The sequence below is a fragment of the Panthera pardus genome, unplaced genomic scaffold (assembly GCF_024362965.1).
Source record: "Panthera pardus isolate Hobbes unplaced genomic scaffold, ASM2436296v1 HiC_scaffold_7, whole genome shotgun sequence".
Taxonomy (NCBI): Eukaryota; Metazoa; Chordata; class Mammalia; order Carnivora; family Felidae; genus Panthera; species Panthera pardus.
In genome coordinates this window covers 73,886,578-73,947,525 of record NW_026527002.1, presented here as the reverse complement: position 1 = coordinate 73,947,525, position 60,948 = coordinate 73,886,578, and the positions used below count along the sequence as shown (strand labels likewise).

The following is a 60,948-nucleotide window of genomic DNA, read 5'->3' as shown; positions in this document are numbered from 1 at the left end:
GCTGGAGATGTAGAAAGGCATTGAGTGAGTGAGTGAGTGAGTGCGTGAGTGAATGAATGAATGAATGAATGAATAAATGAATGAGCAGTAAAATTTCCGGAGCTACCTTCCAGCGTGGACATACTTGTAGTGCTGGTCTTTTGTGAATTTCAGAATTCATACTTCTAAGCCCGTCTCCAAATTTCTAGCTATTTTTATGACCGTATGTGAAATATCTGGGACCTAGTCTCCACCATCTGCACATCTGTGGAATGAACTCGATGTTCCACCGTGACGCATGATAACTGCACACACAAGAAGATCTGGTAAGTCATTTTGCTGATGATTTATTGCCTTAAGGACAAAAGCATAAACGGGGAATTTGCGCACCGAAAATCCTTCACGTCGAACAAACATGTTCCACGTTACACAAATCATGAGAAAAATGAGGAATGTTGTAAAACATGACAGATCGCCCAAGTGCTCTTTTTTTCCTCTGTTGGGAAATTCCAAAACATTCCTTCATTTGTTTTTTAGTCACTTGCAAAAATGGCGGTAGGAATACTTAAATATGAAGTCACAGTTTGGAAACAGATATAAACACACAGACACACACACACACACACACACACACACACGTACACGTATATGTGCACAGATACACAGTTGACCGTTCTGACCACTCGTGAGTCCCAAGCTCTGCAGGCTTATTATTGCAGTTGCTTTACAGCAAGATAAGTCTTTAAAAAGCAGTGACTTAATTCAATAGAATAGTCAGGGGTTTCGTTGCTTCCCCATGATCTCTATGTACACACAGCACAATGTTAATGAGATTATAGACAACTGTATCATTCAAACCTACTTGCTTGACTCCCTCTCTGAATCACCTTGAAATTAACATTGTCCAGACACAACCCTGTTGTCAGTAAAGCACCTCTTGGTACCTTTTGATTTCGGGGGCATGCGCACCGGGCTTGGGGTCAGGAGAGATGGCTCAGGGGTCAGACTGACCTTGGTTGGCAGTCCCGGTCTGCGGTTCCCTAGCTAGTAAGACACTGAGCGGAGGACGTAACATCTATGAGCCTCAGCGTCTTCTCTCCGAAGCGGAAAACGATTATAACGCCAAGTCTCATAGGTTTGCTATGAGGACTAAGAAAGATACAGCAAGAAAGCACCTAGCCCAGGCCTGGCACTCAGTAAGTGCTTGCCAAGTGTTGACAATAAGGTTTAGCAAGAAGTGGTGGTTTGAGAATACAGGTTTCCTCTCTCCCCACCTAAGCACACCAGAGAAATTCACTTGAGGCGCTAATGTGAATTTCTTCACCAAAGGCTAACAAATCCTTCGTGTACCTTCCCCTTATCCCAGAACACGGAGTAACAAAGGACTGGAGACACCATCTGTCTTGTCTACTGGATGGCCTCGCCAATGAGACGCTCTTCTGGGGGTCATTCGTGCTCTTCCTGGAGGCTTCCCCAAGAGCCAGGCCGAGGGGAATAAGCTGGAATTTGGGCTCCAATTTGTTTTGGCTGATTTCTCAGCCTCTTTGAGTCTCAAACTTTCCACGTATAGACATGAGGACGAGAAGCTTCCTTCCAAACGTCGTGAATGTTAGTAAGATAATTTAAGCAAAGTGGGTGGCACCAAGGAGGCCTTCAAAAAAGGGGCATTTTTTCTTTGTGACTAATATTCCTAACTTTTATTGAGGTCGGTCACACCACTGCCGAGCGAATCTGACTGCTAGAAAGGTTTTCCTTGCATTGGTCCCAAATCTCCTTCCCCATGACTTCAGAACATGGAGCTGAGACTTTTCCCAGGGGGGCCTGCCTAGGACACGTCCATTTCTCAAAACCAATATAACCGGAGTTACCCCAGCCCACTCGGCCCCAGGGCACTCCCGGATTCCTCCATCCAGGTTTCCTAGGATCTTGGAAGCTATGCTCATGTTTCCAAACTGGGATGCAGAGTCAGGAAGAACCTCGCTCTTGGATTTCTGCTGAATTTCAAACGCGGTTAGCCGTCATCCGGTCCTGGTGATTTGTAGACCTCAGGTAATTTCACTCTGAGAAAATCCAACGTAGATCCACACAGGCTTAGAGAAGAGCTTATTCTTGGGGTAAATGCTCTTCACACAAAATGTCTTTTTCAACAAAAAAAGACATTTGTTTAAATATCCAGTGTCTCCTTCCTAGGGCACTTTAAATAAGAGTTGGCTGATAAGATCTGTACCTTTGGAAGAAGAGAGCCTCTGAGTAAAAGTAGGAACACATACATGGTGTCTTTTATTCCACAAATATATATTGAGGACCACTGTATGCCTTGTATGGACCAGGCGTGGGGGAGGTCATGGTCAGGAAGGCATATTTCCAGTCCTTTTTTCCTATTTCAGAACCCCTGGCCCACCAACACCGAATTCCCTCAGGAATAACCCGCACATCTCTCATCCGAAGCATTGGATAAACAAAACCATCTCTTAAATTCATGATGAGAGCTGGCTCCTGATCTGAAGGAGGGGAGGACCGATTCATGGAGTTTTGTCCATCCCGTATTTTTTTTTTTTTTTTTTTTGGATGCTCAGGCACCTACATTACCTGAAAGCGAGATACGCTTCTCTTGGGAAAGGAGCTAGAGAGGCAGTGAAAAGAGTGAAAAAACAAGGGCAGGAAGTCGGTTACTCTGACATGTTTTCCTGCTCGACACGCTCGGGAGCTCTAAAAAAGTAAGGACAGAGACGCGGGTCGTAAAGTCAACAGTAAATATTTATATTCTGCTAACAAGATAAATAATAGTCTCATTTCCATTCATAACAATCTTCTGTTCCTTTTAAGCTTCAACCCACTTTGGCATTTAGTCCCTGTTAAATATATTTCCGTTTCTAGACAACTGGTAAACCTGTCTTCACACCAGGACTGGGGGTTTGGGTCAGCAGACCCGAAGTCTGTGAGAAGGGTCACTGCAGCAGAAAGAGCGGTGTCCTTGTGCCCCAGACTGATGCAGAGTGGATCCACTTCGTGGTTTGAGCCACATACAGCCTGTAGCTGTCTCTGTTACTTTAGGCGGGTCTGGCCCGGACTTCAGCGGGGTCTCCCAAGGCCCGTAAGAGCAGAGCAACGTCCCGGGATGCCACTCTCAGGGGTCAGAGGGGCCATCCTGAGGGCTCCCCCAACTCCCAGGAGCCCCGAAGCAGGGAGAGGGTCTGGATGCCCAGAAGAGCTGGCCAGCTGCCCGGTGTCCTGCTGGTCAGCAGCAGATTCACGCCAGGGTCCATCACTTCTGAAAATTGGCTGACCCTGTTCTGACCCTAGAGTATTGACTGGAGACGTTTCCCATGAATAAGAATGAAAGTCATCAAATTGCATTTCTGACCAAAACGAACCAGTGTGGACCCTTTACCGTGCAGGGATGACGAGAGACTTAGCCCAAATCTTCGGAATCAGAGACACTTGGGTGTGCTACGGTCAGAGCTGTCTATCAGCGTCCACGTGGCAGGACCCACATAATAGACTGTCCCATTGTCCTAGATCCCATCTGTGCTTCTGAACGGACCCAAAGAGTCTTGTGGTTTGGCATCTAGAAAGGGAAGGAGCGATGTGAAATGCCTAGCTGATTCTGTTCCTTGGAACTCAGGTAAGATCCAGCAGGACTTCCAGTGACTTGGACAGGCTTGGGTTTTGTCCAGAAGAGCTGGAGACAGTCACTTTGGAGCGTATGCAGAACACGGCCAAGGAGAGAAGTCAGAGTCTGGGCCCGAGCAGCAGCAGAACGGGTCGTTCGGGTGGTTGGAAACAGGACAGGGGGCTGACGGTCTGGATCAGGATAGTTAGAAGTCAGCGGGAAGTGGACGAAGAAGGCTCAACTGGGGGCCTCGGAGGGCTGGCTGCTTTGCACACACTGGGCCACGCCCGAGCCCCGTGTTTTGTACCCGTCTAATTGGCAATTTCTGGGAAGTCAGGGTAGGATTCTAAGTCGGCAAAGATATCGTTGGGATTCCTACAACTCAGGTTGCAGAAGCAAGCGTTGATCCATAGGACCTGGCGGGAGAAGCCAGGCCCGTCGGGACATTGGAAGGAGACGTCGATGGTCTTGGACTTGTAGGGTATGCAGCACCTGCTGTCTGTGCACACCCCACAGTACTTTGGCCGGTAGGGACGCGTGCTGGTGCAGCCGGCGAGGGTGAAGTTCATGGATGCCGCGGGCTGGTACACGGCCAAACACTTCTTCCCTTCCTGCAGAAAAGGAGGTTTCAGTTGGGGTGCTCAGAGGATGCACAGTCACCGTCCTCCCTCCAAGCCCTCATTTCTCCCTTCGCACTCACCACGCAGGAACCCTCCACTTTTCTTTCAGGTCTGCAGCATCTTCAAGCGAGGTTGGACCTCCCCAAACACGGCGAGACCCAGACATATTATGCAGAAGCAACTGAAGGCCTCCCCGGGCCCTGCCTGGCATGCATGGTTCCTCCTCGCAACCTATAAGGTCTTCTTTCCTACCTTTCCACCTTGCCCATGCCCAGGACTCTCTCACCGTTTTGCCAACGCAGGATGTCTGCGTAGCTCCCTCGGTCTACCAAGTGTCCCAGCTGCTGAGTGCTAGAACCATCACGGGGTTCCATGATCGGGGAGCTGCCCTTTCCCCTAACCTGTTCTTCCTCCTCTCCCCACGGACTCTCACACACATCCTCCTCGTGCAGCTTCCTTGCTCAACCAGAGTGTATTCTGGAAAACTAGCTCTATCTCCGCACTGGGCAGTGGGCCACTTGAGAGCAGAGCCCTTACTGTGACTCTACAATCTAATTCCGCACCCCGTACCCAGTAGGCACTCACTAAATTCATTGAACGAATGGCTCTCCCACGTGTTGGCACCACGCCAGAACCGGGGGCGGAGCAGGTCCAGGCCACGCAGGGCTTGACGCTTATACAGATCGAGGAGCCATCTTGGGTTCATAATTACAAAACCAAAATTGGGTGGGAAGCAAGAGGCAACAGCAAGGACTTGAGTTGGCTTTATGGTAGACCCACCTCTACCTCAAAGGCACGGTGCCTTCACCCAACTTGGGGCCTTTGTTCCCATCTTTCCTGCAGCTCACAACTCTTCCATTCACGCTCTCAGTTAAACCACATCTGCTGAGTACCTACTCTGCACCAGGCACCAAGAATATGGAGGCCAGCATGGCAGAGGTAACTGATCAGAGAGGGAGTGGAAGAGAGAAGGGAAGAAGAAGGAGAAGGAGGAGGTGGAAAGATCCAGTTGGCTGGCACAGAGATAATGGAGTCGGGGTGGGGGACAGGGAGTAAGAAGGACTCGTGGGGAAGTGGAGCTCTCTTGTCCCCTGGGCAGTCCTCTCTTGGGCAGCCCCGAGATGCCATCAGTGCTCCAAAAATGGAGTCAGTGCTGAGTTTTCCTTTCCTTTCCTTTCCTTTTCCTTTTTCTTTTCCTTTTCCTTTTCCTTTTCTTTTTATGTGGCACCAAGGCATGGGACCAGTCCCAAGACAGAAGTGAGGGGACCTTGAGTTAAATAAATCAGACCCATTTCTAACTACTGTGGCCCACTCTATCCTCATCCTTTAATTATCTTAGCCTCTCAACGCCGGAAGAGATGTCAGACCAACCCCAAGTCTTACCGATGAGGAGCCTGTGGCTCAGAGATGCAGAGATTGGCCACAGTCATGGGCAGTCAGCAGCAAATGGGCATTTGACTCCTGACTCCAGCTGTCCTGAGCCCTCTTTAGAGCTCTCCTACTGCCCAGTGTGACTGTCATGTCCGTGCACTTGGGTGTGGGCTGGGACAGGACCACAGGGTGAGTGGCAGTCAGTGAGGGTCCCTGAGCACCTCCACAGGAAAGCACTTCCAAGGGCCTCTGAGTTCTCTCCAGAGTGTCCCTGACTCTGAGAATATGGTCACCACAATGCTTTCGTTGACTGAAATACCGCTGATACACATTATCCCATGTAACTCTTCCAAAGGGGGCTTAACTCTTCCCATTTTCCAAACGGCCCCCTCGAGGAAGTGCAGGCGCCAGGCTTTAAGCTGGGCTTGTAAGATGCCTACCCCGCCCTGGAGGGTGGACTCACCTTGATGTGTGGACGGATGTCCACGTCGCAGGGCCGCAGGGTGCAGAGGCGGCTTTCCTGCTCAGGCCAGCACCGGGTGTTGACGTTGGAGATACGAGTGGAGACCCCCAGGCCGCAGCTGGTGGAACAAGGGCTCCAGGGGCTCGTGTAGGCTATGCAGTTCCTGTGCCACGGCTCCACCTCACCCGTGGCCGCTGTGGATATAGGGACCGGACTCTCTGTGAGTCGCCAGACGCCATCAGCCACTCCGCCCCACCCTCAGCGCCCACAGGGTCCAGGATCCTGAAGCTTCAAGAGGAAAGAGGTGGGCTATCTCCCCCCACTCCTGAAAGGGCAAGTTAACTCCTAACCCCTCCCCAGGGAGAGGAGGATCTGCTCTGGGCTCCTCTGCCTCTCTGGAAGAAAGATCATCTTTAGAGACAGGCGGACCAGAGTGCAAATCCTGCGTGACCACCTCCAAGCTGTAGGGTTCCGGGTAACTCACTCAGGGTCTCGGTGTCCTCGTTGGAACAGAACACCTGCCTTCCAAGGCTGGTGTGCCAAGGAAAGGGCCTGTTTACTGAGTGCATATCAGGCACCTGCAAGGTGCTATCCCTGCCCCTGCAGCGATCAAGTTTATTTGGAGAAAGTCAGAGGGAGTGTCTATCCCCTAGAGCCTAATAGCTAATCTGGGTGATGCTGAGGGCACAGTGGTTAAAGAGACACACAGGTTTCAGAGCCAAATTGCCTGGGTTCACCTATGAGCATGGCCACTCAGCAGTCGGGCAGCTTTCGAGAAGCTAACCCCACCTCCATGCCTCAGGCTCCCCACTTGCAAGAGGGGTTGACGCTAGCATTTCCCTCCCAGGGCTGTGGACAGAAAAGATGGGTCCGCACCTATGAAAGCCACAAGCTGTCTCTGGCCCTTAGTAGACTCTCAGTAAACATGAGCTTACGTGGTTTCTTGACTGTCAACTAAACACCAAGTCTTGGATGGTTCTATCCATGTGTGCATCCCAGCATCTAGAACATGGTGAGTGCTCACTTACTCTCCGAGTAATGGAAAAATGGGCTAAGCTAGAGGGGGAGGCAAGGAAAAAGCGAGCAGGACAAAAGAGAGGTGCCACAGAAAGACGGAACAAGATATACAAGAGAAGCCTCAAAGAGGAAGCCAGTCCCGCCCTAACACACGTGCCCACAGGCAGGAAGACAGAGAAAGGACCGGGCAGAGGGGGGAGAGGAGGAAAGACAGATGGTAGGGCAGGGGAGCGGGGGAGGGGGAGAGAAGGAAGGCGGGGGAGGGAGGCTGGTTTGCAGTGGGGAGGACGGGAAGGAGGGGGGAGAAGAGGGATAAAAAAAAATGGAGAGGGGTCAGGGCCGGACACTCAGCCCCTCCAAGTGAACAGGTGTGCAGGGAACGGGGATGGATGAAGGCAGGAAGGAATGAGTGAAGGGGGAGCTTTGAAAGGCAGAAGAAACAAGAAGAGGCAACTAAGGACAGAGGAGAGGAGGGCTGGGATGAGCTGGGGGTGGGAGCACGGAGGAGGGAGGCGGAGGGACGGATTTGCCTAGGAGGATAAAAGGGCTTTGGTTTCTGGGTCGCCCACTGGCAGGCAGGGGCTCTGCTCGTCCTGGGTCAGAACGGGGTCACTGGGCCACATACAATGGGCAGCCAGCCACTGCCCCTCCCCCCGTGACCCTTGTGTGGCTCTGCCGGTTGGGGGCCGCGGTGGGACTATTGCCTTGGGCCTGCTAGGAACAGAGCACGGCCAGCCCAGGCCCCTCCGGAGAGGCTCTGCCCCCCCGGAACTGCGGGGAGGGGCAGGACCACTGGAGGGTGGCACCCGCTGAGGGCACACAGCCTGGGGGCACGTCTCTATTGTCTGGGCTGGTCCCCTGGCACCCCCCCGCCCTTTCCTGCTTTCCAGTTTGTTCTCTGAAACACCTTCTTCACCTAGCTTCTGCAAAACCTCTTTCTCCTGTTTCTGTCCTGCCCCTTGGCTGCCTGTCTCAGCCTTTTCTCTCCCTGGCCTTGAATGGTGGTGTTTCCGGGGCCACACCTATGGTTCTCCACCTGGGCGATTTTGTCCCCCAGTGTCCAATGGCAATGTCTACAGGTATTTTTGGTTGTTACTCCCTGAGAGGCAGGTGCTGCAGACATCTAGTAGGGAGAGGCCGGGGTGCTGGTAGACACCCCACAATGCACAAGGCAGCCCTCCCCACAGAGTCTTCTCTGGTCTGGGATGTTGTCTGTACCAAGGTTGAGAAACCTTGCTCTACACAGTCTCCCTGAACAATCTCAGGCACTTACAATTGTTAGGAAACCATCAGTACCCTTGAAACCCCAGACTCTGTTGGCATCTCTTCACTCCTTCATGTCCACTTGTCTGGCAGACACTTTCCTTCTAGAAATATCCTCATCTGCTGTCTTCCGTGTCATCAGCTGCTCCTGGTTTTCCTCTTCTATTCTCCACACTCTGTCCCTGTCCCCCCTCAAATGTCAGCCCTCCCAGACCTCTGTCTCACTCTACATATCATCCCTGGACCATCGTACTCGCCATAGGCAGCCCCAGGTGCATGGCTTCCAGAACTCTCTCTGCAGTGGATTGATGCTATGACCCCGGTCCTACTCCTCATGTAGTGCTTCTCACATCAGTACCTTCCTTGCAATCTCCACCCCAACTGCCCTAGCTCAGATCCTCACTGGCCCATCCATCCATCCATCTGCCCACCCATCCATCTGCCCATCCATCCATCTGCCCATCCATCCACGAATCTATCCACCTACCCATCCATCCATCTGCCCATCCATCCATCTGCCCATCCATCCACCCATCCATCCATCCACCCATCTGCCCATCCATCCATCCATCTGTGCATCCATCCATCCATCCATCCATCCGCCTATCCATCCATCCATCCATCCATCCATCCATCCATCCGCCCATCCATCCGCCCATCCATCCATCTGCCCATCCATCCATCTGCCCATCCATCCACGAATCTATCCATCTGCCCATCCATCCACGAATCTATCCATCTGCCCATCCATCCATCTGCCCATCCATCCATCCATCCATCCATCCATCCATCCATCCGCCTATCCATCCATCCACCTATCCATCCATCCATCTGCCCATCCATCCATCCATCTGTGCATCCATCCATCCATCCATCCATCCATCTATCCATCTGCCCATCCATCCATCCATCCATCCATCCATCCGCCCATCCATCCATCCATCTGCCCATCCATCCGTCCATCCATCCATCCGCCCATCCATCCATCATCTGCCCATCCACCCATATGACAAACATTGATCTGGTACCTGAGAAGTGGCTGGCATTGGGCTACTCCAGGAAGCAGTGTTAAAACAAGTGGGCCTGTCCCTCTCCTCCTTTTCCAGGGCTTCCTCTGGCTCACCTGTCCACCTATCCTCCATAGCGAGACGGAAGCCACCTACCCCCTCTCCCTCCCTTGCACCTTGTGTTCGTGCTTCTCCTCCTGGGGGCGCGCACACACCGTTCCTGCACCTCCACTCCCCTACCTAATCTCTTAAGTAGGATAACAATGACTCCCATGTATCTGGCTTTGTTCTTTAAAAGCTCTTCCTCATTTTCTGCTGCGAGGACCCCATAAGACAGACGGGACAGATGGAGAAGTAGGGTCCCAGAGGTCACGCAGCTGGTGGGGCGGTGCTCTGGGACTGGGACTCAGGGCGTGTGCCAACCACAGTGGTCAGGGCCCCGGGCCCCGCCCTCCCTTCCCCCCGTCCAGTCCCCTCTCCCCGGAACCCACCTAGGGCGCCTGTGTGGCGCTGTGCCGTCTTGCGCGGCGTCGTCGCACCGTCGTCGCACACCCACTGCTGGCAGCAGCGGCCGGGCACGCGCACCCGCCGGGGGCGGCGGCACCAGAGGCGCGGGGGGCGCGCGCGCACGCACAGGGGTGTGCAGCCCACGGCGCCGTCCACGCACGTGCAGTTGTACTTGCAGCTGGGCTGGAAGGACTGGCCGTTGGTGTAGCGCACCCCGTCCAGGACGCAGCCCACGCCGACCACCTCTGCGAACACACACAGCCGCCGCTTGGCTCGGGGCCCAGTGGGCTCGAGCGCCCCCATGCGGATACCTCCCGCCTCTGGACCTGTGCTAGCCCTCGGGGAGCACCGCGCGTGGGCGAGGGCGGGCAGGCAGGGCCACCGCAGGGCGGGAGTGCGGGGTGCGGCTGCGCCATCACCCGCCGAGTGACCCCCAGGGGCCAGGCTGGCAGCCGGTGAGAAGCTAGGGCATGGCGGGCGCAAGAGCCTATGCGACCCGTCCTGTCCCACCCCCAGCATGTGGCACAGAGCCTAGTACTGACAAATGCCTCTAGGGTCATGGTTCTGAGACGGCCAAGTGTAGAGCCAATCAGAACACTTTGGAACAAAGATTCCACTCATCCGATGCATATTTATGGAAGGTTCTAGGCACTGGAGATTCAGCAGCGACCAAAACAGACAAAACCATGCCCCCATAGAGCTTACATGACAGTGGGGGGTGACACAGGAAAGACAGATCACACAGTGTGTTGATGGGCACCAGTGCCCGGGAGAACAGTGAAGAGGAGGGGCGGCTGGGGGATGGGGGGCAGTGGCTGATTCAAGTGGGCAGCCAAGCCTCACCCAAATGATGCGGCTTCGGCAAAGACAGAAGGAGGTGAGGACGGTAGGCGGCACAGGTGTCGGGGGACGAGCCTGCCGGGCGGGGGAAGGGCTGCAGGTGTAAAGGGCCAGGTGGGAGCACTCCCGGGACGGGGGCGAGGGCTTCCCTGCAGGCTCAGAGGAAGAGGCAAAGCTGTTAGCACCCGGATACCCAGGATCTATTCGAGAAGTAACTGGTGACTCAGCTCTAGGAATCACGCCGCCCAAGAGCACGCGCGGCGCTGGATGGTGAGCAGAGAGAACAGGTGGCTGTGCTTGGACCACCCCGGAGGAGGGCTCAGCTTCTGGATGTGCTTGGAAGGAACAGCTGCCGGATGGGATGCGAGGAGCGGAGGAGAGTCAGGAACGACTCCTGCTTCTATGACCTGAGCCCCGGAAGGGGAGAGGTGCTCTGTCCTCGGAGGAGCTGGCTTTGGGGTGAGTGGCCTCGAGGGTGCTTCGTGAGACGGGAGATCGCAGTAAGCAAGTTCAGGGGCCCGGCGGGCGGGGGGGGGGGGGGGGTCGGGGGCCGCTGGGCCTGGCCTGCGCTGCACGCCCCGCCCCTTCCACCCCAGACGCGTCCCGCCTTGAGGACAGCGTCTGGAAGTGCAGGCAGAGAGCTCCCAGGCAGCAAGAGTGCGCCCCCGAGGAGGGCTAGTTTGGAATCCGCGGTCTGACAGTAGTTCCAGAGCATCTCCCGGGTTTGCCTGCAGGTGGTCACTGATATAATATAATAGCCCTGGTATCTCCCAGCGCTGTCCGCGGTCACCTGACCTGCTCGGTGCCAGGCTTCCTGGCATTGCTGATTTCATCCGAGACGGAAACACCACCCACCGTCCCCTTCGTTTTCACATCTAGCAAAACTGGGTCTCCGTGAAGTCACGTGCCGAAGGGACCCAGCTAGACGCAGAGCCTCAGCCTGTGGGAATGTTGGCGCGGCTGCTGTTTTTCCTGGGAGGAGATCGTGCAGGGAGGAGGCCCAGAAAGGAAAGGCGCTACCGCTCGCTGACCATCTGATCTCGTGCCAGGCACCATCTGATATGTTATCTCATTCAGTTCTCCCGGGGACTTCACGAGGAGAGTTTTATTTTCCCCGTTTGGCAGACGGGGAGGTCAAGTGATTCATTAGCTCAAGGTCACCCAGCTGGTGAAATGATGGAGCTGCACCTCGAACCCAGGGGAGCGACAGCCCCACAGCCCATTTCCTTCCACCAGACACCGGTAGAGGAGGGGAAATTGGAGAAAAAACAACAACAAACCGAACCAAAACAAGGCGAAGCGGAGGAAGCCCTGGGTGAATCACTCATCCTCTTGCTCTGAGTCACCCCCGACCGCGCCCTTGCACCCGGAAGGTGGGAGCACGCGTGCGCGTGTGTGTGCACGCGTGCGCGTGGGTGGGCATGATGGTGGAGGGGGAGAAGGGGCGTGCTGAAACCTGGTCTCTGCCCCTGGGTGGGGGAACTTTGCAGGGACGAGGCGGCACCGGGTGCCAGGGAGCCCTTGGCCCAGTGGCTGTCACCACCAGCTGCACGGAGGCACCAGCTGGGGAACTTTCAAAAATTCTGACCCCCGCCCTGTGCCCCCGATGATGGGACGCTGTACTTTTATGGTTATTTTCCGGGCCTTAGTATTTTTTTTTATAGTAGGCTTCATGCCCACGGCAGAGCCCAACTTGACCCTGAGATCAAGACCTGAGCTGAGATCGCGAGTCGGATGCTTAACTGACCGAGCCACCCAGGAGCCCTTGACCTTTGCAGGTTTGAGCTCCTCAGGTGAATCCAGTTTGCGGTCAAGATTGGGAACCTTGCTTCTGAAAGCTGTTCCCAGTCTCCTGGGAGTCTGGGACCGCTGGGGGATAGTGGCCCTGAGCAGCCTGCCCACCGCTGGTGAGAGCGAGAGTAGGGCTGTATGAAAGCTGTACGGCTGGGCCCACAGCAGACTCTGACGCGCCCTCCTCGTTCACTTGCACGCTAATGGGAAGCTCACCACCTCCTATCTAATCTCAGACTTTGCAAGCACAGCCATGGCCTGGTGAGCCTTCCTCTTACTGAAGGACCAGCAGGAACCCAAATCCCTTGTTCCACACTCCAGGCCTTCACGTCCCTCACCCACCTCCTACCGGAGCGTCAGCTGCATGGGAGCAAGGACAGGGGTCATGCCTTGTTGTAACCCCACTGTTGGATTATCACCCACCTGTTCATAACTATGTGAACGAGTCAGTGGTTGGATGGGTGGATGGATGGATGGGTGGATGGATGGGTGGATGGATGGGTGGGTGGATGGGAGGTGGGGTGGGCCCTAATCTGTATTGTGCTCTGACCATGTATCAGGTTCCTGACGTCTCAATCACCCAAAGATGTAAGCCTTATTTGTCACATTTTCCTTGATGAGGAAACTGACACTTCAAGGGTTACGTAGCTTGCCTAGTGACACCGTATTAGTCATGGCGCTGGGGTTCGAACTTAGATTGTCCAGCTCCAGAGACCATGCGTGAGCTTTCTACTCCCTCGCTGTCCACACTGGGGAGTCTGGGTCTGCAACGAGGCTCCTCTGAGGATGACCATGGACAAGGCTGAGGTAATTTCTACAAGGGAAAGTTAAAACAAATCAAGTAAAGCAATGACCCAGAACAGCCGGTCACATTTGAGGCTTTAATGCGGTCCCTTTGTTTATTCTCAACAACTGCATGAGGTTGGTTTGATCAAGCTCCTTAAGTGATGTGCCCAAGGTCACGTAGCCAGCAAACAGCAGGGCCAAGATTCAAAAACCCAGGTCTGTCTGCCTGTAAATTTCATGATCCTTCCAGCAAACCACACTGCTCTCAGGCCTGACCCAGCTGCGTTAAATGCAGAGTAATGTTTGTACAACCAAAATAGCCAAAGAGTATAATTCAGAGGTCACTCTTTGCCCACAGAAGTATTTAGTTTGGCCCACAGAGTGTTTAAAAAAAAATTTTTTTTTTGGAACATGTCGCCAACATTTACAAATTATACACAAATCCGGATTTTTGGATTCTCTTGAAGACTGAGCAGCATGGACAAGTCCAAGCTCACTTTTCTGCCTGGCCACGGTGGCTTGTGCCCGGGAGCTGTGACCTCTGGTAGCCAAAGCTTGCATGCATTAGTTTGCCATAGTTCCGCCTTTCTCTGAGTTACATGTGTCAGTGTTGTGATTGCTTGTTGTTATGACCTGCCTTGTCTTGGCCTCGTTACACGCACACCTCCATGGACAGATTTAACCTGTCTTGGGGACCATCCATAGGTTGAGTTGACCATTTGCCAAAAAACTGTCTGTTTAAAGGGACTTTCTCTTTCTTCTTCTCGCCCTGAGGTGCCTTCCTCTGTATGGCCGTCAGACGTTGGCCTCTCCTCTTTCTTGCCTTGGGGGGTCGTGAACTCAGACACCATGGCAGCATTTCTGGGAAGATGTTTGGTAGAATACTAGTGAGGTGTGTGTGTGTGTGTGTGTGTGTGTGTGTGTACACACGAATGCATGCAATGTGTGTATCTGTGAATGTGCATGTGTGTGTGGTGGGGTGGGTGAGTAAGTTAACATCTACCTGGACAAAACAATTCCCTGTGCACTTACGTTTCAAAAATAGGGTTTCTTCTGGTACCTCCCGTTTTGGAATTTTACAGTGGACGTGAACATTTAAAACCTCTTAGAAGCTCTGTATACTTGTTCAACATTGTTTATTCTAGTGTCTGCAAACCGATGCGACCAGGGAACCCTTGGCAGGTGTGATATCTATTAAAATCTGTGGACCAGTTTTCTTTCCAGATAAAAGGAGAGGAAATACACAGGGGCTCATGGTGAGGGGGAGCTAAGAGGCTATCGTGAGCAAAGGCAGGACCTGAGATACAAAGAGATAGGGGGTGTGTGTGGATTGGGAAGGCGGTTTTCCAGGCCTCTGGTGGGGGAAAGGCAGGCAGGAGAGGCAGTTTGAGGGCCTGCACCCTCTCTGGGTCCATGAGACAATGTCTCTAAAGATGAGGTGCCTGGCACATAGCAAGATGTCAGTGCAGCTTTAGACATTAGAGTGATAACAGTGAACTGAGTTCCCTTTTTAATGCCCTGGAATAACAGCTTCCAAAAGGGGAAAGAAATGATGAGACAGTCTCATATAGCTGGAAGGGATTCTAGTGGAGGAAGGCTCAGCCAGCTTTCCTCACCTGGGTATGGGGAGAAAACTATGCAACTGTCTCTCTCTGTAAGCAGTCTCAGAGTTGGGTATGCATGAGAATCACCCGGGAAACTTGTTAAAGGTGTAGACACCACCTTCACCTCTAGAGAATTCTACTCAGTATGTCTGGGGGTCGGGCTCAAGGGCAATGTTTTTAGTCGACACGTCAGATGATTCTGTGCAGGTGGCGCGGCAAGTTCTCTTTGAACAAACACACTGTTTTGTGGGGCTAATAATGAGTCTGAATAAAAGGGGGCAAAAAAAGTAGAAGGGTGGGAGAATCGAGGGTGGTTACTCGGAAAGCTAAAGGCAGATGACTTGCTATGATAGTTGAAGCATGAACCAATGATAAAAGAGCAGACGGTGCTTATAATTAACCGTGAGGCACAGGTAGGATTGTTTGATGTGGAATTATGTGCATAACCCTCATCAACAACCCGCCTCAGGAGATACAGTAGATTAGCCGAGGATGAGAGCCTGTACTACGTGTGAACGTGTAATTGGGTGCATATGGGGTCACAGTTATGGAGAAGTCTTGCTTCAGCACTAAGGGAGGAAAGAGGTTCTTGGGTTTACGAGGCTTTGTGTAATTTTTCAGAAGTTAGGCTGCTGCGTCATGATGCCTAGTTACCTCTTTTCATCATGCTGGGTCATGTATTTTGGATAAATGCTTAGATGATTCAAGCTAAGTGACTACATTCCAGGTAGAAGCATGAGATCAGAAAGTCCTTGTAAGGAAGTCCCTGGGAACAAAAAAGGACATGATAGAGCACCGGAAGAGCAAACAAACAACAAACAGTTGTTTTCCCCCAGCATGAGGATATTATAAAGACCAAGGGTAAAGAAAAAGCAAAGGCAATTAGAACCCCAGGAAAACCAAAAAGCTTCATGAGAAAGGAAATTCAAACAAGTACAGTATCTCATGCTTCAGCAACATTGTTTACTAGTCAGAACATTGTAAATACTGACTATTGTATAACCAAAAATTATGAAAATGATACTGGAAGATAGGGGATGTACCAGGTGGTATTGAGGAGTTAAGTCATCAGCTAACATGTAGGAACATTGAGGGGTTATCCAAAATTGGCATTTTAATCCAATTAAGTTACCAGAGAAGACATATATTACATAGTGATTACTACCAGAAGAAAGGGCTAAAAAGTTAAAAGTGACTGTAGTTACAGAAGGAACATGGGTGTATAGAAAGGGATGATTGCAGGCTGCTGGATTTGATTCTTTCAAGGTTAGTGGATTTTTAAAAACCATATTATTTAAATTTAGAATATTACTGGAACATCTGGAACTCTGATGGGTTTTGGTACCTCTGGGAGGCATAGGCATCCCACAAAGTGTCTACCACTAAAAGAATGAAATCATGCTTAGGTCTTTCCTGGTGGCTCCCTTCCCCCAGTCAGCCATGGATGTAACTCCCAGCTGGAGAAGAGAGCAGGAAGCCAGGTTCTGGAGGCAAGTGGAAGGCAGGCATCCCTCCCTCCTCAAGAAGGGCCTAGCTTCTGACCTCTGATCATGGACTAGAATGGCGGGGGGTGCAGGAGCCTGGCCAGGGAAAGGGCTATGGGTGAGGGCTAGAGCTGGGGGTGCTGGGGGCTGGCCAGAAGGTAGGGAGGGTCTCACTTACGTGCACACACTCCTATTGCGTACCTCGGGCGGTCCCCACTGTAATCGCAGTAGAGGCCCCGGTGGGGGTCACAGATGGCTGCCTCTGTGCAGTTGTCCCCAAGCTGCTGCGCACACATTTTACAGCATTCACAGCCGTCTGTGATGAGGCTGACCCCCAGCGGGCAGCGGGGTGGGGACGGCGGGCACTCACATGGCCACTTGCAGAACTGGGGGTGTGAAGATGTATCCTCCAGTGGCACTGGGGTGATGGCCATGGCCGTGGGGGCTGGAGAGAAGGCCTGTGGGGGAACAGCAGAGATAAAGGACTGCCAGGCAGGGGTTCAAAGCCCAAAGGGCTAGCGAGCACCTTCTCTTCTTCGTGGTGTTAAAAGGGATACGTAAAATTATGTCTTTCTACCCTGTTTTTGAGAGCCGGACATCTCCTTTCCCTTCAGTAAAGCAAACAGGAAGGACCGAGGAGCCAGGGGGTCAGAGAAGTGAAGCTAATTTCCTCAGTCTCCCTGCTGGAGGAGGTGGGGCCCAGATTCCATGTCAGAACTCTGGCCCCACTAAGCCTCATGTGTGTTTCCTTCCCTTCTCGAGCACCCCATAACCTGGGAGGGCACGGAGCCCGTCTCATTTCACGGATGGGGAGCTGAGGCTTTGAGGAGTGAATGCCTTCTGATTAGTCAGATTGCAAGGCGTGGCCCGTATCCTACTGCCTTGCCTCTGCGGCCCAGAGAGCCACCCTCTTCACTCCACTGAGTCCTTGGCAGCTTGTGGGGTCAGGTGACTCATATCTGACACCAGGTGTTAGCCAGCTGACATTATTATTATTATTATTATTATTATTACTGCTGTCATCGTCATTATTTTTTCTCTGAGCACCAGGGAAAGGCTACGGGGTGCGGGGGCTGGCTCTCCCTGCCCCTGCAGAGGGGAGTTAGCCCCTGTGGCTAGCGTCAGGCCTGCAGAGGGGCGTCCCCCCACCCACGTGCTTCCAGGGCCCCCTTCCCATCCTCCAGCCCACACGTTCATCTTCATCCTGAAAATATGAGGGACACAACACCGGGAAGCCGGGAAGGGGGGCGGGGACAGGTCCCAAAAGCCATCCCAGGTGGACACAACGGAAGGCGGCTCTGGGGTGTCTTTCAGTTTGGGAGCTTCAAGCCGCCTGTACCTCTGGGAGCCAGTCACCTTCCCACCTCCTCTGGCTCTTTCCCTGAACCCTCCCTCTTCATACGGGAGGAAACTGAGGCCCCGGGAGAAAGGGAATTGCCTGAGGACAGAGAGCGTGCAGCCAGCTTCTGGCCATTCTCCCACCCCCAGGCCAGCGTGGTCCCTGCTGGGGAGGACCCCATCCAGGACTTCTCAACCGTGACTCCAGAATTCCAAGGTCAGCAAAGATGGGACCAGGGCTTCTGTGAGGGGCCAAGGTGGGGCTGGTCAGGCCCCGGGGCCAGTCCCTCTATCTCGAACCCAGGAAGCCTTGCTCTGTGGAACTTAGAGATCTGCATTTCTTCCTTTGAACAGCACATGTGGACAGATTCAGACAGATTCGTCCTCCCTTCTCCCGAGGAGGAAACTGAGACCCAAAAGGGCAGACGGACGTGTTCAGGGTGACACAATATGGGTCAGGACCGAGATACACACGACTCTTGTGACTCGTATTTCTATGCCCTTTACGTTTGCCTTCTGGGTTCTTGTAGTTGCACCCCCCACCCCCCACCCCCAGCTGAGCCAGCTCACAGCCTCTCTCAAGTTTGAGGCATTTGAAGATGAACTGAAACCTTCTCTGATTTTGGAGCACCCACAGCGTAGGGGAGAGACCGACATTAGAGGGGAGTTATTACAATGCAAGCCTGTATGCAGAGTGCCGGGCATCCCAGGGGAGCCCCGGGGGCTCTCGGGAAGGGCAGGAAATGGCTCTGTCGAGGGGAGTGAAGTCCACCTCGCTGGGTGGACCAGCGGCCAGGTGAGATGATCCAGGTTGAGGTGCTGGATGGGCGGGGCGCTTGGTTATGGCTTTGGCACATAATAGTTGCTGCAAAAATCGATTTAACAAACAAAGGGCCCTTCAAAATCAAATAGGCAGACCTTGATTTGAGGCTTTCGTCACCTCTGGGTTTGGTTTCGGGACTCAGTCGTGCCCTTTTCTACCGGAGGGACACAAGTTTCCCTGCCCCTGCTTGCTTTTCCTCATAAACACAGTGCGACACAATAAAACCCCAACCCCCCTCATCAATAAAGCCAACCGGAGGTACGCACACATATTTACCTCTTTCTGACTCTGTGGAGAGAATTTCCCTCATCTGTCTGTGACACTAGAAGGCTCAGAGCTTCGTAAGCAACTGTCTCAGGGACTGTCTCTGACCCGTCCCCAGGCCCTCAGGTCACACACACTCACGCACACGCACACGCACACACGGCAGAGGAAACAAAAAGCCCTGTCCTCCAGGAAGCCTTCCATGCCTCCCCCAGACGATGTTCGAGGTGCTCCTTCTCTGCTAGAATGTGAGCACAGCAGGGCTTTGTAAGTGTTGCCTAGTGGACTGGGTGCACAGGGGACTGTTGACCCCAGGGGCTTTGGTGTCCCATGCTCAAAAGCATGACTTCTCCTTTGCATTTCTTGGTTGGGCATCCTCTCCCACCCCCACAGGGCTCGGCACAGGGCTTGCGGGGAGCATAGGGCTCACTTTGAGCTGAGGTGGGATTGGCTATAACCTGGCAGGGACCCTTCTCCATATGGTCACCTGGGTCTCCAAGTTAAGGAAGGAAGGAAAGAAAGAAAGAAAGAAGGAAGGGGAAAGAAGGAAGGAAGGAAGGAAGGAAGGAAGGAAGGAAGGAAGGAAAGAAAGAAGGGAAGGAAGGAAGGAAGGACGGAAGGAAGGAAGGAAGGAAGGAAGGAAGGAAGGAAGAGAGAGAGAGGGAGGGAAGGAAGGAAAGAAGAAAGGAAGGAAGGAAGGAAGGAAGGAAGGAAGGAAGGAAAGAAGGAAGGAAGGAAGGAAAGAAGGAAGGAAGGAAGGAAGGAAGGAAAGAAGGAAGGAAGGAAGGAAGAAGGAGGGAGAGAGGGAGGGAAGGAAGGAAAGAAGGAAGGAAGGAAGGAAGGAAAGAAGGAAGGAAGGAAGGAAGGAAGGAAGAGAGAGAGGGAGGGAAGGAAGGAAAGAAGGAAGGAAGGAAGGAAGGAAGGAAAGAAGGAAGGAAGGAAGGAAGAAGGAGGGAGAGAGGGAAGGAAGGAAGGAAGGAAGGAAGGAAGGGAAGGAGGGAGGGAGGGAAGGAGGAAGCCTCCATTTTAGTACCTACCCGGAGCCCCGGGGCACACAGCTCCTTGAGGGAAGCCAGTTAGGGGACGTGGGGCTGCCAGGAATGGGCTCTGGGCATCTTTAACCCAGTCCTGGCTCTTGGCGCCATCTGCTGGTGGGAAATCTCCTAGCCCTCAGTCCAAAGGAGAAGGTACCCGGAGTGCATGGGGGGCCTGAGGACTCCCGCATTTGGTGTGAAACCCCCTGAATCCTTGTTGCCTTGTCCAGCGTTGACACCACAGGGCTTGTGACTGCACACCCCTCCTGATGATAAATTCTGTGTGTGTGTGTGTGTCTGTGTGTGTGTGTGTGTGCAACGCAGGGAAGCAGAGGGGTGGCAGGTGGTTCCTGCCCTCAGGGGTGGACCGTTGAGTTGGGGACATGTGCATCCACTCTTTCGCGCATTCTACGGAAACAGATGCTTCGCGAACACCTACCACGTGCCAGGCTTTGTGCGAGACTTGAAGGAAGCGAGGGTGCATGAGACACAACCTTCTTCTCACTAACTGACCACCCACGAGGCCAACAGACCTCAATCTCCTCCTGCCTCTTGCCCGCACCCTGCACCAGCTCCCCACGATTCTCCCCGTGCCCCAGACGCAAGCACATGGGCACCGCCTCATAGATGACAATGAGGTCGCTGGGCACAAAGATCAAGGAGAGCCTTGAATGCCTGGCTAAGGTCTCAGGCTTTTGGCTGGAGTCTGCTGCGATGATTTGTTGAAGGATGTTAGCAGGAGAAAGACTGGGGCACAGATGTGTATTTTAGAAACGTCACCCTGGGCCACGTCTAGTCTTTGCAACATACTGTCCACGAGACTCTGGGAGTTCACTTGCTGAGCCTTGGTTTTCTCTGTTGTACAATGATGTTCTTACGACTAGATACCCCCACCCACCAAGGTTCTGGGCCCAAGCACCACTCGGCTAGAGCTTCTGGCTTGTCCTCGCCAGTCCATTCCATTGTAGACCACAGCTCTGGCGGCCGCCAGGGGCCAGTCTTGAGCCAGGTCTCAGTTATTGTGGCCTGTCTTGTCTTCCCCACAGCGGTTGGTATCGCGATCTCCATTGTGTATGTCAGCAAAGGGACTTGTTCATGGTTAACACGCAGGAAGTGGTAGCATTTGACTCAAACCCAAATCTGTTGGGTCCGTGCTTGTCCCACTACCGTACGTGGAGAATTTTCTAATGGAAGGAAATCAGTTGTAAGGTAGTGAGCGCGCTGCCAGTGGAGGTAATCAAGAAGCATCTGGACATTCCTCCCGGCTGGGGGCTGTAGGAGGGTGTCAGGCCTTCCAAAGCCTGTCATAGAGTAGGTGTCAGTAGACATCTATCAATAGAATGAATGGAAGAGTCAATGTACGTTGCCCCCACGACACTGTCCTCCCTTGAGGGCGGGAGCCACGTACTGTCCATTTCCCCGTGCACATGCGCACACACACAGGCCCTTACATCGCAGCTAGTATCTACTGAGTGCTCACCTCTCAGTGGAGAGGTTCTTCTGCCCCCTGTCATATGGTTCCCTCAACAAATCACAAGGCAGGCCTACTAATTGTCCCCGGAGCAGAGGAAACGGAGGCTCAGCGAGGCTGAGTGGCTGTGAAGGCCGCACAGCTAGTCGGGGGGGGGGGGGGTTGGGGGGCGGGGGGGGGCACATCCAGGATGAAACTAAGGTCTGCCTTACCCGGAGGTCTGGTGCCCCCGGCCCTTCGGCCGTCTTCAGTCACCCCCCGCAGGAAAGACCGAGCTCCCGTGGTGTTTGGGAGCATGCTCCCATCGGACCTAACCAAAGCAAATATCCAGAGGCTGGGAGCTCCCGGGGAGGCTGTGGGGATCCCCGTGTGAAGGGTCCTTCCCTTCAGGATCGCACTTCGTGGCACCCGGAGACCTCCGGCGCCCGTGTCATTGCCAAAGCTGAGGCCCGGCGGCCTGGCGCCCTCCTTCAAAGTCCTGCTTCCTGCATGAACTCTAGCCCGAGCTACTGTCCTGGGGTCGAGTGGGCAGAAGAGATCAGGAGCTGATAATTGCTGCCGAGCCGGGGGTGGGGACCAGACTGAGCCGGGCTTAGGACCAGACTCGTTCGGAAGGGCCCTTGGGCGTTCCAGCTGGGACGCACCTTAGAACTCTTCTTTGACCCACCTGCCGATTTGAAGCCGGACGTGAAGCCCACGGTTTCCTTTCGGAAGGATCTTTCCTGGGCACTTGCAGCGGGGCGGGCCCCGTGCTGGACGGGGCTGGAGCGGTGGGTCCCTCAGATCCCCTGTCCTCGCGGGGCTCGGTCTCACTGTGCCGCCTTTCCAGGCTCTTAATTCCCAGACCTTATACTTCCATGCCAGGGGCGCCCGCAGCCGATCCTGGGGCCCAGGCAGGCGAATTTGATAATTAATGCCAGGCATCTTCGGCATTAAATGTGCCAGATACGGTGCTGAGCGCATTCCGTGCATTCGGTTAGCGAAGCCTCATACCAACCCTTTGTGCAACAAGCACTCCACGCCCTTAACCGGTGGGGAAACTGAGACTCAGGGAGGCCAGGCTGTTGCCCAGGTGCACGGGCAGCGACTGGCAGAAGGATTGAACCTGCAGGGTCTGACTCTAATCTCCGTGCTTGAAGCCTCCGGCCTCCCTTTGAATCCCCACCAAAGCCACAGTCCCCCTCTCTCTAGGACTTCCCCTTGGGGGCCGAGGCTCTTCCTGGAACCCCAGGGTGCTTGGCTGGGCCTTTGGGACCCCCTGAGGCTTTTACCAAGCTCCCACTTTCTTTGGGTTTGGCAGCCTCTCCCCGTATTCGCCAGAACACACAGGAGCCGGCCCCAAGCCCTGCCCCCTTCCCCAGACAGCTCGGAGACACCCACTGCAAACAGAAACGTTTCCCACGGTGGTTCCCAGACTTTGCTGCCTGTCAGAACCACCCGGAGGCTTGAACAAACACGGGTGGGCGGTCAGGGTCCCCAGGTATCCCAACTTTTCCACGGAGTTCTACATGCAGCAGAGAACAGCGATCCCACGGACCCTGTTAAAATACAGATTCCCGACCCCCACCTCGGATGTTCGTTCGAACACTTCCGTTGTTTATAAGCCCCCCACGTGTGGCATTTCGTCACAGCTTGCCTGAATGGATGAAGACAGCGTCACTTAGCCCTCCCGACAAAGAGGGTGGTCACTAAGCAGATTGGAAGAAATGGATTGATCCCTTGAATTGTACTACTTACCGGACACATTTAACCTGATGAAATTTGGGGGGGAAATGAAAGCCCCTGTAAGAAATGCTACAAAAGCAGTTTTGAGATGCTGTTTAAAGATGAGGAAGAACTGAGACCCCTGGCTGGCTCGGCTGGTTAAGCATCCGACCTCGGCTCAGCTCATGATCTCGCGCTCCGTGAGTTTGAGCCCCGCGTCGGGCTCTGGGCTGACGGCTCGGAGCCTGGAGCCCGTTTCGGATTCTGTGTCTCCCTCTCTCTCCGCCCTTCCCCGGCTCATGCTGTCTCTCTGTCTCTCAAAAATAAATAAATGTTAGAATTTTTTTTAAAAGATGAGCAGGAACTATGGGTTTCAGGGTGTTTTCCAGCCCTCAGGCGCAAGTCAGTGTTCGATTTGACCCGCACGTCGGTTTTCCAAGAACCCCGGGCAACAGGCAAGGGGGCAGGAAGTGGGAGCCTGGCCATGGCGGGGAGGGGCGCCTAGGGAACTGAGATTTCTTCTTGATGATCAAGTGGACCCCATCCCCTTCTGAATGTGAGTGTGGTTCATCGGTGACAGAACTGGGTCTGATGACCCAGACTGGGTCTGATGAGAGTGGGTCATCGGTGATGAACTGGGGTGAGAGGAAAGGGCACAGCCTCAAGACTCCCACTCAGGGTGGTGAGGAATGTGATTGGGTTGAGCCCAAGCTGCCAAGGACCCCTGTCATGGGGGTTTTCAGGGATGAGCTGTCTCTTCCCGCCTCTTCAGTCCCCGGCACCTTGCCTGGCTTGCCCTGGGCAAGTGCCCAGACCAGTGGAAGGGATGGTCCTACAGCCTGGCTCAGCCGCATTTGGGAGGCTGCACCCAGAGGCTCCACAAGGGGGCAGGCTTGAGACAGAAATGGCGTGAGCGGACCCCAACCGTGTTCTGGGGGGGCTTCAGGAAGGGGCTGCGCTGCCGGGAAGCAGTTTCTGTTCACTGAAAAGAGGGCCCTGAGGTGGGGGAGTAGAAGAATGTGGCCCCCTGTGGCCTGGGCCCACCTGCTGTCCCCACCACATTGTTCTCACATTTGGTACCACGGATGGGGCAGTCACAGTGTAAGTGGGGGACAGCTATTTCCTGAGCTCCTTGTAGGAGAGAACCCCTAGGGGTCTATACCCCTGTTCCCAGGGCAGGGGGGCAGCCCTGCAGGGGAGGCCTGTCTTCGAAAGATCTTAGCTTCCCAGCCCCTAACGTCACCTGGCCTGAGTGTGGGAGGACCCAGCACTGTCCAGAGCCCTCCAAGCCCGTCTCTGGCTCCGATGGCAGGATTTCCAGGGAACAGAAGGCCCCGCGGCTGACTCGGCATTGGCCAGGCTGCGTGTCATGGGATGTGGAAGGTCTTTTGAGATTTTCTGCTAATCGGCTTTATAAGCATGCAGTCTTGGGGCGCCTGGGTGGCTCAGTCGGTTGAGCGTCCGGCTTCGGCTCAGGTCACGATCTCACGGTTTGTGAGTTCGAGTCCCGCGGCTCAGAGCCTGCAGCCTGCTTCGGATTCTGTGCCTCCCTCGCTCTCTGTCCCTTCCCTGCTCACACTCTGTCTCTCTCTCTTTCAATAATAAATAAACATTTAAAAAAATGTATAAGCATGCAGTCTTGTGAGTTTCTGTGGGGGGGGGGGGGATCTCAACTTTATATGACAGGGTTGAAGGGTCAGGAAGCCAGACTTCTTTCCAGATAACAAGCCCTTGTGTGTTCGTTTGTTCGTTCATTCATTCATTCATTCATCAAACACATATGAAACATCTCCTAAATTCCAAGTACAAAGCCTCAGGGAACCCCCAGCCTTCTGAGGAGACAGGAATATAGAAAGGGTAACTGCATTATACAACAATGGTTGGAAACTTCAATCCATTGACCACATCTGGCCCGTGGCGATTTGTAAGGGGAATGAGTGGATTTCACATTTTTTTAAAAAAAAGTTGTAAAACACAACAACAAAAAGAAAGAGGAATACTACACGGAGACCTTATAGCCCACAAAGCCTAGAATATTTACCACCTGATCTTTTATAGGAAGCGTTTGCTGTCTTCTGGGACAGAGTGACAGTACTGTTAATGACCGCTAACCCTTGGTGGCACACATGTCGGGGGCAGGCGTTCGTATCAGCACTATTCATGTTAACAAGTTCAAAACCTGTTCGTTCTTGGGGCGCCTGGGTGGCTCAGTCGGTTGAGCGTCCGACTTCGGCTCAGGTCACAATCTCACAGTTCGTGGGTTCGAGCCCTGCATCGGGCTCTGTGCTGATGGCTCAGAGCCTGGAGCCTGTTTCGGATTCTGTGTCTCCCTCGCTCTCTGCCCCTCCCTTGCTCATGCCCTGTCTCTCTCTCTCTCTCTCTCTCTCAAAAATAAATAAACATAAAAAACTTTTACAGAACCCATTCATTCTTTGCTGGAGACATGTGTACGCATTTACCAAAGTCGGGAGAGCCATATGGGCTCTCTCACCTGTTACCAACTTCAACCACGAGTCCTTAGTCCTTATTCAAATTGCACTGATTATCTCCAAGGTTTTTTTTTTTTTTCTTTAATCAGATGGTTTCTCTGAATCAAGATCAACGCAAGGTCTACATGGGATTCTGCGTTTCGCCTTTTATGCCTCTTTTATTCATTTACACCTTACGTAAATCATTTAATCCTTGCGATAACCCTAAGAGGCGGGCTGCTTTTACAATCATCTTCCCCAATTTACAGAGGAGTGAACTGAACCACAAAAAGGTCGGATAATTTGCCCAAGGCCACTAGCAAATGGCAGAGTTGGGATTTGAACCCAAGGGCCAAGCTGCACAGGGCCTCAGCAGACTCTAAATAAGGGCTAGGAGAACATGATAAGAAGGCCAGGGGCAGGGGCATGGGAGCAAGGAGTGCTTCTTGGAGGAGGCGTTCTTTGCATTGTGTCCTCAAGGATGAGCGAGAATTGACCGGGAGGGCAGAGAGAACATCAAAGCTGAGGAAGAGCAGGAATAAGGCCATGCAGGTGGCAGCGATGTGGCACAGGAATGACCAGGGGTCAATACTGGGGTTTAGGGTTCGGAGCTATGGAGATGGTAGGCAGGGGCCACAGTCAGAGGACCTTAAGGGCCATGCCTGGGACATGTGCGTCCCCCGGGGGAAGGAGGGGTCTTTCCTGAGTCAGCCACCCCACGGTGTCAGGTGATGATCCAAACAACCCTGTGAGATCAGCCCTCACGGTCTCAATTTGACAGACGGGGAAACTGAGGCCCACAGAGGTTAAGAGACACGGCAAGAAAATTACGCACTCACTTCTTCTGACTCTGGGTCTCACAATCCTCCACAGACCTCTAAGGGACCCTTCTCTTGCCCAATTTCCAGTTCATGTGATTCCCCCAAAGGAACTGAGAGCCTTCCATGCCCCAGGCCTGGAAGTGACGGTGGCCATGGGGTGAGCAGGGAGGGGGCCGGCCCTGGAGCCATAGCCAACACAGACAAGGGTGGAAGAAACTACCATCTGTTGAGGTCAGACCTGTTCCAGGGAAGAGGGAGTTTCTGCCTGATGGGGCAGGGAGTGGCGTCTTCAGCTCCTAGGCCCATACCTGGAGGTGGGATGCCCTGGGTTCCAGCCCCGGCCTGAGACTTGTGGCCTTGGATGAGCACCTGCCTCCCCCCGCCGCCCTACACACACACAGGGCAGGTTGGGATGAGGCAACCCTCTAGAGCCTTCCAGTGCACTTGGCTGGCTGAGCTGGGCCTCTGATAAGGTGGTTCCTCCCTCCAGCATCCGGAGCCTGACCTCAGCTCCCTTCCGTCCTCCTGCATTGGGTCCCCACTCAGGCTGGGAAGACAGACACGGGCGAGGGGCTGGCACACAAGGTCACCCCTGGGAGCAGGTCCCGCCGGCCCCGCACAGGGAATAAGGTGGGGGTTTTGAAGCTCGGATGGCATGGGGAATCGGTAAAACTCTGCCTCGGTTTCCTCCTCTGTAAAGCGGGGGCGATAACAGCTCCTACCACGGAGAGCTCTCCTGTGGACTAAACGAGGCGTGGGGGGCCCCGGCTCACGGTGAGGGTCCAACACGGGGTGATGCTTCGGTTGTTTAAGAGCAGAAATTTGCAAGGGTCAGGACACAACTCCTTGGAGTACAGGGGCCAGAAGCAGCTCTTCAGGAAGTCAGCAGGTGTGCGTGTGTGTGCATATGTCTGTGTGTGTGTGCATGTGTGTATTCCCGTGTCTCTATGTGTGTGTATATGCCTCTGTGCATGTGTGTGCACATATATCTGTGTGTGTGTGCACTTAGGTGTGCCTGTGCCTTTGTGTGTGCGTATGCCTGTGTGTGCATTCATGTATGCCTGTCTCCATGTGTGTGTATGCCTATGTCTGTGTGCGTGCATGTGCACACGCACATGTAGGCTGCAGGATTACAGGGCAGCAACAACAAGGATGGATAGGCGGCTGAGGCCCATCCATGTGGCACCCACATGGCTGTTCAGGAACTCTCCACGGGGCCTTGTCCCCCCCTGCCAGTGCCAGAGCACCTGGATGTTCGCTGCCCCATTGGTGGCCCCCCAACCTCGTCCTCTGCACGTGCTCGATACCTACCCTGCCTTCTCTCTCCAGCCACGAGAGCTCTGTGGGCCGGGCTTTTCAAGTCCATTTTACAGATGAAAGCCTGAGGCCCAGCTGGGAAGTGGCAGTTCTGTGCTCAGGAAGTAAGTCCACCCTTCAGCCCCCTTAGTGGTCAGGCCCAGGCCCTCTGGTCAGGTCCCTTCCTTGCTTCCCTAGCACAAAACCTCCACCAGAAAGTTCAGTTTCGTGCCTTCCCTGCCTCCCTGTCCCCTCTATACACAGCCTGCCCTGCCCTTCTGGTTTTCTTCATTCATTCATTCAACCAACAGGCATGCATTAGGCCCCTATAATGTGTACCCACGGTGACAGCCGAGCTGAGCAGGGAAAGTTGCAGGTCTAGAAGGGAGAAAGCCTGAGCAAGGCCGGGGGGTAGGGCACGGCACATGCCAAGGCCCGGGGGTCTGTCCTTGCGGGAGGAAGGAGCGTGAGGAAGGGTGGCTCGTACGTGGGGCCAGGCCCGCAGAGAGCTCCTGTTGAATGACGTGTTTCCTCCTGCCTGGGCAAGAACACGGAAGAGGGGGAAAGGCATTTTAGGCAGAAGGAACAGCAGGGGCATGCGCACAGGAGTGAGGTCACACGAGTATTTGGGAACGTGGCCTTTGAAGCAGGGGAGGGGGGTGAGCGAAGGCAGTCCCAGAGGATGACGCTGGAAAGCAGGCTTGGCGAGACTCAGAGGGGCAAGTAAAGTGGTATTTAGGCAGCACCAAGCTGCTCCAGGCTCTATGTACCCCCCCCCCCCAGCTCATTCCCTGGCACAGTGACATTCAGAGAGAGTAAGTCCCTGTGTCACAGGAAACAGAGGCTCAAAAAGGTTGAGTAAGGTGCTCAAGATGATCCCCTTTCCAAATGCAAGCTGCACGGTTTACTCCGGATCATTCTGATTGCGTTCTCTTCCCTCCAAGCTGCGTGTGGGGACTTAGACCTCTAGGCCGCAGGAAACCCCTGGAGGTACCGTAGGGAGGGCCTTGCCCCCACTGACAGCTGGGAGGAGTGACGGATGGAGGCACTGGGAGGGGACATAGGGCGGATGGTGGCCCCAGCTCTCTTAGACTATTCTTCTAGCCTTCACCCCCTTGCGCATTCCTGCCCTGGGCAGCCGCATGGCACGTGCCCTTTCTCTCACCTACGAGACACAACGCAGGATTCCCAGAGGGGCTGGGCTGGACCCCTCTCTTCCTCTGCTTAGGACCTGGGCTCTCAATTCCTTAACCGCCCCCTCCTACCCCCACCAAGGCTCAGCAGATCCACCGTTGATGTCCCAAGCCTGGAGGACTTGCCTCCAGGCTGGGGTCCTTGGGGTGGGTGGGCTCAGATTGTGTCGCATCCCCTGGGATATTCATTATTCACGTTTTGAGAGGCCTGGTTCCTCCTCCTCTGCTTCTGTCTCCCTCCCCCCACCCCCTGCCTCTCTCAGAGAGGAGGAGCAGGAGGGCAGATTAACAGAATGTCAAGGCTGGAGGAGGGACAGGTATGATTTTTGAAATCAGCTGTGCGTAAGAATCACCAAGGTGCCATTTAATGTGCACGATACCTGGGGGCCTCTTCCCAGGAATTCAGGCTCAGAGCCCTGGAACTGGTGTTTTCCTCCTGCAGCCTTCTGAGCTTCCCCTCAGATTCCTCACTGCAATCCCGTCTGCTGGGGTAAAAATTTGTCTCCAACACGCGAGCCATACTTGACCGTGGGGACAAAGGTCACAGCTTCTCACCGCATCTCTGGAAATGGGAAGGAGCTGGGTGCCCAGCAAAGCCGTCAGCATCCATGTAACAGTAAGTGGATGGGCTATGACAACCATGGTCGGTAGCAGGGGACTCGGGGTCGTAAGGCCTAAGTCTCGGCTACAAGCATCGTCATTCCCCGGCGCCTCAACCATCATCACCATCGTCATTAGCATTTCTCTCTCCTCCGTGATAATCCAAATGTGTTCATTGACTCCCTTGAAATGTCCTGGGAAGCTCGCCAGGATGTGAAAACCTTGGGAGCTTCAAGGAGATCAGCTCAGCGCTGAGCCCAGCGCAACCCACCAGGAAGCCTGCCCCTCCTTGCCCACCCGGGGCCCGGCCTACAGTCTTTATCAAGCCCTGCTCATTTGCTCAGACCTGGCACTTCTCTGCAGCCAGCGCCGCAGCTCAAGCTGGGAAAGGGAATCGTTTCCCCACTTCCCCTTGGGGGTGCTGCGGCTTTCTGTACTTCGTCTCTATTTCACTCTTTAATCATCTCGATAACCCGTGGAAGCAAGTACGAATATGGTGTCTTTTCACAGATGAAGAGACGGGCTCAGTGGAAAAGCCGGGGGGCGGGGGCAGAGCCCTCGACATCTTTCCCTTTCCACCTATGAAAATCCATCTACGTGCCCTTGTGTCTTGCCCGGCCGACACCGTCTCGTGAAACACGATGTGTGCCGGCTACGGAATTCTACATTTTCTAGGAGCCACGCTGGAAACTAACAAGAAATCAGTGAGCGTTAGCTTAGTATTTCTTTAACCCCATATATGAAAAATATTCTCATTTCACCGTGGGGGTCAGTAGAAAAATTACAGGGAGAACTGTACATCCCATGCTCACACCAGATCTTTGAAAGCTGCTGTGTGTTTCACACCCTCAGCTGGGACAAGCCACGTTTCAGGTGCTCGGTGGCCGCATGTGGCCGGTGGCCACGTTGGACTGTGCGGGGATGCTGCTGCCTGCTTCACAGACGTGGCCTGCTGTGTGCAGAGTGCTTAGGACACTACGTGCAGGACCCAGCAAGCGCCTGATCGGTGTTTGCCTTCATTATGATCAGCGCTGCCGAGGCGTGGGGAGCCCCGGTGGCGTTGACTGAACGTACAACGTGCTGAAGTCTCGCTCTTGGGCATCTGTGGCATCATATGCTCCCGGCTCCAAACCTCCTTCCTCCCTTTGCTCTCCTGGCTGTGCTCGGCAAGCCTCCCACCCCCTCTCAGGGGCTAAGCCCAGCCTGGGCCATTGCTGTCTCGATTTCCTCGCTCCCATCTGGAAACCACAACGCGCGCAGCAGCCCCTCCCTGCGGCCCAGAGAGATGGCCGAGGTTTCCGGGCGGAATCCCAGGCGCAAAATCCCCATCAGGGGCTGAAGGCAGCCTCCCGGCCTGTGGCGGCTTTGCTGGCGTGGGGGCGGGAGCCTCTTCTAAAAGCTGGGGGAGGTGAGTCGGCACACAGGCCCCCGGAGGCAGTGCCCAGGCCGCGGTCGGGGTCTGGGGCTCCTGGGAGCACTGCTCCCACGCCGGTCCCGGAAGGCCAGGCTTCGCCGAGCGCCCTCCCCGGGTGGAAAATGCCCGTCCGTGCCACGCTCGGGCCCCCGACGTCCCGGGCAAGCGGCAAGCGGGAGGGGCCGCAGCCGGGAGCGTCTAAGTCGCAGGCAGCAGCTCTGAGCAGGGGCGGTTGGAAGCGCTGGCTCGGAGCCCAAGCTACGGACGGGAGGCGTAAAGAAGGCCTGTCGTTTCTGTTCTCACACTTTGCAACGGGGCATATGCCACGTCCAGGGCCACCCTGCTCGGCGGCGCGTCCTGGAAGCGAAGGACGGACTTGCGTTTCACGCGCAGCGTGTCCCCGCCGTTAGGCACGCGCGCGCACGCACACACCGCGGCGATTTACACCCTCGAACGAGCCACGATGTCTAACGCACGTGCACACACACACCTGTGCACACGCCACGTACATTTATACGGGGGAGGGGATGCGGGTCTCGCCTGTACACAGGGTACCACGGACCTCAGGCGGGCCCAGGGATTTATCGGCACAGGATTTGTCCACCTAGTCGCAGGCTTCGGAGAGGCCCCCCTGGAGCAGTCCCGCGGTCCCTCCCCAGCAGCAGGGAGGGCCCAGGTCGTTAGCCCCGGTCTTCAAGAGCAGACGGCGAGGCCCAGAGTGGCCAAGGAAGCTGCTCTACCCGCCGGCGGTAGAGCTTGCCCCCGACCCTTCTCTGCCACCTCTCGTCCCCACACGTGGGTGGCTGTCATCTGCCTCCCTCGCCCTGTAAGCACCCTAGGGGCAGAAACCGCGAGCCCCTCGTTCCTGCATGAGGACACGGCCGAGGGAGGCAGGAGGCTGTGTCGCCAAGAGCGGGACGGAGGCTCCAAATCGGTCACTGCTGGTCACCGGCTGTGCGACCTCGGGCAAATGGCCCAATCTCTCTGACCTTCGGTTTCTGCGACCGCAAAGAGGGATGATCACACCAGCTTCACGGTATTGCCATGAGACTTGTAGGAGGTGCTCAGTAAATGCGGGCGCACGTCTGTCGGATGAACCGAGGAGGGTCTTACGCGTACACACAAAGAGCACCTGGCAGGGGCGTGACAGTACCCACTAATTGTGGCCCCTCTCTCTTAGCACAAGGGGCTGATCTCTGTCCACGTAGAAGGAAGAAAAGAACAAAGAGATGGAAAAGCCAGGCGCATCTGTAACATGGCTTTATCGGATATCCCGTTCCCGGGAGACTTGGCGGAGCTCCCGAGCTCCCTGCCCCGGCTTCCTCCCTTCGTCTCCTCCTGGTGGACATCTTCCTCCTTCAGTCACAGAACCTTTGGATAATCCTTCCCTATCTGACAGGGCGAGTCTTCCCTCAGAACTCCGCTTCCTCGAAGTTTTCTAGGCAATTGTCACAAACCCTTTCTTCCGTATGAGCATCCATAGTCATTTTTTCCATTGCAGTCCCACCGGGCCCCTGGAAGGACTCACAGTCCCATTATCTGTCAGTTTTACGAGGATGGTCGTGTATGGGGTTTGGCTGGAAGGCAAAGACCTGACTGCCATCTGTCTCAGAGCCCTCACCGGGTTAGGATGCCGGGAAAGCTCTCCCGCGGGGCCTCGCGTGGGAGCTCCTGAATCTGGACACCAGTGTGGGCCGGGTAGGGTTGGGTGCCCAGAGAAGGTCCCCAGGCGGGGGCTGCGTGCAGGAGAGGTGCCCACCTCCTCCCGTCCCGTTGCCCGGGTCTGTCTGGGCTCTTGGCCGCTGTGCTGCGTGTGCCCTTGGCTAAGCCCGTGGAAACGGACGGGCTCTCCCTTCCCCAACACCACCCGTTCTGGGAGGTACCGGGCTCCAGTGTGTGTGGACCTGTGCACGGCCCCTTTCCTCCTTCTCACCCAGACACGTGCTGCCCTGCACCTCGCACCTCTTCTCCATCCAGCCCTTGTCCTCCCAGCCACAGTAACCCCGAAGGAAGGCTGATCTGGCCCCTTGTGGTTCCCCCAGCCTATAGGGAATGCTCGGTTTCCCTCCTGAGCTAGGAAAGCTCTGGAAGAAAGAGCAGGCTTTGCAAGGGACGATCTGAAAATCTGAGCCCTGGCCACTTACTAGTTGGGATACCCTGAGAAAGTCCCTCACTTGCTCTAAGCCTCCATTTCTTTGTTCTATTTATTTAAAAAAATGTTTAAAGTTTATTTTTTATTTTATTTTACTTTATTTGAGAGGGAGAGGGAGAGAGAGAACAAGCGGGGGAGGGGCAGAGAGAGAGAGGGAGACACAGAATTGGAAGCAGGCCCCAGGCTCTGAGCTGTCAGCCCAGAGCCCGACGCGGGGCTCGAACCTGCAAACCGTGAGATTGGGACCTGAGCCGAAGTCGGACGCTCAACCAATGAGCCACCACCTAGGCACCCCTCTTTCTTTAAGAAAATGAAGTTAGTATCTGGGTTTTGTAGCAAGGCTTGGCACCCACTATGTGGGGGGGGGGGGGGCACCATGAAGGTTCAAAGGATTTCACAACAAATCACACAGATACACTCCCTGCCCTCCTCAGCCATACGGCGCTTGGGGGACCATTGGTCACCCAGCTCCAGAGGCACCGGGGCAGTAGCCGGCTGCCAGCTCTCAGCCTCAGATCTGGGTGAATCGGAACCAGCGTCTTTGAACTGGTGGGCGACTAGCTTTACCCCCGAGCCTCAGCTCCCTCATCCACAGATGGGGATGTTGGTCGCAAAAGAAGGTGTCCCTGTGAGCAGGTAATGAAGCCTTTCTTGCCGCCTTCCCTCTGTCTCTCGGCTTTACTGCTGGCAGCAAGCTCCGGCCCGGGCTGTGGGATCTTCGATTCGGAAGCTCTTTCCAGAAGCCCACCTCCTGCCCGCCCGGGACCTGCCTGTACACCTTAAAGCCAGCAGCCTGGCTGTGTTCTGCCACGTGTCTTACTCCCCTGGCTTCTTGAAGGTGCAGACCCCTCCTCCCTTCCCTTTGGGTTGCCCTGGGGTGGAGAGAGGAGGGGAGAGAACCCTCAGGATCCCCCCCCCCCCCCAGCAGCAGGCTTCATGCGCAGGGCCCCACCGTGCACGCTTCCTAAGCTATCGATGGCTGTGCCAGCCCAAGGCGCCAGCGGCTGGGGTTAGAAATCGCCCAAAGCAATGTTTGCTCAAGAGAGGCGCTTTTGTTGAAAGCTGGCATTTCCCTTTCCAAATTCTCTCGGTGTTTTCCGACTCCTTTCCTTGCAGTATCTCCAGCATTTGGAGACTCATGTTCCAAACCCGAGACTTCACGAATCGCCTGCCAACTTCCTCGCTTCGCGCCGCTCAGGGAAGAGTGACTGGCCCAAGGTCACACGGCCAGCCCTGGGCAGGGCTGGCACGGGAGTCCGGGCCCCCGACGCCCCGCTCCACCAAGTGCCCCTTTCCTGCTGCGTTTCAGGTGGGAAAGAAGGGCGTAGATCGCCTGTTTGCTTTGTCCCGCCCCCCCGGGGGCTGCCTCTTCCCCGCTTCCCCGACCCCAACCGTGAGGGGATCAGCCGACCCCGTGCAGCCCCAGCTCTCCCCCTGGCCTCTATGTGGGCACCTCCTTGGCCCCACACTTCCAGCCCCTCTTGATCTGGCCCGCCATGCCGCAGAACCGGCTGGAGAAGGGATCTGGGTCCCCTGTCTGAGCCCCTCCAAGCAGGACTCACCGTGGCCAAGGCGCTGCCCGCGGCTGCTGCTGTCACTGCCACCAGCGTCCAGGGCAGGAACCACCTCATGCCTGGGAGTCAGGGGCAAAGGCATCTACCGAGCAGCCCAGAGGATCCGGCCGCCTCTCGGGGGAGCTGGGCCGAGAGACTGGCCTGGCCCATCAGGAGTACGAGATATGTCTCTTCCCACAGGCCTGGGGCGGGGGGGGTTATTAAAGCAAGATCTGACGTCAGAGTTAAGGACAAACCCTGCATTTTCCTCTGAAGAAACTTTTCCTGCCTCTCTCTCTCTCTCTCTCTTTTTCCTTTCTTCCCTCTGTCCCCACCTCCAGCCCAAGCTTGGCCAGCCTCTCCAGCTCTGACAGCTCTTAAAGGGAAAGTTACAGGGCTATGATTTCACACTGGGGCAGTAAATTCTCACGGAAGGAGCCGGGGCCATCCTGCCAAGGTATTTCACGAAGGTGGGGAGGGGGGGGATCGCGGGGCGGGGTGGGGGGATGCCAGGAGGAGGCAGAGATACAGTTACCCTGGCGGGCGGGCTGGGGGGACCTCTGAACGTGCTCCCAGCAGGGGAAGCGAACTCCCTCCCATTTCTTCAGTCTGTTCCTGCCTCTGGTTTTCATTTGCCGTCATTCACTCTTCTCTCCCTGGCTGCGGATGGCTTTGAGTGCAACCATCTAGAAATGATAGGAATTTACAAATGAACTCAACCCTGGGGCTCAGGCTCTCGCCCTCCCTCCACGACAAACGAAAACCACGGTTTCGCCAACTTACGGGAGTTCCCTTTGCCTCTCATCAGCCAGAAGCCTTCTGGTGCCGGCACCGTCTCCCCGTGTCTGGGCCCTTGTTCTATCCCTGGTGGGTTTGAGTGGCCAGCCTCCCCCCTGCTGGATATTGCCACTCACGGCAGGGGTCTCCCCCGGGGCCCCGTCTACCCCCGTGGAGCTCCCTCATGCCCTGTGTGGATGTAAGCAACAGCCTCCCTTCTGGCCCCCCAAACGTCCTCTACCATTCCCCAAGGTCATCAGAGCGAACGTTGGAAAACCCAACCAAGATCCCTCCTGGCTGGAGCTTCCCCGAGCCTGCCCGTCGACTCACGTGGAATCCCCAGTCCCGGCGGGCTGTCCGAGCCCTCCCTGTACAGAGTACACACTCTGCCTGTACTACCCTCAACCACGCTGGCTTCCTTGGTCTTCCTCTCCCGCCCCAACGAGGTCCCATCTCTGGGCTCCAAGGGGACTCCCTGCCCTGTGTTTTCCCTCAGCAGTTACTTCCTCTCTTTTTCTTTTCCTGCAGCCTACGAAGGGAATACGGGAGCACGCACGGCTGCTCGGCAGTGGTGTAGGTTTGCGCGAGGGAGTTCGTGACCCCAACGGTGACTCTGACGGTCTCTCCATTTGTCGGCCTCGGACTGGGCCTCTCACCCGATTCTGGCCAGTGAGACATAGAGAGAAATCTGCTGGGGGCTCCTAGAAGGGATGGCATCCCTTGGGAGGAGGAAAAAAAACAATTGTCTACTCCTTTTCTTCTTAACTTGTGTGCAAAGTTGATGGCTGGAGCTGCAGCAGTCATATCGAGTACGTGAGGCACAAGCTTGAGGATGAAAAGCCAACGTGCCGAGGCTGGCGGAGCAGAAAAGAGAAGAGCTTGGGTCTTTGGGATTTTGTAGTGTTACTGAACCAAACCTGGAACAGCTACCTCCAGACTTCCTGTTACAGGGGCCGATTCAGTGATTTATGCTCGAGCGTAGTTAGCTATTTTATTCCTTAGTGTCAAGTACATCCTAATTGCTCTATGGGGCTTTCCAAAAGTCATGCACGTAAAGTGGCCAAGTGGGGGGTATAATACGTAGAGACTGCCCAGTAAATGCCAGGCTTTGTTTCCCTTCTCATGAACTTACTTGTTCCTCTTAAAAATAAGCCCCATGAGGCACCTGGGTGGCTCAGTCGGTTAAGCTTCTGACTTCGGCTCAGGTCACGATCTCGCGGTCCGTGAGTTCGAGCCCCGCGTCGGGCTCTGTGCCGACAGCTCGGAGTCTGGAGCCCGCTTCGGATTCTGTGTCTCCCTCTCTCTCGGCCCCTCCCCCCCACTCTGTCTCTCTGTGTCTCTCAAAATAAATAAGTAAACTTAAAAAATGTAAGTCCCATAAAGTAAGCACTGTCAGCAGGTGTCTTTAAAGAAATCACCAAAGGTGTTGGGTACTAATCTGGGTTCAGCGAACCCCCGATGGACACCGTTGGCCCTGTGCCATGAGATCTCTCATGACCGTAAGGGAGACGGAGTGGAAACTCAGAGATGCTAGGTGATTTCAGGGCACGCACCAAGCCAGGGTCAGGCCTGGGGCTGGGACCACAGTCTCTGAACCGTGACAAGGCAGAGTCCGGCCGGGGCACTTCCAAGAGAGCAGGCTTGACCTGCCAGCTCCTGTCGGTGTTCTCTGATGGGAGCCACGCGGAACCCCGAGACCGCGACAAGCAGTTGGAACTGACGACCCCGAAGCACGACACCGTGCTGGTCCCTTGCGCCTGCTGGCGAAGCCCCCAGTGGCCCGGCCGGCCCCGCTGCAAGTGGCCGTTCTTCAGCCCCAGTGACACCTGGAGAGCGGTGACACGGTGACTCGGGCCGAGTGGCGGGTTAGGAAGCAAGACCCCTGAGGTACCCCCACGGTTCTGCCACTTCCCGGGGGGGCCTTGGGCAACCGGCCACATCTCTGTACCTCGGTTTCCCTTGTTTAAAGAAATAGGATTGAGTTAGCGCCTAACCTACAGGGTCATCAGGGGCCCTGAAGGAGGCGGTGAGGTGTGGCCACCCGCGGTCTGAGGAGTCAGAATGGGCCGCGGCCGAGGCCGGTATGATCGGGTCGTCCTACGTCCATCCTGTTCCAGGGGTTCAGCATCTCGAACGATCTCACGGGGCAGCCTGGGTATGTGCCTGGGTTCACCCTCGGCGAATGGGGGCCAGGCACTTCCCACACACGAGCCGGACAAACTCTAAACGACTGGCCGGTGGTGACGGGGACGCCAGCTGCCGCTTGTGACGCATCCGTCACGTTCCCAGCGACACTTGCTACCTCGCCGAATCCCCATCTCGGTTCATCCTCGCAGCTGACATCTCACTGTCATTGTCCCCTTTTGCAGATGAGGAAACTGAGGCCTGGCCGCGGCCACTCAGTTGGTGCAGGGCAAAACTGGGATCGGAACTCAGACCCGTGTGGCTTCGAAACAAGTTCTTTTTTCAAGTAGACCAAGTTGCCTCACGTGTTGAACAAGGAGATGAGTCAACACAGAAATGAATGAGCACGGTAGATGGACAGGCGGATGGACAGACGGATGCATGCGTGGGGAGATGAAACCCCTGTCTGAAACATTCCGGCTCCCAGGCTTTCCCGGGCTGGGCTCCACGTGTCTGTTTTCCACACCCCGTCTCCTTCCCCAACCACTCTGCCAACACAGGCCCTGGTTGGTCTCACAGACTGTGAGGTCCGAGGGCCACAGCAGACCCATATCTTCCTCTGTGCTGTGTCCCCAGCAGCCGCACAGACTCCGCACAGCACGTGCCTGAGGCCTACTGTGGGGTGAGAGGTCACATGAGCACATGAGCAGATGGAGAGGTGGTGAGGGATGTATGGGTTTGATGAAGGAAGGAAGGAAGGAAAGAAGGAAGGAAGGAGGAGGAGGGAGGAGGGAGAGGAGGAGGAAGAAGGAAGGAAGGAAGGAAGGAAGGAAGGGGGAAGGAAGAAGGAGGGAGGGAGGAAGGAAGGGAGGGAGGGAGGAAAGGAAGGAAGGGAGGGAGGAAGAAAGGAAGAAAGGAAGGAAGGAAGGGAGGGAGGAAGAGGGAAGGAGAAGGAAGGGAGGGAGGGACGGAAGGAGGAAGGAAGGAAGGAAGGAAGGAAGGAAGGAAGGAAGGAAGGAAAGAAGGAAGGAAGGAAGGAAGGAGGAGGGGAGGAAGGGAGGAGGAGGAGAAAGAGAGAAAGAAGGAAGGAAGGGAGGGAGGGAGGGAGGAAGGAAGAGGGAGGGAAGGAGGAAGGAAGGAAAGAAGGAAGGAAGGAAGGAGGAGGGAGGGAAGGAGGAAGGAAGGAAGAAGGAAGGAGGAAGGAAGGAAGGAAGGAAGAAGGAAGGAGGGAGGGGGAGGGAGGAGGGAGGAAGAGGAAGGGAGGGAGGAAGGGATGGGAGAGGAGAGGGGAAGGAAGGAGGAGGAGGAGAGGAAGGAAGAAGGAGGAAGGAGGAGGAAGGAAGGGAGGAGGAAGGAGGAAGAAGGAGGGAGGAGGGAAGGAAGGAAGGAAGGGAGGAAGGGAAGGAGGAAGGGAGGAAGGGGGAAGGAAGAGGAAGGGAGGGAGGGAGGGAAGGAGGAAGGAAGGAAGGAAAGAAGGAAGAGAAGGAAGGAGGAGGAGGGGAGAGAGGAAAGGGAGGGAGGGAGGAAGGAAGGAAGGAAGGAAGAAAGAAGGAAGGAAGGGAGGGGTAGGGAGGAGGAAGGAAGCGGAGAGGGAGGGAGGAGACGGAAGGAAAGAAGGAAGGAAGGAAGACTAAGCGGACGGAAGGGAGGGGAGGGAGGGAGGGGACGGGAGGAAGGGCAAAGGGAAGGCGAGGGAGGAAGACGCGCAGAGGAGAGGGAGGAAGGAAGGAAGGAGAAGGAAGGGAAGGAAGGGAGGGGACAGGAAGGGAGGGAAGGGCGACCTTGGAGGGAGGAAGGGGAAGGAAGAAGGAAGGGAGGGAGGGAGGGAGGAAGGAAGGAAGGAAGGAAGGAAGGAAGGGGGGGAAGGAAGGGAGGGAAGGGAGGACACTTGGAGGAGGAGACAAAGGACCCATGTGTCTCTCTGGCCACCCCGTGCTCCCCAAAGAGCCGGAAGAGTGTGCCGTGCTTAGTAGATCTTCAGAAACTCTTTGCTGAGAGGCAGCCAGGGAGTAATTGAAAGGTGGGGGCCCGGCAGGGCAGTGTCCTGGCAGGTCCAGGTGACAGCAGGAGTGTGTGGGGTGGGGTGAAGGCGACATCCTGCCTTTTCGCAGGCATGAGGCCCGGGGACGTCACGCAGGGGTATTTCTTTCCATCCTCCTTGGTACTTAATTTGTACGGGTGCTGTGGAAGGTTCACGGCAAACTGCCAGGACCACGCGGGGCCCCATCCGTACTTAGCATTGTCTCCTCTCTCCTACTCACCCCTGCGCTCCACACCTCTCCCCCACCCCGCCCCCACCAGCCAGGGTCTGCACCCTTGAACTCGTGTTATCTGTGCGTATGCGTCTCCGTAAAATACGCCGTGAGGTTTTAACTCAATCGTCGCGCACGAAGCATTTTCCGTTCGCTGAGCTCTGCTCTGAGGGCCTAGCAGGGAGGGTAGGTGTGCGGATTTCGCGCCTCTTTACATTCGGAGAAACTGAGGCACAGAGCGCTAAAAGATCAGCAAACAAGTAACAGAGCCCAGATTCGAGGCCGGCGCATGCGCTCTGCGTCTCGCGCGCTTGTGACTTTTTACTCGGGAAAGAGGGTGGGGACGCGGCCTCGGACGTCCTCCTTCCAGCGCCCGCGTTCCCACTCCCTTCCGTGGATGTCAGATCTCTCCGTTCCCTGTCTCCAGCGTGCTGTGCCTCGGTTTCCCCAGTGCGCGAGCTTCAGGCTCCACCTCATCCCGTCCCCCTCCTGAGGGGCCCTCCCGCGACCTGCAACTCGCCACCGAGTTTGTCTGGGATTCGGGCCTCACCATTACTTGTCGCCGCGGCCGATGCCACCCCCGTGTGGCGGACGCGCAGGCCAGGGCCGGATCCTGCCGCCTGCCGCCTGCCCATTCATCTGCTGTGTGGCTTCGGAGAAGTCACGTAACCTCTCTGTGGGCTGGTTTCTTTGCCTCTAAAGCTGGGACGAGAGGGGTACAGACGCCCTGAACCGTTCGTGGGCCAGAGTCAGTGCTGTGTCAGGGTGCGTCCGACAAGCTTAGCGCATGGTAAGCGCTCGGTAGAACCCTCAGCTGTGACACATACTATCATGTGGCCTCAGTGTGGGAAGCCCCGGGTCTGGACAAGGTCCCGCATCCAGACCTGACACACAGGAGGTGCTGAAGAGGTCTGTGGCCGAGGACAGGAAAGGCGGATCGGGGCTGTGTTTAGCTCAAGCCTCCTTCCCAGAGGCCTCTGCTTCCACCTCTCCCGGGGTCCCTGCCTCCAGCTGGTTGCGTGTTGTCTCTTAGCCTGAGCACGGCTTCTAGAAACTTTCTCCAGCAGACCTCCCAGAGCTGCAAATAAATTCCAAAGAGGGACTGGAGGAGGGGGTTCAAGAGCAGAGGCCACTTGGGAGCATTCCTGTGCCAAACAGTAAGGCCGCCTTGACCAGAACCAGATGCACAGAAGATTCCAGACGCTCTCAGGACCAGGCGCCCAGGAAGCCCCAGATCTGTTCCCAGCCTATTTGTCATTTGTTTGTCCCACGAATGCAGGCAGCGTGTGTCTGGGGGCTACTCAGACACACACAGCACACCCCCACCTGGGAAGCAGAGGCAACCTGGTTCGGAAGGCAGAGGAGGGGGAGGTGGGGGCGCCCTGCCTCCCCCCCTGCCCTCCATGCTTGCTCGGTGGCCCGGGTGGGGCTCTGCTCTCTTCCCGGGGCCCGAGCAAGAATGGAAGAACCCTTGAAGGATGACCCTGGACTCCAGGTCTGCTTAGATTCCAAGGGGTCGAGATAACGGTCCCTCATGCCCAGTGGAAACATCTAGGTCTGCTCCGGGAGGCTGGAGTCATGGGCAGCCCCTGATTGGCTCCCCTGCTCACTACTTGGTTCTAGAGCAGTGACTGACCTGGGCAGCAGACCACGTCTGGTGTCAGCCTTGGAAAGAGGTGGGGGACCCCCAGGACCCCTCACTTCTCACCTGGGAAGGTAGAGGGGAAAGGCGAGGGTGCTGGGGTCAGGCCGGTCTTTGTTACGTACCAGGTGGCAGATCTTGGGAAAGCCACGTCACTTCTGAGCCTCAGTTTTCCTGTCTGTAAAATGGGGGTGCCGATCCCATCGACCTCCTAGGGCCGTGACCGGAGACCAAATCACTGTTTAGCATGTGGCAGATGCTGAATAAATGGCTGGGATGAATACGATTTTTGCTCTTTATCACAGAGCCCCCGCCTGGGTCCCCGCCTGGGTCACCCTGAGCCACCCCTGGGTCTCCTCCTCAGCAGGGCTGGGGTTGGGACCCTCACCTGGATCAGGATAGGAAGGTTCCCCGTGGTGATGCCCACCTCTGAAAATCACAACGATGACTCCGTCACCGTGGACTCACTTCGTCTGTTCTGCACACCTGTTCGTGCTCTTTCCGCGTTTGGTTTCTTTGGCTCCGCCTGTCTGTGAGATTCATCCTCGCGGCTTCTCCTGCCACTGTTGTCCCCGCGTGCAGGGCGGTGGGGGCGGGAGGGGGGGCGTTGTACCTCTGCGATGCGGTTCTGGTACGTGGTCCGGCCTCAGAGCCTAACTGTGGGGCCTGGCCCTTCCCTCTGCCGTGGGGGACCCAGCTGGGACTCTGCCTCTGTGTCCAGCTTTCACCCCTGTTGCCCTGGACCTGGGATTCCCGGCTGGATGGGAGGCAGCAGGGACACCGTCCCAGAACCGACCACGCCTCTCCATCCCTGCGCCCCCTCTGAGCTGACCCCGTGCTTCGCGTGCAGTGGTGACTCCGTAGATGTGTGTTATGCGAATAAACCTCCCTCGCCCTCTTAGAAGAAGACCGCGTCATCTACCTCATGGGACTTTAGTGGCTCTTAAAGGAAGCGTGCACCTCTCTGTGTTCCAGATTCCTGTGAAAGTTGGTGGCGTGGGTTAATTCTCTGCGCTGGCTGCTCGCCCAACCCTTCCCCATGTTTTTTTGTTTGTTTTTTAAGACTTAATTCTTTTAGTCTGAGGTTCAAAATAAAGTTGAAAGGCACAGAGATTTCCCTTATGCCCAGTGGCCATATATAGGCATATCTACCCTCATGATCAATGTCACCCACCAATATGGCACATTTTTTTTTTTTTTTTTTTAACTAGGGATGAACCTACATTGACTCATCATGATCACCCAACGCCCACGGGTACATGAGGATTCATTCTTGGTGCTGTGCACTCTGTAGGTGTGGACAGACACACAATGGCATCCATTAAAATGTCATAGAGTATTCTCACTGCCCTAAAAATCCTCTGTGCTCCGTTCATCCATCTCCCCTCACGCCAACCCTTGGCCACCACTGACTTTTTTTTTTTTACTCTCTCCATCGTTTCGCCTTTTTCAGGGTGTTCTAGAATTGGAATCGTGCAGTATCTAGCCTTTTCAGATTGACCTCTCGTGCTTGGTAACGTGTTCTGAAGTTTCCTCCGTGTCTCCTTATGCCTTGATAGCTCGTTCCCTTTTTAGTGCTGAATAATATTCCACTTCCTGTATATACTACGGTTTATTTATCCATCCACCTACGGAAGGCCGTCATGGTTGCTTCCAACTTTGGCAGCTAGGAATAAGGCTGCAATAAATATCTGTGTGCAGGTTTTTGTGTGGCCATAGGTTTTCAACCCCTTTGGGTAAATACCAAAGGGTGCAGCTGTTGGATCGTATGGTAAGAGTATGTTTACTTATTTATTTATGTATTTTTAATGTTTATTTATTCTTGAGAGAGAGAGAGAGAGAGGTGGAGGAGCAGAGAGAGAGGGAGACACAGAATCGGAAGCAGGCCCCAGGCTCCGAGCTGTCAGCACAGAGCCCGACGCGGGGCTCGAACCCACCAACCGTGAGATCGTGACCCGAGCCGAAGTTGGACGCTCGACCGACTGAGCCACCCAGGCACCCCAAGGGTATGTTTAATTTTTTAAGACATCACCAAATTGTCTTCCAAAGTGGCCGCACCATTTTGGATCTCCACCATCAGGGGATGAGGGCTGCTCCTCTCGCTCCGTATCCTTGTCTGCATTTGGTTTAGTCAACGTGCCGGATTTGGGCCGTTCTAGTAGGTGATGGAGCCATCTCTCACTGTTGCTTTAATCTTCCCATGGTTTTTGTTTTGTTTTGTTGTTTAAGTTTATTTATTTATGTGGAGACAGAAACAGCATGAGTCGGGGAGGGGCAGAGTGAGGGAGAGAGAGATAAGTCCAGGCAGGCTCCGTGCTGCTAGAGCAAAGCCCGAGGTGGGTCTCGAACCCACGAACCTATGAGGTCACGATCTGAGCCGAAACCAAGAGTCAGATGCTCAACCGACGGACCAACCAGGTGCCCCAGTCCTCCCATGGTTTCATTCATGACCTCAGAACCACGGGATGAAGCAGGTGCTGACTTCATTTTACTGAAGCAGAAATTGAGGTCAAAGTCGGCTGGGACCCCAGAGTGCCAGGGCGCTTACCCACGTTTTTGCCGCTCTGAGGGAAGGGCACTCAAAGCTCCAAGGCTCTTGCGTGTTTGAGGAGGAAAGGAGAGCGTGGTCTGGAGCCCCGGGCGGGCTTGGCGGAAAGGCTGGGCGCACGCTGAGCTGTGGAGGCTGTGCTGGGAACGGGACGCGGTCTGCAGGAAGGGCGCAGGGTTCCAGGCCGGGGAGCAGCGAGAAACCCGGGTGTGGACGGGAGCCTCGTGTTACCCTCGTCCTTGGCACTGAGGCTTTTCGAAATGCCTGTGGAGGGAGCCTCAGAGGAGCAGGTTCAAAGCCAGCCTGGGCCAGGAGACACCCCAGCATCTGTGCCGGGGGGCGGGCGGGGGCTCGGCCAGGCCAGCGATGGGCCCGTCGGCCTTCGTTCTTGAGCTTCTGGGCATCTGGCCGGCCTCAGATGCAGCCCAGTGTGGTCTGGATGTGCTCAAAAGTAACGATGCGTGGAATTCACTTCCAAAACGTACAGATTCCCAGGACTGCAACCCAGAGGTTCTGAGTCAGCCAGCGGGTCTGGAAAACGCTGCAGATTTGCTTTTAAACAAACACTTCCTGGTAAGTCCGAGGGAGGGTTTCTGCAGAGCCTGCTTTGAGAAACAACACGGCCGAGTAAACAAGCGCGGGCGGTGGGCCCAAGCGGGCCTGAGCTGGCTTCAGCCCCTGCCAGCATTTCACCTTGGAAGAGCTGTTTGCATTCCCTGAGCCTCTTACTCCCCATCTGCAAAATGGGCCGAGGATGTGTCCCGTTGGCGGGGGCGAGAATGGAGCGTAGCGACGTGTTCCCGTGCTGGCTCTGCCTGAAACGTTACCAGAGCCTGGACAGCTGGCATCCACCGGTGCTTATGCTCTCCTACCTGGAGGTCAGAAATCGGAAATCTAGGTATCGGCCGCAGTCTCCCCGACGATTCTAGGGGAGAACGCTTCCTTGCCTCTTCTGGCTCCCGGTGGCCCCAGGTGTCCCGCGGCCTGTGGCTGCGTCACCTCCCTGTGTGCCTCGACGTTCACGTGGCCTCTCTTCTCTCCGTGCGTCTCTGCGAGGACACTTGTCATTGGATCCGGGGCTCACCCAAAGAATCCGGGAGGCTCTCATCTCAAGACCTTTCACTTACTTGCATCTCTGAAGGACTCCTTTCCCAAGCAAGGTCCCGGCCCAGGCTCTGGGGTCAGGACCTGGACCCGGCTTCTCGGCAGTCACCATTCAACACCCCCCAGTGACGTCTATGAACGCGGGGCATGACGCCGGGGACATCACGAGCGTAACTAATTGCACAGGGCTCGCTATCATCAGTGCTTCCAAAACTTCCCTCCTGGTCCGTCTTGTTCCCCATCCGCCCAGCCCCACCCCGCCCCTCACCCTCACGGCCACGGGCAGCGTCTCCAGCACGTGCCCTTGAACACGTGCATTCACTTGTAGGAAGGGAGCGTAGTGCGTGCATCTGACTTCGATTCACATCGGCGGCGCTGGCTGTGGGCCTCTTCCTCTGTCCCGTCCTTCCTTCCACTCGGGCAGCAAGTTCCCTCCCTGTTGCCCCGGGCACACCTGTCTGTCGTTTCTAACCGCCACCCAGACTCTATGGCGTGCGTCGCCAACATTTGGCCCCCCCACGTCCCCCAGGTGGACAGAAGCTGGCCCCCAGCTCCTCATCAGTGCGAGCGGATCCTGGGTGAACATCTTCCCACATTTCCCACGCGTGGCCCTCGGGGAAACGTCTCAGGGCTTACACCCAGGAGTGGGGCTGCGGGCCACAGCGCATATATTTGCTTTGCTTTCTTTCATTAAGCAGCATTGGGTTGCTCTGCAGACCGGCTGCCCCAGCCTACGCCGAGAGGGGTGTGGCCATTCGAGCTTCATCTTCGGTGGACTGTCCCCAGGAGGCAGGGAGAACGGGTGGATGTGCTTTACGGGGAGGGTGATGGCTCCCAGCCCTCGGTCCTGAGCATCCAGCTCAGATGGACAATCCCACCCACGGCAGACACCCACATTCCCCGTCCAGAGCTGGGGAGAACTGAGAATATAGCAAGACTTCACGTGTCTAGAATGTTGTTCTCCGTGCAGCCAGGATGTGTGACCCCACCGACCCCCACGATACACCCATCCAGATGTATCGCCAGATGCAATTTCCAGCAGCACTAGGAAATATAACCCGCCACCTACAAAGTTTGGCTGGTTTATATCCTTGAGTCCCGTGCGTTTAAATGATTCCTAAGGATGTTGGACCAGGGTGAAAGGAAGATGATGGCGGGTCAAGCCTCATTTATTGACAGGAGCTCACGATCCGGAGATTCTGGGTTTGGTGTTTCAGCTCAAACAGCTGGGAATGGTTCTAACGGTCAGTGTGTTAGAGCCACTGAAACCTGGACCCAAAGGTGGCCAATATGGAATGAAGTTGATCTACCAGAACTTTCTTGGCATTCCATAATGGACTTTGGGAGATTGAATTGCTGTGATGGTTTTGATTTTCAATGTTTATTTATTTTGAGAGAGAGAGAGAGCAGGGGAGAGGAAGAGAGAGAGAGAGACAGAGGATCAGAAGTGGGCTCTATGCTGCCAACAGAGAGCCCGATGCGGGGCGTGAACTCACGAACCGTGAGATCATTACCTGAGCTAAGGTCAGATGCTTAACCAACTGAGCCACCCAGACTCACCTGGAATTTTTTTTTTTTAATATAAATATACACATCTGCTCACTTGGCCCAAGTTGTATCCCCAGGAGGTCCAGGAGATGCCCCCTTCTCCAAGCTTTTGGGGAGACTCTGATGTAGACATCTTCTGCAGGCCAGTGCTCACAACGGGGCTGCCCCAGCAAATGGGCTCCCTGAATTCAGTGGGGATGACGAAGTCCCAGAATGCTAACTGCGGAGACCAGGGTGTCATATCAGGCAGCAGGGTCATTGTCGAAACCTGGCCGACTCAGCAGAGACTATTCTTGGACTCCCCCTGCCCTCTCGTTCCTCCCAAGTCTGCATGGCCCAGTTCAGGACTCGTGTGTGTGTGTGTGTGTGTGTGTGTGTGTAGGCTTTCATGCCTGAAATTTCATAAATAAAATCCCACGTGCGATCAATAGAACCCCTTATTTCCAGAACACTTATGGTGACTCTTTCTCCCTCGTTGGAGCATGCGTGATACAGAAACTTCCCGGAGAGCCTCAAAGGAGGAGTAGGAGTAAAAGCCTGGCTCCGTTCGGATTCTGGCCTGGCCCCAGCTGACGGAAGGGGAGGGTGTGTGATGGGACGAAGCCGGGCGGCAGTCAGGGGCAGTCCTGGGCACAAGGTAAAGGACACTGGTCTTTCACTCATATCCCAGATTCTGGGGGAATCTCCCATGGTCCAGGCACTTTTAAGTTCAAGGCTCACTCCGTTCTCACCACAACCCTGTGGCACCAGCTGAGGAAAGGGAGGCTCGGGGAGGTCGCACAGTGTCTTACACTGCCATGAAAAAGCACCACAACCCAGGAGGCTTAAAGACGTTTCTTTTCTCACGTTTCTGGAGCCAGAAGTCTGAGATCAGGGTGTGAGCAGGACTGGTTTGCTTGAGGTCAGTCTCCTGGGCTTTGCCGTGTCTTCGCGTGGTTTTCCCTCTGTGTGTATCTGTGACCTGATCTCCTCTTCTGGTAAGGACATGAGTCACATTGGATCAGGGCCCACCCTATGGACCTCATTTTACCTTAATCACCTCTTTAAAGAGCCCGTCTCCAAATGCAGCCACATTCTGAAGTCCCGGGAGTCAAGGACTTCAGCATATGAGTTTTGGGGAAGACACAGGTCAGCCCATAACATGTGGGTGGTAATCAACAGAGCTGGACTTGAACCCAAGACCTTCGGGGCGGTTCAGCCCTTTCTCCACCCCCAGAGGGGCCTGGTCTAAAGCACCCACAGGGTGGCCATGTGTCTGGCCTCACACCCTCATAAACCTGCCTGCTGTGCCCGTGTCTGAGTGGCGGCTGGGGTGGGCCCCAGCTCCCCACGCGCGTCTTGCCAAAACCCCTGAATCAGTCATCAGGGCAAATTCTCCAGGGATGGGCAAGTGGACGTGGTGGGAGGCAGGGCCCAGGCCATCGCGGCATGACTCAGCCCAGCAGCGTGTGGGCCAAGGTTATGGGAAGCCAGCCGCTACTGGGTTTGCAGTCCATCCACAGAGCATGGAGAAGGACAGCTGAGCTGTGGCGGGGCTGGAGGAATCACTCCTCGGCACGACTCTCGGCTCGATTCAGCAGAGGGCCAGCCAGCAGGAATGTGACCTTCTTCCCTGCAGCTCCGAACACTTGGGAGGTTCTCAGAGTCAGACAGTGTCCCCCGCCTGGCGTCCTTTCCTGCCAAGACCGTCTGGAACGTCTGGAGATGGTCGTGGGTTCTTGCCTCGGCAGAGTGATGCCGCGCTCTGGTGGGCTAGGTGGTCTCAAAGTTGTTCCCAGTTCTGCGTTCGGCTTCCAAGTCACAGACGAGACACAGACATCTCTGTGATGAAGCAGTACGAATGCCCCCTTTGCTCTGCACCAGCCCGGCTGTTCTCCCCGCTCTGCCGAATCCCGCACTAGCATCTGGGTAAAGCGACCCACCCATGGGCCAGGTCTGTGCTCACGGCGGTACCCGAGGGTGAGCAAGGAGACAAGCCGGGGTCCTGGCTACTGCAGGGCTGTGAGAGATCATAAAATGTCCATGTGCAGCTTCCCCGTCGGGCAGACTAGGGCAATCTATGCCACGGACAGGGAGAGCACCCCTGGGAAGGCCACGGACAGATTCTAAGGGGCACATTGAAGATGAAAAGGAGTCTGGTCACTAGGTAGAGGCGTAGCGGGGACTCAGATTTGGGGCCAAGGAAGGAACGCACACCTTGGCAATGCAATCCAGCATTTCTGAGCTCTCTGAATGTACTGGGTGCCATTTAAGGACTTTCACACATGTTCATTCATTAATCTTCACTGCAAAACAAAACACAGCTGTGCTTCCTTTAGCTCCATTTTACATGTGAGTAAACAGAGGTGCGGATAGATTAAATCCCACGCTCCAAATGTCGCAGCCAGTAGGGAGCAGAGACGGGATTGGAAGCGACAGAATGTGGTTCTTCCTTAACACTGTTGCTCTCTTGCTGGAAACAGCACTGACCGTGCTTCTCCCAGGGCCAGACACTGGAAGGAGCTGGGGCCATGGCGGTCAGCACATTCATGACCCCAAAGATAATATACAAGAAAATAGTTGAGCTCAGCGCTGTGCCACAGGATTGTAATGGAGGCACACCCAAGGGATTATGGGAATACGGAGGCGACGGGTCGCTCCGCCTCAGGGCGGCGTGAGATGTGGAGCCAGAGGTGGGTGGGAGCCTGCGGGGGGAGAAAGCTGAGATGGGAAAGGTAGATTTCCGAGAGGCGGACAAAGGGGCATGGCTTTCTAGACAGAAGAAAGCAGGTGAACCAGGGGTGGGAAAAACCACTGCATGTCTGTGGGGTTGTGAGTTCAGCCTGGCAGGTGCAGAAGCCTGCTGAGGATCCAGATCCCTCAAATCCTTATGACCCTTCGAAGGGCTGTGGGAACCACTTACACGGCGCTACAGGACAGAGGCGGTCAGATCTTCCTAGAATGTTTCCTATCGGGGCTACAGGAGCACGGCAGAGAGTGTCGGAGGCAGGGAGTCCCGTTAGGAGCCTGTTGGGCTATTGTGGCAAAGGCGGCTGGGCTCAGGTCACACGAGACAAATAGCAGAAGCAGAGCTTGATGCTAAATGAGAAGCGTGTCAAGACAGAGGTGACTTCGCCCTCCAGGTCAAGGGAGCTTCCAGGGCTGCCGAGCAGAGCTGATGTGATGTGGGATGAGTTAATGGACAACGGAAGGAGGGATGGGTGGGTTATATCAGTGGTAGGGAGAAAGGTGGGAAGGCCTTTGCCATACTCATGGACTGGCTTTAGAATCTGAGCACCCTAAGGACTCTGAGCACCCTAAGCACCCTAAGGACTGACTTTAGAATCTGAGCACACAGCCCATGCAGGCTCTACCTCTGGGAGAAAAGCAGGTGGGAGTAGAGGGGATGGGAAAGGTGAATGGCCCATTCAACTGTCCAGAAGCATGCTGGGCACTGGGCACAGCTGGGGATAAGCCTGCTGTGGTCCATGTCCCTGACCGTCCGTGGACCAATGATGGAGGGCAGAGATTCTACACTGGAATCAAAGGCAGAGTTTCAGACCAGGTGACGGCTCTTTAGCCACCATCCCTGCTGTTTTGAATGCTCTTAGGTCTTCCCAACTCAGATGTTCTCTTCCTTGTGGGTTTCCCTGAACCCTCAATCAGAGGTCTCTCTCTCTCTCTCTCTCTCTCTCTCTGTCTCCCTTTCTCATTCCTATGACATTTTTTTCTATACAGTTCAAATGGCAGTTGTAGATTTGACACACAAAATATACATGTCCTACATGTGGTATAATTATTTGGATACACTTCGAACTCTCTCAACAAGTTCTGAGAAGTTTGGGGGCGAAATGGGTCCCCATTTAGCTGTGGTCTCCTGTTAGCTGTGTTAATAGTGTTTGGCCTGTGTTCAGGTAAGTGTTTATAGGAAGGAAAGGGGGAATGGAAAGTGAAAGAGAGAGAGCAAAGAGAAAAGGAGAAAAGGGAAAGAAAGCATTAAGAAAACAAGAAATAAGACAAAAAGATGACTGAATCGAGAAAATGAATACATGGGTGGGTGCGTGGGTGGACGGATAGATGAATGGATGGGTTGATGGATGGATGGAAGCATGGATGGAAGAATGGACGGAAAGATGGATAGGTGGATGGATAGATGGATAGATGGGTGGAAGAATGGATAGAAAGGTAGGTGGATGGTTGGATGCATATATGGATGATGGATAGACATGAATGGATGGATTGTGGTTAAATGTATAATTAAATGAATTAATTTCATTCATTTAATTAATTAATTAATTTCTGAAATTAATCTGAAATACGGGACACCTGAAGATCAATCTGAGTTTTTGCAAACCATTGCGATGGCAGGCCAGCCCTACAGCCTACGGTTTGATGGTCTCAGAGAATGGAGGTCTCTAGGCTGGTTGTTGGAGGAAAAGGCCCTAAAGACCTGACGCCTGGCTCTGAATTTAGGGCTGTTTCTACTTACACATCTGCGTGTGTCCAGATAGGAGGGTAGACTTCAAATATTCCTGCTTAGGCAGTCTTGAAGCAAGCTGGTAAATCACTTAGCACTGAGTTTCCCCTTCTGTTAAGTGGGGACACAGTGCTTGCACATGGGTGTGTGGCCTCCATGCAGTGGTGAGTTTGTGTTCTTAGCCCACCGTCGCCCTGTGACTGGTGCAGAGTTAGCATGTCTGCTCTTTGGGTCAAGGCGCAGGGTGCTGGCTTCTGTGGCACACTCAGGCACTAGGTCCTTGGGAGTCTCTGGGCTGGTCCTTCTCCTCTCTGGGATTTAGTTTCCCCGTTCCATAAAATGAAGATTGGGCAGGCCATCTGAGGGAAACCTCAACCTCCGACTCCCTGAGTTACCCAGAGAACCTTGGCACCTTCCTTGGGATGAGGGGAACCGAGGACGGCCCCCTTGCCTGGCTTGGCTGGCAGCCCCTGGCTGGGATGGCACCCAGTTCATTTGCCTTGCAGACTACTGGGGCATCTTTGGCTCTGTGTGGGCCGACTTGCCCAGGGGGCGCCCGGTCCCCATTGTCCCCAGCCTACACGCCTTGCCTGGGTACAATGCTGCCTGTCTTCGCTCTTTGAGATCTGGGTTAGATAAACCATCTGTTTTCTTCTTTTTTCCTTCTTTTCTATGAGTCTCAGCAAATTCTGCCCCAGAGAAAGCTGCCAGATCAGTGGGAACCTGGTGTTTGTCAAAAGTGAGCTCAACGTGACCTTCCACAGGAAAAACAGCCCAGACTGGTTTCCAAAACAACTCACCCCAACCCCAGCTGCTGCAGGTTTCCGGGGTGCGGGGAGGGCACTGGGGCTCAGGGCGCCCTGGGCCTGGAGGGAGAAGACTCGGTGTGAAACCAGACTTCGCCGTTCACTTGTGGGGTATCTTTGAACAAGCTACCTAGCCTTCCAGGGTCTTCCTCTGTGAGAATTACTAATAACTGACCAGAAGGGCTTTTATGAGAATTAGAATGGAACCTTTATAAAGGATCTGGCCAAATGCCTGACAGATGGAAGAAAGCTGACTATTTTTAATTCCAACTTGGACGTGTGTGTATCCCTGTAGGCGTGCGTGTGTGCGTGTGCGCGTGTGTGTAAATTTATTTATATACTTTATAAAATATGATTTGTTTATCAGCTAGGCTTTTTAAAGAAGAAAGTCAAAGGTACCTATAGAGTCACTCCCGGAGATAAGCACTGCTGTCATATTGAGTAAATTGCAGTATTTTTTCCATACTTATGTATATTTAGAAATGGAAATCATGCCACTTTCATTTATTCACCTTTTGTTTGATATTTTAAGCTAAATATTTTTGTGCCTTTAGGATCCTGTGAGGGCCTGGTTTAAACAGCTGCGTGACATCCTGTGTACAGACGTACCGTGATTTACGCGAGCAATCCCCTATCATTGGACACTTAGCTTGTTTCCAGCTTCGTACCACTCTAGATGCGCAGGCTCAGAATTGCAGCCCAAACCTGCCTGAGACAGGTTGCATAGCCCATGAGGCCTCTTAGGGGCTAAGGCTGCAATGCTTGCCCATCTCCGAAGTTTCAAACCCCACCTCTGCCCAAGTGTGCTTCCCGGGGCTCCTCCCTGGACCTCCCTTCAGAAGAAACCCGGTAGCCTGGTTGCCACCCACGTCTCACTAAGGAGCTACAGATGTGCCCTTGTTAGAACCGGTACCCACTCCCTTCCCTGTGGCCTGCCCGGTGGGAAGAGATTTAGGGGGAAGAAGGGTGAGGGGACATGCCCGAAGGCACATGGGCAGAAAGGGTGGAATTTGCTGAGAATGGTTTTGGTTCTTTGTTTTTTGGTGTTTTGCTTTTTTTTTTTTTCTTTTGTCCTTAGGGCTTGGCCCAAAGCTTCAAAGCACAAGTTCAGAAGTTTCTCTTGTAAATCTGCTTTTGTTTTCCTAAGCACAAGAAACACAGCACCACGTGTTTCTGGTCCTGTTTACTCCACATGTAAGACAACATAGCGAGGGGCTGGGAAGGGGGCAGATTCTAGATGGCGATATGTGCTGGATGCAGCCGCCAGATCCTCCTGTGCACACACGCATTCCTAAAATGCATCTCAGGAGTGGAAGTGGCTCCTAGAGGCCAGAGCATCTAACCTCCCGCTTTGCAGCAAACATCGCCCAGATCTCCCTGTGGCCCTCCTCCCCCACCTCTTCCTCTCCCGTCTGCCAGAGACACTGGCCTAAAATAGAAACCGGACCATTGCAATCTCTTAAATCTGTAAAACTGTGTTTTTGCTCTCAAGGCAGGACCAAGCTCCAAAAGCCCAGGGTCCGGAGCCCTCTGGGGTGTATCCTCTCCTGGCCCTCCATCCCATGCCTTCCCACACTCTGCCCCTGACCCAAGCAAGTGCCTGGAGTCTTTCCAACTCCCTCTCTTTTGTTCTGGACATTGTTCATTCTGTTCTCTTGACCAGGAAGACACATCCTTGATCTGACCTTCTTTCATAAACCCCTTTACCTGGCCAACCCCTAAACGGGGGTCTAACTAAGATAGACTCTGGGTCAGGCAGTCTGGGCTTTAATCCTGGTTCTGCCCTGTGTGGTATTTGGCAAGTGATTGAATCTCTCTGAGCCCTACTTTTTACAAATTAAAATGAGCTAATAATTCCAACTCCTCAGAGGGCTGGGATGAAGATTCAGGGAGTTATTACATTTGAAGTGCTCAGCACAGGACCTGCCATATAGTATGCATTCAATAAATGTTAGGGTGTCCTGGAGCTCAGGCACACCCTCTGGAAGATTACAGATGGCTGGGAATTCCTTGATGATCTTTTAGTGAAAGGTAGAGTCAATCCTTACTCCCCTGGAATCTGGACTGGTTCCATCGCTATCTTGACCAAGAGTACAGCAGAAACCACTCAGTTTGGGGTCTAAACTTTAAAAGGATGGGAAGCTTCCCCCGTGGTCTCTTGTAGCCTACTGGAGAGGCCCTGAGACTGCATGGGGAAGTAGAGGTGCCCACCCGAGCCCAGCCTTCCAGCCATCCCTGCCATCTTGGAAGCCATCTTGGAAGTGGGTCCTCCAGCCACAGGGGATGCCATGTGGATCAGAGATGAGCCACCTCGTTGAACCCTTCTCATGCTCCTAAGCCATAAAATTGTGAGGAAAATGAAATGGTAGTTTGAAGACACTGAGTTTGGAATACTTTGTTATATGGCAGTAGATCATTGAAACGTTGCTCTAGGAAGCTTCCCTAGGATAACAATTACTGACATTTAGCTGAGTGGGTCATTCTACCTGATTCTGGGGGTGGAATTATACTTGGGATCCACATGGAGAGACCTGGGCTCAGATGAGCAGAAAAGGGATACCTGCTCCTCCAGGAAGAGGGCAAGGGCTATACAGAGGGGGCCCAGGTCTTCCTCCACAGGCAGGATGTGTGAAGGCACAGAGAGAACAGGGGGTGATATGCTCACTGCACTCCCTCTGCCTAGGAGAAAAAGTCAGGGGTTTAGAGAGACTGTTCCTCCACCACAGATGGTCCCCCCAGCTGTCACCACCTTCTGCCACCTCTGCATTTTTGTTCTCCACTCTGCAGATGGTCCTGGGATAGACTCAGAGTTAGACTCAACTCTCACACACACACGCCCATACACATGCGCGCACGCACACACACACACACACACACACACACACACACACACACACACAGCATCTGTGTCTTGCAGACTTACCAGAAAGCCTCCAGGACATGCACGGAAGTTTATTCACGGTAATACTAACAAAATAAGCTAGAATTACACCTGTCTCTCATCTTACTGGGTCACTAGCTTCTCTGCCATATGGCGTGGTCTCTCTCTTCTGTTTTCTCCCCACCCATCAACCCTGAATTCATCTTCATTTCTAATGCTTGATTCCTTATCTCTACTCACTAAGGTCCATAAGGTCCCAGAACCAACCTCAAGCTGCTGATCAAAGAAACTCTCCAAACAAACGTCTGTGTTAAAAATGTCCCCTTCTGAGAGATACTTCTGGGACCATCTTGTCAAAAACGGCCAAGGCTCCTCCTCTCCCCCTTTACCCATCTTCATTGTATTCAAAGCATCCACCCTACCTAATACTCTACATATTTTATGTGTTTGTAATTGTCTGTCTCCCATCAGAGTATAAATTTGAGAAGGGCAGAGACTTACTTACCTTCATTGTTAAATCCATTCAGTCCAAAAGTGTGGGCACATCACAGGGGTCCATAACTATTTTTGCAAGTATGAGTAAATGAATGAATTGAAGGGACCCTGGTGCTAACTACTAGTATCTTTTAAAAAAATCATTCTGCTGCATCACTCTGCATGATTCTGGACTCTGCTACAATCCGTGGAGTCCACAGATTGGGTCTGAGATCAATCGGAATTGGCAAGATCAGGCCTAGATAAGGAACTCGAGTGAAGAGCAGAGCAGCCCTGGCACCCCCTTCCATTATCTCCTTTGTCACCGCTGCTCCAATTCCATGATGAGATTCCTTTTTTCTCCCCTCTTGCTGCCTTCCCTGTTTTCAGTCTAACCATAGCCAGGCTTGAGGTTTGGCTGATAATGCGTCACAGCTAACATTTTCCAGGCTTTTTTGCATCTTTATAGCAAACCCATGGTCTAAGGCCCTTCTGCAGTTCTGGAAGAGGTAAGTTCTCTCTCATGGCTGGACAACGTGCTGGAGCCATCTGAGCCAATCCTGTGGTTCCCCCACTGATCATCCACCATGAGATCACTCATGAGCCATGCCAGGGCCACAAATGTTGGTTAAGACAAGCCTGCCTTGAGCTTGAGGTAGATCTGTGGTTGGTTAGAGGGACCCAAGGCCAGCATTCGACCTCAGACTTAAATGCACCAACAATCTCATGTACTTGAGTTGTTGGTTTTGTGTCCCGGCCATGAGTAACTCTGGAAAAACAACCAGACATTCCAAGAATGGCGTGAGAACCAGTGTCAGCCCCGTGAGTCCTCACAGGTCATGGGCAGCATCTAGACCATCTACTTATTTCGCAGATGGGGAAACTAAGGCCAAGAGAGGCTAAAATCAAACTAACTCAGAAAGCTGGCTTACGTGTTCAGTCCCACAGGCCAAATATAAGATTAAGGCATGGTGCAGTGGAGGCCTGAGCTCTGCTGAAAACACTAGATGGGTACAGAGCCATGTTCTGCCTTTCTGCTTCCTATGTGTGACTTCTAGTGACTCAGTTAGCAGCTCTGAGCTTTAGCCTTCTGTAAAATGGAAAAAAAAACCACTCACTGCATAGTAGCCATGGGAGAGATTAAATTAGAAAACTAGCAGCATTCAAAAAACCGTTGACCTTCTCAATTCCTATGGCCTTTCCACCCTCTCCTCCTCCTGTTTTTATGCTCGAAGAGGTTAAGCAACCTGGGCAAACCACACAGCTAGCGTGGAGTAGAATCTGAACTTTGGATTCTTGCAAAAATACCATCTTTCTATATACACATGAGTAGTTATTGAATAATAGCTCTCCTCTTACTTTAAGTATCCAGTCAACAAAGATTTGTTAAGTGGGTACGATGTGCCAGGCACTCGTCTTCACACTGGGGATACAAAAGAATCAGAGACAGACAGAGTCCTACCCCCAGAAGGGAAAGTCAGGTATAAATATCTACCTAACTAAATAAGAAAATGTCCAATACTAAGTGCTGTGATAGAGAAAACATAAGGGAATATAGAAGAGAATGACTGAAAGGCATCAAGTTCAGGGAAGACGAGAGAGAAGCTGTCACTTGAGTTGTGACCAGAATGATGAGAAAGAGGTAGAGATGTGACAATCTGGGGGAAGAGTGTGCTGGGCAGAGGGAACAGAGGATGTGAAGTTTACAAACAAGATGAGCATTGGATGTTTGAGGACAAAAGGGAGGTGGGAATGGGGAAGGAGTGTACAGGGAGAAGAGAATGGAAAGATAGGTGGGCGCTGACCACAGAGGCCCCTGCTGGCTCTAGGGCTTGGGTGTAATGTTCTCTCCCATAAGGACCCACTGCATGGGGGCAGCGTGACCAACATCCTCTTTGGCAAGAAGAAGACTGCTGCTGCATGGAGGATGGGCTGTGGAAAGGGAATACATTCAAATCAGGGAAATCAGTTAGTGGTTTGGTGGAGGGTTAAATAGCACTGGTGGTGAGACATGGTGAACTTGGAATATATTTTGAAGGCAGACTTGTTTGCATGTGGGAGAAGAGAGACTGCAAAGGTCATAGGTGAGTCCTTGGATCTGGGCCTGATCAACTGTTGGAAGAGAAGACTTGGGGTCAAGGCTATGTTAAATTTGAAATGGTTTTGGATTCTAAAGAAAAGGTGTTGATAAGAAAGGATGCCTGGTCTAGAAATAACATGACACATCCTCAGTTTTTGGAAGGCAGTTGAAGCCACAAAGCCGGGTAAGATCACCTGCAGTGGGTAGAGGGGAGAAGATGGGTGAGGTCTGAACCCTGAAGACACTCTGTGAACAACTGTTACATTGGTGACTCTTGGTCAACCACAGGGGTCCTTGGTACCCCCCTATCACACTGACTCTGGGTTAGCCATGTGACTAGCTTTGGCCAATGAGATATTAGCAAGCAAAGTACAAGTGAAGGCTTTTTAAAGTGTTTGCCCCTTGGGGTTTACTCTTGTGGGACACTCACCCTTGGAAACCAGCCACCATGCTGTGAGGAAACCCAAGGAGTCACATGGAGAGGCTCCCAGCTGGTAGTCAGTACCAACTGCCAACCACATGACTGAGGCCATTTTGGAACTTTCAGATGTCCCAGCATCCCTGAGAGATACCATAGGAAGCAGAAGTATATCTTGATCAACCAGAGAGTTGTAAGATACAATAAATGGTTGTTTTGGGTGACCGAGTTTTGGGGGTGGTTTTAATAAGGTAGTAGATAACCTAAATATTCACCTCAACATTTATAGGTAGAAGTGGAAGCAGGAGCAGCAGCAGGGTGACTGGGAAAGAGACCCCTTTCTCAGAGGAGGAGAACCAGGCGCAAAGTATTCAGAAGCTTAGAGAAGAAACACAAGTGTCGAGGGGTCGATTGAGATGAGGGTAGCAGCCATCCTTGGCAACCTTGTTCAGATCCGACTCTTGAGACAATGGGGATGGAGCCCTACTGGAGGAGAGAATGGAGGGACGATGCGTATGCAGAATTACGTAATCCTATTTTGGAATTTTACTGTCACAGAGAGGAGAAAAAGAGGGTACTAGCTAAAGAGTGATACAAAGTTAAGGAAGTGAGTTTGAGGTTTAAGCGCTGATGGGGAGGGGCCCCTGGCTGGCTCAGTCTGTTGAGCGTCCAACTCTTGATTTCAGCTTAGGTCATGATCTCAGGGTCATGGGATTGAGCCCCACATCGGGCTCCGCACTGAGTGTGGAGCCTGCTTGGGATTCTCTCGCTCTCCCTCTGCCCCTCTCCCCTGCAAGAGTTCTTTTTCTCAAAATAAAATAAAATAAAATAAAATAAAATAAAATAAAATAAATTTTAAAATGCCGATGGGAGCCTTGTTCTATTGCTACTGTCCCAGGTGTCTCTTTTCCCTGCTCATTCCTAATCTTCTTTCTGTTGCTTTACTTAACACTTTTTTTAAATTATAGAACTTCTTAATATTTTTTTAAATTATAGAACTAATTGTAAAACTATGTATAATTAGCTCATTTATTAACCTGATTATGTATTATTATCTCCCTCCCATTAGACTGCGATTTGGCTGTTTTGTTCCCTGATGTATTCTAAGTACCCAGAACTGTGCCTGGCATAGACTGAATGCTTAGTACATATTGAATGAATGGATGGATAGATGAATGAATGAATGAATGAATGAATGAATATGAGTCTTTGGTTATGAGAAGGGAAAGACTGAAAAGGGGGGCAAGACTCAAAAATCAGTCAGGAACAAAGTAAAGAAAACTAGCATAACCTTCTTATTGAGCCATTGACCTGAAGATTGTAGAGCCTGAGCCCTGGCTCCCCACTTTTCCCGTTAGCTCCAAGAAGGCAGAAAGACAGGATGGGGCTTTGCAGGAGTTTTCCTCTGGTTATCTCAGTCATTTCAGATTCTCTGGAATCCTCTGAATTTTCTACCTAGAGCCCAGGGATCCTTCAGCCATGGCTTATTCTGCTTGGCCATGTGTGCAGTCAATGTAGAATGTTATTTGGGCTTATCAGGCAGGATCCAGAGCCTGTACCCTAGTGGAGAGGTACACATCTAGTGGAAACTGAATGCTGCTTTTGGAGAGAATTTTAAGGCACGGGTGGTCAGCTGTCTCTTTGGGAGAAGTAAATGGTAGAGTATGGAGGCCACCTTCCTTGCATCAGTGGTCTTAGAAAATAAGAGGACTCACTAACTGATGAATTAATTAACACTTCCTCAATGTCAGGCCTGATTTTCAACTCTGGGGACCTAGAGATGAACAGCACATGGTTTATTAAGGAGCCTATGATCTCATGATGAGGACGGACAAGTAAACCAACAGGATTGACCCGAACCTCCTGGTTTCCACCAGCTGGTCCTATAGCTCCGTCCAGGTGACCCATCTTTCATGGACTCGGCTCTCATTCTGTCCCCGGAAAACTGTGTCCTCCACGGGCCACTCCAGCAGAGGTGTGGTAATGACGTCCACGATTGCTTGGTTCCTGGTACCTCCACGTCCCTTCTTCACAACTCAGCCAGCTGTTCCTCCAGTGATGCCACCTTCAAGTCCCCCGTGTGTTTTCCATCTCCTGCAGGGAGCTAGACTAATGTGCCTGTGGAGAGGTATCTCGATCATCCGTTCTCTTGATGGATCCATTCTCCTCTGTGGCAGGCACTGTGGCCAAGCACAACTTCCAGTAAGGTCCGGCTTCCATCTTCACAGAACATACAGACTGGTCAGGGAGGCAGCTCGTTAAGTTGAAGAACAAAGCAGTGTCAAAACAGCATAATAATAGGACCTCAGAGGCAAAGGCATCTCAGTCAGATGAGGGGAAGCAGGTGTGAGAGGGAGTACAGGCAAGGACAAGAAAGACGTAGCTGGGGAATTGGAATGAACAAGATGAAAGCAGGTGGGTAGAAATGGAGGCTCAGGACAGCAGTGAGCATTAAGGAAACTACATGTAGTTCACTAAGATTGAGTCAAAAGGTGTGAGAGGAAATTGGAAGAGGCAGATGGGCAGGCATGCAGTGGCCGTGCCATGGGGGCTCTTGGATAGCTAAGGACCGTGGGATTTATCCTGAGAGAATAGGAGGACCCAGGCAGGGTTTTATGTTAGAGAACAAGAATGATATTTATGAATTAGGTCAGGCAGCATGCAGAAGAGCGATTGTGGTGGTTGGAGGAAAATTAAGGTGGTGAGCCTCCAGGCAAAAAGAGGCAGGCAAGGATGGCTGCAGTGGATGAGGAGAGGAGAGAAGAGCCATGAGACAACACGTCAGGGAGGCAGAGTTCCACAAAGTTGGGGGACTTAGTAACTGTGAGCAGTGGGGAAGGGGACAGAATCTTGGTTGATGGTTTGAACTTTCTGGTTCAAGCAATTTGATGAATAACGAATGACACCATTCACAGAAATCAGCAGGACTGAAGGAGGGTCCACTCTGGAGAAAGAAGCATCAAGCCTCTTGTTTTGGAGGTGGTCAGTGAGAAGCCGATGAAACGACCCGCGCGGAAATATCAAGCACGCGGGAGGCAACGCAAGGGGCAGTGCTGTTCTGGACCCAAACTTGAGTGCGAAGTCAAGGCAGAAAGGGAGCTGGTTTTCAGCCGCCAAGATCTGCCTGGGAAAGAGGTTCTCACCACCTTCCTCCCTCTGCAGCGACCTCTGATGCCGGAGCTACCCCCCATTCCACATCCACCCCCCTGGGCCCGTTCATTCTCGTCCTGAGGCTTTCTGCAAATTGAATCCTACAGACCTGGCTTTCTCATATCCGTTCCAGACATTCCTGACTAATATTAACTGGAGCTGTAGCATATGAGAACGAAGGCAAAAGCTTGTTGTAAAATCCTTATAGCTTT

The 60,948-nt window shown here is 53.9% G+C and overlaps 1 protein-coding gene and 1 long non-coding RNA gene across 2 annotated transcripts; one reads left to right on the top strand and one right to left on the bottom strand.

Moving 5' to 3' along the window:
• Window positions 1-310: 310 nt before the first annotated feature.
• Window positions 311-34,679, bottom strand: CCN4 (cellular communication network factor 4). The gene is made up of 5 exons (XM_019459802.2): window positions 34,486-34,679; window positions 16,524-16,803; window positions 9,825-10,085; window positions 6,047-6,240; window positions 311-4,203 (listed from the first exon to the last, which is right to left on the bottom strand). The coding sequence occupies exons 1-5, from the start codon at window positions 34,552-34,554 to the stop codon at window positions 3,904-3,906; spliced, it is 1,104 nt and encodes a 367-aa protein (XP_019315347.1). The 5' UTR covers window positions 34,555-34,679; the 3' UTR covers window positions 311-3,903.
• Window positions 34,680-34,730: 51 nt separating this feature from the next.
• LOC109273107 (uncharacterized) lies at window positions 34,731-35,995 on the top strand. Its single transcript, XR_002082768.2, has 2 exons — window positions 34,731-34,933; window positions 35,782-35,995. It is a non-coding gene; the product is annotated as an uncharacterized LOC109273107 (long non-coding RNA).
• The last annotated feature ends 24,953 nt before the right edge of the window (window positions 35,996-60,948 follow it).

What these genes read in the sequence shown, in the direction of transcription:
- CCN4 (XM_019459802.2), bottom strand. Translation starts at nt 34,554, where the DNA reads ATGAGGTGGTTCCTGCCCTGGACGCTGGTGGCAGTGACAGCAGCAGCC. An exon ending in CGGGCAGCGCCTTGGCCACG is followed by an intron (nt 16,804 to 34,485) that starts GTGAGTCCTGCT and finishes GTTCCCCCACAG; the next exon opens with GCCTTCTCTCCAGCCCCCAC. An exon ending in GCGCCACACAGGCGCCCTAG is followed by an intron (nt 6,241 to 9,824) that starts GTGGGTTCCGGG and finishes CTATATCCACAG; the next exon opens with CGGCCACGGGTGAGGTGGAG.